Source organism: Aptenodytes patagonicus, chromosome 14 (genome assembly GCF_965638725.1).
Source record: "Aptenodytes patagonicus chromosome 14, bAptPat1.pri.cur, whole genome shotgun sequence".
Classification (NCBI taxonomy): Eukaryota; Metazoa; Chordata; class Aves; order Sphenisciformes; family Spheniscidae; genus Aptenodytes; species Aptenodytes patagonicus.
In genome coordinates this window covers 3,709,924-3,781,863 of record NC_134962.1, presented here as the reverse complement: position 1 = coordinate 3,781,863, position 71,940 = coordinate 3,709,924, and the positions used below count along the sequence as shown (strand labels likewise).

The following is a 71,940-nucleotide window of genomic DNA, read 5'->3' as shown; positions in this document are numbered from 1 at the left end:
ATCACCTCATTGGAAGGGCTAACAGCATCGCTGGGACCTCCATATAAACACCAAAAAGGGTGGACAGCAGTAAAATCGGGATGGGCTTGGACCAAGTTAACCCCCTTTTCCCCTTTTATATATCATCAGTTTTACAGCCTTACCAGCGACCTTACTACAAATGGAAACCTTTGTGTGTAAGAGCAGAAGAAAGTGCAATTAATGTAAAACTAGCTATTTATGCGGCCAGTTCTGGGATGCGCTACTTTACATCCGTTCACCAAAATGTGCCCGTCACCAGAGCACAAGCAGCAATAGCAAGGCAGCCCCTGTGTTGAAACCCATTGGCAGCGTGTCAGCACGGCCCGTACCCTTGAAACCCCCCAAAATGTTGAGCACATCCCATGACTGCTCATCTCTGGATAAAAATAATCCCACTGTCCACCTGGAAGAAGACCAAAGAAATGCCTGATGGGATGACAGCGCATCCCGGATGGTGACAGGGCAAATATTCAGACCGTTTCCTAAGCTCATTGACCATTGCTGGCTACTTCCAGGCCAGCAGATGCTGAAAATGGTCTTAATGGCAAGAGGCTCGGAGTGATCTGGGATCGAAGGCTTAAGAATAGAAAGGGAGGTTATTTATGCTTTATTTCATGTATCAATACTGTGAGAAAAATGCAGAGAGCGGCAACATGAGAGATTTCTGAAAGAAAAAAGACACAAAGGCAAGCTGGGAGATCACTAATGTAATTCTTTTCTTTTTTTTTTCTTTCCCCCAAAGCATTCATTTTCTAATGATTCAGCCGGGTAATTCAAGTCAACTCCCCTTTTGTATTGTGGATTTAGGTAGAAAACCCAAAGGGTGTTTATTTTACAATGTATTACGAAGAAACGGCATTAACAGCCAGAAGTACAAGGATCACGAGAGATGGGGCATTAGCCGCTCTCACAGCAGCATGCTCGAGGGCTCGGCTGGGTCCCAGAGTATCAGCATCCCTCCCGCCGGCACTAGACAAGAATGCAACTTAATAGAAACGGTTTCCAAATCACAGAGCCCTGTAACCTGTCATTTTCTGGATGGCTTTATTATAGCTTTCCATGTCTGAAAAAAACCAGGTTCATCCTTCGCCAGGTTAAAGGGATTGTGGGTTTTCCCAGCTGACGGTAACACCGTGCTGTGCAAATGCTGGCAGCAGAGGGAAATATTATTTCAGCTGATAATAAGGAGCACTAACGAAAGGAGCTACGTCTGCTCGGTTGTAGCAGTGTGTCTAAACACAAGCTCAAACAGGCTGTTGGAAATCCTCGCGTTAGCCCCAGGGTGGCTCAGGCTCAGATTTCGGGGGCTGTGGGGTGCAGAGCATCACCTGTGCCCCATGCAGGGGTTTCCCGGGGAATCTGTTCTCAAACCAGGTCTGGATTTTGCATTTTGAAAACTTAATTCCAACCCTCTCCCAGTGGAAAATGTGCTTAACACTGAGCCATTCAATAAGACTTAAGCACTTGCCTAAAGCTAAGCAAATGCTTAAGCATTCACCTGGTTAAGGATTCTTTCCTGAACCGGGAATGGGACATGGTGTTTTTTAAACTGATTGATATATTTGGAGTAAGTCAGTATTAATGATCATGTAAATTAAAATCTGGAAGACATCCAGCTTTTTAAAAGCTTCATGTGACACTGCAGCTCCTTGCAAATCGACTTTGTGTTCCAAAGGTACCTACATGGAAATGCATTTTCAGTCACAAATATTTCTGGGTACAGCATGCCTTTTAAAGAAGCTCCAGTAATTACTCTGACGAGGTGATCACGAGGGTCATCTGGCATTAAGACCAACTTGGAGTACATATTGTTCAAAATAACCCAAACATGCCCATCATTAATAAATTCTGTTAAAAATATTAATAATAAGACGCATGGATGTTCTTTGCCTTGTTTGCTTACTCTTTCTCCCTGCGGGATGAGCCGGGGTGCGTAGGAAGGTGGGGATCTGCTCTGAGTGTGTTGCAAGAAAATAGAGCCGGGGAAAACAAAACTGACGTAAAGAAAGACATACAATTCTGTGTCGCATGTTAATTCTCAGTGAAAAATAATGCCGTCAGGTTTTCCCCTCACTGATTTCCCTTTGTTACTCATCCAGGGAAGCCTGATGTGCCAGAAATCAGCCCGCTGCATTAGTCAGGGTTTGTTGATCAACCCTACCAAAGGACACAGAACTGCCCTTATGTCTCACAGCGTATGCAGATTAATTCACCTTAATAACATCCTAAGAGCAAAATGGGACTCTGCATCCTTCATTCTGCCGGTGCACAGGGGAAATTAATGCTACTAGTGATTAACCAGTTCAAAAATTCAGTTTACTGGTGACTGGGTACGTTTCAGGCTCCACCTTTCATGCAATCAATGTGCCGTTTGCATGGACGTAGCAGTCCATGATGTTTCTGCTGTGCTTTCTTTTCCTAAAAGGGAAGGAGAAGAAGTGACTAATGTGGGCACAAGGGGTTGGATAGACAGACAGACAGACAGCTGTCATGGGCCACCTCAAATGAGAAGGTGGGATCGGCTCAGGGCAGGAGGGTTCAGGGGATGTGTCAGGAGGGCAGATACACAAGGCTGGCAGGAGGTAGAGCGAGCCACAAGAAAGCCACCACAGCACAGCTGAGGCCTCGTGCTGGGAATGACAACGGTCACCCCAGAGAGACAAAGATGTCAGGGTTTGGAGCAATCCAGTCCTTTCCTGCATCGTTCCTTCCGACTCCACCGAAAGCCTGGACTCCCCGCTAGTGCAAGAGCCACCAGCTATTTCTCCTTCCCTGGGCAGCAGCACATCCACATGCCAGGGCACTGCACGCAAGGGCACGTGAAAGCACCACATACATCCCCCAGAGCTGGTACTTTTTGCATCATCTCTGTCCTTCAGTGATGTCCCCTCGGCTCCAGCTAGAGCAGTTCCGAGGGAGGGATCCTGGGGCCGCTGCGTATACTAATCTTGTAAACGCTACTCATTTTTGCCCAGGCTATCAAAGTAAAATGTCTCTACAGTGCAGTACATTTATTAAAGTCCTAATGGAATTAGAGTCCTCCCACCAAAAAGCCAGATGGTTGGTGTTTTTATGTTATTAGTTAATGCAATTTAGTATTAAAGTTTTGAGTTAAAAACAGTGCATGTTGTTTTCTTTATGACATCTGCTTATATTCTGCCAGGAAGATGAAGTTATGTTTAAATAGGGCCTTTCCTTTATTAATGAAGTCAATTAAAAGAATGACCCAAATGAAGGGGATATTCAGTTTTGGAAACAATCACCTTTTATTACTGCAGGCAGTGCTGGCTCTGGGAGCCGTAATGCTAAGCATGTGCTGGAAAAAGGCTTTCAATGTCCACCGTGTTTAACAGCCTCCAAGAACCAGGGAGGGGAAATGAAAACTGCAGAATATCGCAAGAGACTTCATATTTTTGTTGCTGTAAAATGTCTTCTTTGCAGTGATTGGCAGCTGCCAGCGGCTTGTGTGGGTTTGAGGAGGGATATCCTTGGGCGAAGAGCGCTCTGATGGCCACACGGTTTGCTCGGTCCTCATCTTTCATTTCAAAACCCATCACATACGGTGCAAAGGCAACTCCAAAGACTATTTCTCAGGCGGGCAAAAGGCTTGATTGCACACAATGCCACTTTCCTCATTTTATTCTCTTTCTTCCGTCTTCATTTTATAGATGTGTTTTACGATCTAACAGCAAGGACAGGCCCCTCTCACTAATTTTAGCACAGTATTGGGAATGGAGAGGTATTTCTGATCATACCAGGCTTCCCCGATGCCGGCAAAGAGATGCTCACAGGGGGAAGCGGGACCCCACACAGGAGGACCCGAGGGACAGCCTCCATCCCCAGCCACAGCCTGCGCCGGGGACCAGAGCCCAGGCTTCCCCGGACATCGTGGGCAATGACTCTGCCCCTCAGGTCGGTGTTATCTAATTCCCCATGCTGGAGCCGCAGTCTTATGTAAAACTGCTGCAATTTACTGGTAGTGTCCTTTATACCAACCCGACAACCTTTTCCTTTTCATAGCGAGCTGTCATTACTGACCTTTCACATTTAGGATTAGGCAGAATGGAAGATAAAATCTTCATTCAACTCAGATAAATTTTAATTTTCTTTTTACTACATCCTCTCTCTCTTTTCTTTCTTTTTCTTTTCTTTTCTTTTTTTTTTTTTTTTTTTGAAATACACATATCTCCAAGAGCCATCCAAGCAGCAGCAATGCCATCAAGCAAGTGCTCTCAGCAGTCATCACAGTTGTTCTGGGATGTGAAACTGTGAAATACCTACAGTTTTACATATGAAATATTACCATAGCATTTATGGACAGACACTGCCAAGAGAGCTGGGCCAGATTTTGGCTGGGTTAATCTCTAACCTGACTGAAGTCAGTGAAGAAAAGTTAAATTAAACCAGTGAGGATCTCAGCTGTAACTTGGTTGCTGTTTCCTGCATAGTAACTTTGCTGTTAAGTCAGTAACTATCTATTAATTAGGAAACTAAGAAAAGGTCTCAGACCCGTCTTAGACAGGCAAACTGAATCATCAGAATAAAATGAACTGACTTTTTTTCAGTTGCCTAAACATCATCCTCTTCCTGGGATATCCAGAATGGATTCCACGGCTGCAGTCCTTAGAACGGGAAATAGGATGTCTTAAAAATGGCTATCAGGGAGACACATCTGTAAAGCTGTTAACCTGCAAAGCACAGATTGATACACAATAACTACATATAATAATTTCTATTCTATTCTATTCTATTCTATTCTATTCTATTCTATTCTATTCTATTCCTATTCACCACGCTTGAAAGTGCACCTTACCAGGTATGCATTAAGTGATGCAGCTCACATCTGCCACGCACGGCAGATTTCCTCTCTTGCCTCCTCTCCCCAGGCCTGGAACTGGGTTTGTGGCACGGTGCTTTGCATTGCTGATGCTCTGCTTGTTGGATTTCTAGATGCCTGCACTACCCTGCCTGTACACGAGAGGAGAAGTCCTCTGCGAAAGCGGGCTGCACTGCATGGTGTTGAACACTGGGGTGGTCTTAGAGAGGGTCCCTGTCACAGTACTCTGAAAAGCGCATGAGACAGCTCACAGCATGCGGAAGAGCCTGTCCCTGGCTTGTACAGGTTGCTCAGACCTTGCCAAAGCAAGGGGGGACTGGTGGTTGTAGCAAAGTATTTGGGCTAAGGAAGGCGGGAATGGTTATGGCTACAGAGATCGCCTGGCTACAGAGCGCTCTGCATCTGGGAATCTCAAACAGCCTGATGCAATTAAGATAAGATTCACCAGTGCAGAAAAAAAGCAGAGCTCAACTTATCGTTTGCATGCCAGAAAAACTTCAGCTTGGTTTTTCTTGCCTGTTTTCATATTCTGCATTAGCTTGCCAGCTCTTAGAGAGGACCTTGGGGAAGGCAGCACAGCCGGCGCAGGAGCTGGGGCAATGCTCAGCACGCAAAGGGCAGTGCTCATCTCCATGCACTGCTCATCCTCATGTCTCGCCTGATGCCCGGGGCCAGGAGCAAAGGCTCCCCATCAGTCCCTGGTGGGCATGGCTGGGGGTCAGGCTGGGGAGCCTGGGCTGTTTTGGGCTCCTGCACCCGCCGGTATTGGTATTAGGGGTTGCATCTTGGCAAGAGAGGGTCAGATAAAGCTCCTTGAGTTCTCTGAATTCCCACACCAAGGCATGGGTCCAGGGTTTGCACCTTGGTGCCTCTCCAGTAGGAAACAACAACTCCTCCTGAAGGGCTGCCTTCATCGCAGTGGGATTTAGGGAGCTGCTCGATAAAATGGAGCCTGGCCAGACATTCAGCTGTAGATGAAACTCCCTTCTCCTCTCTGCTCTGCTGCAAGAGAGAAGTGCTCCTCGGAAATTATTCTTTTTTTTTTTTTCCTTCACTTGAAGCACTTCCTGTAAACCAGAAGATATATGGCTGTTTCAAAGAGTTTTAATACTTTTACCAGTAACTCCGCAGCGCGGTTATGAAGAAGTGAGGCATTGCGGGTGAAGAAGTGCATGGCAATTTAGAAGATTTAATAGAAGTCGATTTTACACTTACACACATTAACATTCACAGACTTGATAAGAAAAAAAGCACTATCCAGTATTCTCGCAGCTACATGATGCTGTTTGCCAAAGCCTTTCGTTATAATTAGTCAGATTAAACTCCATCCATAGATAGCTTCAACTCCATCCAGAAAAGCTACCTCACTTTCTATTTTTACAAACCATGCTGACAATAAGTACTCTCACATCTGACAGGATATATTGTCTTTGCCCATTGCCTCTTATAACCTGACAGTGAAAAATGTACACTTCAGCATCCAGGGAGTCGTTTGTTACCTCTCCACTTCCTTCTAATTAATGAAAACATAAGGGAAGAAACAATAACTGGGTCTACTGTTCAGGCAGAAAATGATTATTGCTCAGATGAAATAAAAAAAAAATATTTCTGGCACCTGATTGCCTCAGCAATGACATAATCAGCAGGGATTTTTACTGACTATGCAATAAAGCTACGTATAACTATAAATGCAAAATACTTAAAGATTTCCCCCCCTCCTTCCTTTGCATGTAGTTACACCTCCCATAAAGGCTGTCTTAGAGATGGTAAAAAAGAGGTGCGCTTTATAGGCAAATGGTCTTGTTACAGAAAAGTGAGAGGTTGGACCCAAAAAGCAGTCCAGCCTGGCTTCACTCATGGAGATGTGTTGTTTGGCATCGAGCACTTTGATTGCTGTATTTGGGCCAGGTAGCATATTTTTGTGCTGGTACGTGGGGAAATGATTGATACAGATGAAATCTGGAATTCAGCAGAACACGTCCCAGGCTTTTACTCCAGTGCGAGGCAGCGGAGGGGCTGGGGGACCACGGGGGCTGGGGAAAGCACACTCACTGCCACAAAATGAGTTTCCCCAGGGGCTTTGGGGTTTCTGCTGTGAAAGGTGGGGGTTTCCCCAGCCTTTTTTGAGTTTTGCTGCTTTTCACAAGCACTACACCTGGCCAGGGCATTTCTGCTTGAGATGTTCTTACCCAAGATCCACCTGTGAAACATCTCCGGGGTATCTGAACTCGCTTCAGAAATCTGATTTTCCCATTCATCATCCATTCCTTGGGACTTCTCATAGAAATGTCCTGAATATAATGACTGTCCTGACCTCCATAAATACAGGGCAGTATTTTTTCCGTTGATCAAAATCGCTGAAACAGTGCTATTCCATTTCTCAGAAAGCAAGTTGCAGAGAGCTGTTGGGATGAGAATGGATGTCTTCATTACCCGCCAGAAGTAAACTGAAAACCAGTGCAATCCAGGGAAAAAAAAAGGAGAACAGCAGTGATATGTTGATATTCTAGTTCATGCTGAGTGGTACTTTATTGCCTGGTCTTGAATGAGATTATGAACAGTGCAAGATGCTTTAGTACACCCAGGTACTGAACCCAAGCCTTGAGTAACCAGTGACTGTGGTTCATCTTCACTGTAAACCCAACGTTTGGCTTGCACCTAGTATAAACAACATATCAAAATGGGAAAGTGTCATTATTAGCCGGACACAGTGGCTCGCAAAGATGGACGCATGGCTACCTACGAGTAACTCACCTAAAAGAGGTTGAATGTCTTTCATCCTGTTAGAAAAAGGGTGGATACTCAAGTTAATAATTGTGATGCACAGCCAGAAATAATTAGACTGCAAGACTGGCAATCATAAATTACTTTTCTTTTAATAACATAACGAAGGCAGAGTTGCAGAGGTAATAGAAAAGTGCAGCTCAAGCAGAGAAGTTCAAATGAAAAAATCAAGGCCAAATACATGTCTTTAATTCCTTTCTTGCACAAAGGACAATATAATATTCATGGTTTCCAATGGACTAACTTTAACTGTAGATGTTGTTTTCCACAGCTAACTCGTCTAAGGGAGAGGAAGGAATAAAATCTTAAAGGAGAGCTCTGCTGGCTCTTTAAATCTATGAAATATAGCACTGGAAAGATTCCCTCCACATCTGCAGGGGGATGCTCTGACCGGGCGATGGTGGTTGTAGACAGGAGTGGGTCTGGTCTAACAAGCTGATTTGCAGCTCGAAATTCCAGGAGAAATTCTGGATACCGGCCAGGGATGCTAATGGGAGCACCAAAAGCATAATTCTCCTGTGGGATTTTCTTGGGATACATCAAAGTGATAGTTCTTCCATTGTTGGAGACATGTTGCCTGCCTCCTGCCCAGTTTGCTCCCAGAGCTAGTGCAGAAGAAATTAATAGGCTTAACACAAGCGTCTAAGCTAGCATCGGACAAATTATCCTACAGTGAGACTCTGAATGATTGACTTAGTGCCTGTCTTTAGAAGCTGAAGTTGGGGGAGAAGAATCCTCCTGAGAGCAGCAGCCTGGAGACTGGCTTTGTTTTAGTTCAGTATGCAAGGAGCGGCGGAGTTTGGAGCGGTGAGAGCAAGATCACTGAAATCTGCTGAGTTGATGTTATCCATTGCAGTGATTTTCTTTAATTACAGCAGAAGCTGAACATCCTTTTGTCTGTACAATATCACAGACTTATTAAAATATAATGTAAAACTTGAAATGTAACAAAAGGAGGTGAAATTATTCCTAAATCACTGTGATTCTTTTGGAAAAGAGGAAAGGCTTTGCTTCCATGCCCAGACCTGTCTTGCAGAGATAATATCAGGATTTGCATTACAGTAGCGTCTTAAAGCCCTGAGCTCGAGGTTCAGTTGTCTTGGGTGGCATCAAGCAAAAAGATTATACAACCTTTTACATGACTATCATTAAATACAGTTGAATAAATTTTCCAATAAGAATGTAAACATGTCTGAGCCAAAAATGGGCTCAGTTTGAATTGTACAGATAACATAGGCTGGAGGTTCCAGTGTGACTTTTAAGCAGGAGTCTGCAATTTGTTCTATTTTAATTTGACCCATCCATTTTGATGGGTAGTCTCATTAATACAGCACAGTTTTACATCAGAAATATCCCCTTTGAATGATATGAAGCCTAATGCATTTCTCCCATACTGGAATAAATACAATATGTGGTAAACATATTATGCCTGGTGATCCTTAATGTAACTGATCGATCATCAATTTTCAAAAAGGGAAACCATCATTGGGTAGAAAATAGATCAGCTATTGAGCCAGACAATTATCTTGTCTCCTGAATGAGATGCTGCATGCCAAACCAGAAAGAAACAGCTCTTTGGCAGAACAGTAAATGTAACTAATACCTTCAGGACATGTTGGACAAAATTATTTGTTAATAGTGCTCCAAGGACTGGAAAAAGCCTCCAGGACCAAGGTACATGTCCCATTAGTGGCATGAGAACCACTTCAGGGTGGTACAAGGCCCCTCACGGAGTAAGGAGCTGTCACTGCCAACAGTGGTACCTGTTGACTTCAAGACTTCTGGGAGGACCAACGATGTCCTCCAATCCTCCCTGCCTCCATCAGGGCACGTTCCTGCATGGGGAAAGCAACACCAAGACACATTGCTCACAGCGGCACCGGGAAGAGGGATGGGTGGCAGAGTTGGGCAGGGTTGGGCAGGCGTAGGCTGAGCTTGCCATCAGAAGTTCATCACCACTTGGCCAGCTACAGTGTCTGCACCACCCCATCAGGGCTGGTTCACCTCCTACACTGCCTGGACGGAGCTCTGGTGCAGGGGAACAGTGTCTCACCTGCCTGTCTCTCTTTGACCTTGCAGAGGAAACTAACTCAGTCTTTCCTGCGACACCTGTGACTGCCTCCAGGTGCTGTTCTCACCAATATGAGAATAAGAGGAGAATTAAGCCATGTGGGGTTAAATAAGCTCGTAGCTGGGTGACTTGTTGTCTCTCTCTGCAGGGATTTCAAAAGCATTGCTACGCTTTGCTGCCCCGCGAGATGTGGCTGCTGGGCTTGGCATGCTTCCCGTGCTCCAACCCACCTCGGAGCAGGGCTCCTTGCCAACCTGCTGCTGTCTCCAACTCCTGCTGGAGACCTCAGCCTCGAGCTAAAGGTAACGTGATAGAAGTCCTTCAACAAAATGAGATTATCAGCTGTCGCAATCCGGTTTGCTCTTTTAGAAGATGTATGTCAGTTTACATCAAACCCTTTGTTGGCTAACGGAATGTATCAAAGGGACACTGTCAAGGGTTTTTGGGCCACAGGTCTGACTTACCTTAAAATAGCTGTTATTAAATGGGATAGTTATCTGAAATCCGGATCTCTTTTTTTTTTTTGTTTTTTTAAAGAGGAAAATGACACTCTGCCCTTGTAAATTTGATGCCTGCAATTAAGTCAAATGAAAACAAAAGATCCAGATCAAAAGAGAAAGAAAAGTGCTCTTTATTTTGTTAGGGTCTACAGAAACACAGTCATTTCTCCTTTTGCAGCTTCCAAGCCTGGCTAGCTGAAGCAGCCTGTTGCTGGAGCTGCACTGTCATTGCCGCTGAGGCTGATAGGCACGCAGAGATATTCTGGCATGAAGCTCCCTTCCATTAGCATATTTTTTCTGTGAATGGCTCTGTTTGTCCTGCAGAGTGGAAAATCCCTCTGCTTGAAAAAATGGTCTCGAGGGACCACCTCTACAGGGAAGAAAGAAATTTATTCGCTCAGGCTCACATGATCTTGGTCCCTCTGCTGAGAATGACAACCAGCGTGACTCCATGTGTCAGCAGAGGTCCTGGCTCAGGAACTGGGCTGAGAAATATGGGGTAATTTGATGTTGACATTAAAACCTGTCACCATCTAAAACAGCAGGGGGGAAAAATAACAATATTTGCTAAAAGGCAGAAGATAAAATCACTAGATGAAATTACTGCTTCAGAATGACCTTCTAAAAATACCTGCGGTGATCAGTCTGGATGGCTGGAGAGCTGCAAACTGGAACAGTGGAGTCTCCGCTCTGAAGCCAGGTCCTCCCTGGAGGGAGGTAATTTGCACCTTGCAAAAACACTGTCCCCAAATAAATTACGATCATAATGAACCATAAAGACAACAGGCAAAAGAAGCCCTTTCCTTGTAAACAACGGAGCAGGAGGGAAGGCTCCAGCTCCAGCCAAGAGCCTGGTCGTTATCTCTTATTAGTGCAAAGGTTAACGAAGAAGGTCGTAGCAGGCAGCCTGGGGCTGCAGCTTGGGCAGACCCAGGCAGTTTCTTTTGGTGCATGCTGCCAGCATGTCTCCCAGTCACCTTTCCCTACAAAACAGGCAACGGTTCATTTGCTGCTCTACTTTTCCTGCATCCAACGACACCTACTTGAGTTTTCCAGGGAGCTCTTTGCAGCGGGAGCCCTGTTTGCGTTTCCCGCTGCCTCTCAACAAGGGTGACATTACTGACCATGGCAGGGCTGCATTTCCTACTCCTTGCATAAATCCCTTCTGATTTCACAATCTCTTTGCTATAGGCAGGAGCACCAATACGCAGCTGGGTACAAATCACCCCACGGGCCCGTGTACACTCTTAATTTCCAATGCATTAGCAGCACACTCCAAAGCTCCATTCCAAGCCACAGCCAATAAAAATGAATTAACTGAACAGTCATTAGGATATAATGTGGTAGCGTTAAGGTGAGTCACAATATAATTACCATTATTTCTAATGGAGTTACCATGCCATTACTGCAGAACAACACACCTCACCTCTGCCTTCGAATGGGCACACACCTCATTGCACATGCACTGTGGCGCACGCTCGATTCGAAAGCAAAAATCAAGGAGAGATCCAGTGCTTGCTTGGAAAATTGCAGCCCCAAGTTAGATGTGTGCAAAAACCACAGGTGCTGTTAGTGGCTGGACTTGTTAGAAAATCTGGGTCTGTGTCAATGGCATCAAAATGAGCCTTTTATTGACTACAGTGAGTTTTGGATCAGGACCCTCAGGTTTCTTAACAGGGATTCCTAAAGAACGGTAGATTAGGCATTCATGATCTGTGGGCATTTAAGTAAGTTTTGAACCTGAAAGCCAAATTCATCTGCATTCATGGGAGGAGTAGCAGACAGAAGGTCACTGACTTCTAGCAGGCTGCAGCAAAACATGTGGCTGAGGCAATGGCATGGACTCCTGATGGTCCCATGGAAGGGAATGCTGCAGCATCTGTACCCTGCTTCAACTTCCTAGGAGACCTTTGGCTTTAGCAGTGTCCTCCACAGGTTTTGGGTTTGCTTCTCTCAGGACTCCTGGTTTACAAGGTGGTTGGTGGGCTTTTCACAATGTTCATCCCCCTGCCAGGAGATTCTCCATAAGGAGCCTGCAAAGGCAGGGAATATGGGATGTGACATAAATGTATTCTGCTAATGCTGTAAATTAGTCATCTCAAATATGTATTTAATGTAATAAATTTGGAAGACAGCTATTCTAGGTTAAGTGGCAACTGACAGCACTTATAATGAGGATTAATATACATACAGGTCCTACAGATTTGTTAAACTTCAATAAATATTTATTATAATCCACTGGTTCTTAACTTACACTTGAATAAATTGGCTAATGTTAAATAAATAGAGAAGCATGACCGAAAGGAATGGGCAAAAGCCTGTCGGTGCCACTGTAAGCTCATGACTCATAAGGGGTATGTCCTAACAAAAACCAGCCTACTTAGGTTTGCCTCCAATGCCAGTCGGTTCAAGATTTGCATTAGAGCCTTCATTTCTAGATATGTTCCAGAAGGGAATTTCTTTGTGATTTTAGATGAAATGATCCTTTTCACTCAGAACATGGTTAAGGGTTACTTGTGTCCTTCCTAAAGAGCAGCCTTTGCTCCAATTATTCCAACAATCCCAAGAGGAAATTAGTTATTCTTGACTATATTGCATCCTGATGCAGCCTGAGCATGAAAAACTAACCTAACTTTTGCAGCTTGAGGAAAAAATACCATTTTACTTTCACTTATATTGGCTCCATATTTTTTAGGGAAAAACAACTAAGGCTGTGGCTATAAGTCTGAAATGAAGAACGCACAAAATTGCTCCCATCAAGCTGTTGTGTCCCAGTGGTCTGGGGAAGCTCCAGTTGGAGATATCTGACCAGGGTCTAGGAGTGGTCCAGATGCCATCTGACCATCTCTCAACATGGCATCTCTGACATTGCTCTTCCAGAACTGGCTTGGTCACAATTAGTTCAGGTACATCATGTGTAGCTGGAGGCACAGTAGTGTGCCTGGAAGGAGCAGATTTCCAAAGGTATTCAGGTGTCTTAAGATGTGGGAGGAAGTTCAGTTGAATTTCAGAAGTGCTTTGCCATAAGCAAGCATCTAATTCACTGCTTGTGCTTTTGGAAATGTTACCAAGTACCTATCTGTCTGCGTGGGTTGGTGCCTAATTGCCGTTGAAGGTCTGGCAGGGGCAGGGACTGCATTAAAAGCTCCTCAGACATTTTAGACAAGCGTGGAAGGCTTTGCACAAGGCAGAGATGAAGAAGAACAGCAAATTTTTGAACTGCCTATCACAATGAGTACAGAGCACGCCGGTTTGCTAAATTATTTTTGCTCACTGCTTCGCCTATGGTTTTTTTTGTTGATTTTTTTCCTGACTTATCAAAGCATTCTTGGATCTTTCAGAAGAATTTTTACCCATATCTGATGATAAATTACCTTCTCCTGTAAATGCAGCACAGGGCATACTCTGCTGGCTGGCACTGCTGTTCATTACCATCTTTCATGGATCATCTTGTTGGCTTCCTCTCCCATCATTATGTCTTTGCCGATGATAACCTCCTTGACATTGTCTTACTGATATTCTCTTAGCCTTCCTGGACCCTTTTCCTACTGCTGTCACGCACAGGCTTGCAACGAATATTTCCTCAATCCCATGTGACAGATAATAATGTTTTTCTTAATTGCTAATCACGTCTATTAGTGAGTTACTTGCAGGAGAACAGTTAATTCCAGACCGCTTAGAAATTCTGCAGAAGGGCTGTGGGTACGTGTCGTGCTTCCCAGGGCAACTCCCGAGCCTCGAGCCCTGGTGAGCTGGTGATCTCTGCACCACCAACATCCTATCTAGAAGTGATGCGGTTTCATTCCCAGCCCTGGACAAAAGAGGAGGAGATATTAACCTTATGGATGAGGTTGACCCCATCCAGTAGCACAAGTCCTGTGTAATGCATTTTGGGAGGGGAACATAGACCCCGTAGGTAAGGTGAACTTGCAGAGAGTGGTTGATCTGAGCAAGGGCTTGGCTCAGCAGAGCATCGGGCACAAAGCCGCTGGCACAGGTCCCTCAGAGGATGTCTCGCCTGCTCCTGGGCAGGCAACAGAGCCTCACCGATGCCCCTGGCTGCAGCGGGTTGCTCGTTTTTAACACCCTCGGTACAGTGCTGCAGGATTTCCTTGGCTCAGACATTGTCGGAAACTCAGAAACAGTCTCACGGATTAGATAAAGGTGGTGGGGTGACCCTCAAAGCCAGGCAGTCCCGATGACTTCAGGGAATTGAAGTGAAGCCAGAAGTAAAGACTGAGTGAGAGCCTAAAGCATCTGCGCAGCACAGCCTGTGGGGAGGTAACCGTAGGGAAACGAGAGGAAGGGAGGGGGTAAAATGAAGCGGTGAACATTTGTAAATGGGACTCCTCAGGAACTGAACATGATTGCCTAAAAACTCCCACACTTCCTCCGAACAGCTGCTTTCTCTGTACTAAATAAATCATGCGTCTTGTTACCTTATCCTGTACGCACGGAAAAGATGTGTTTGAGTAAAAAAGTGCGGGGCCCTTCCAGCACTTTGTTTTTCCCACCAGCCTGTGCCTCTCTCATGTCGCCTCCTGATCTTGTTTCTCTCCCATCCTCCCCCAGTTCATCTGCTCCCAAACCAGTCTGGTCCAGCCCTGGCTCTGGCCAGCCATCGGCAGTGACCCCAGGCACTCCTGGCCTGAGATTTGCCGTGGAGGAGCCTGATAAGAAACCTGAGAGCAGGTTCATGCTCAGTGGGGTGGGGTGGAGGTGCTCAAGGGGACTTGGACCGTCTCCACCGGCGTCCCTGCCCCAGCCCTCATCCCTCCAAGGATGCTCTTCTTGCTCCTCAAAACCTCGCTGAGGATGGTACCCCTCAGCAGGCTGCATTTGGGGGTGCAAAGGGCACCGCTGCATTTCGGGTATGAGTTATTTGGGGTAGCGGGTCTTCACAGAGGAATGCTGCAGTGCTCCATTAACGTCAGGAGATATTTCTGTAGCATGCACCAAGCCACGAGTGTCCCTTTTGCTGTTAAGCACCACCAATGTTAATCTGGGAGGGAGCGGGAGGCATGCTTGCTCAAGGAAGATGTGGGAAACCAATTACAAGTTCTTATAGAAATCCAAATGTGTCTTCCTAAATACGCCGCCTCTCAAAATGAGGCTGAGATTTAGCTTTCACAATAAGCCTGAACTGTGAACTTTTTAATTTGCACATGGTTTCAGGAAATCTAACTCGTCCTATCAGAAAAAAAAAGCCACTTTAAAAAAATACTCTTTTGCTTGTTTCTTTATTCCAGGAGCAGAGTAATTTATGTACTCATTTAATTTTGTTCTGCCACAAACAAAACCACAGTATATAATGTGATCTCTGTTGCTGGAACGCTTACTGTTGGAAGGACATCGGAGAAGACATAAATGTCCCTGACACAAAAGAAGATCCCAGGTTTCAGAGAGATCACACAGATTGGAAAATACGGGGTTTTTTGGTTAAATTTATGAGTGGTCCTTTGTTCTTTCCTTTATAGTATGATAGCATAATAATCTTTTAAAACCACAGTAAGAGCCAGGTACCTGAGCGATTGGTGCTTTATAAATACTTAAACAGATAGACCGCTATGAAAATCTTTTGTTCTGCTGCATTTTTTGCCCATTGTTAATATTGCTCCAACAATGCAGGGAAAAAACCTCTAATAATTGAAAAACATCTGTGTTCGGAGGTGAGGTGGTTAGTGTCTTCAGAGAAATATCCTCCAAAACAAAGAGCACTATATTACACACACAAACTGCAGAAGCAATGTGCTGGTTTTGCGTATATGTGCGTATAGAGATACCGAAAATCTCCCAGCCAGCCGGTGAAACAGCCATATTTCACCGTTACGACAGCATCTGACGGCTGTATTTCACAACCTCTGAAAAGTCGAAGAAAGACCCAACCCTTACACCTTGCTGAACAAAAAAGCCCGCAACGTGTGAATGAAGTCAAGCCAACTGGTGGGTAATTGGCTAAGTTATCTCTAATGTCACCGTTTCATCCGCCAACAGCGAGATGCTGATAAGCTCCGGAGGTGGCTGAGCTCACCGGGAGGATGCGGGGAAGCAGCCCGGGCTGCCCCGACACCCCCCAGCCGTGCCCTTGCTCCCCAGGCAAAGCTACCCCTTCTCCTGCCTCAGTTTCCCAATTAAAAAAGGGAGAGCATCACACCGCTGTCTCCTACATTAGGATTTTGAGAGGGAAGGGTGTTTGTAGTGTGCTATCAACGAACACCGCCTCTGTTCGTCATTAGTTTTGAAAACAATTTTATTTTCTTTGTCTTGCCAGAAACACCAAACGAAAGGAAAAAGCTTGGAGGAAAAAAAGCACCTTTTGCATCATATGCATGAACTGCATGTCACACAGACATGTTATATCCATGTTCATTGGCAAAGGCTGGAGCTGGCCTCTGGGAGAAGTTAGTAGACATGTGTTTTTAAGCACCATTACATTGCAAAATGGTGATGCAATCGCTGCTTTCATCTGGTGGGAGAGTCGCAGGCAGCTGCTTCCCTCTGTCTGTCTTCGCTGGTGGGGCTGAGATTTTCTCAAGTAATGTGAAATTTTGCAACGGGTTCAGTAAATGGAGATGTGGGATCCTGCACAAGAAAAGGTGCTTCTTATTAAAAAAAAAACCCCTTAAATTACCAAAAGGAGGAAAATTAGCTTCAGGAAGATGAAATTGAAATAAACACCCTTCTTCTGGGTCAAACTACGTATCGGGTGTTGTAGTCGTGCGATGTAAGAGCCAGATCTCATGCTGACTTAGGGGACTTTGCAGGCAGCTCCGAAGCCCAGAGTTGGTCTTCTCCAGTCATTAATAAGAGACAAAGCTAAGAAAAGATTTGCTTTTATAAAATAAAGAAAACCTCATCTTTTCAGTAGGTGTTTGGGGTATTTGCTTTTTGGTAGGGATGTGCCAATTTGTCAAGACCTTAATTTTTGGAAAGAACGTATCTGTGTTGAGACAACTACCATTGGCAAAAGCTAATTCCACCTACTGATGGAATTTTGGGTCAAAGTAAGAAAAAGAGACAAAAAAGAGAGAAGACACATCCCCAGCAACCTTATCAGCTAGGAACAGGACAGAGCCATATTCAAGCTTCTGTGCCAACAAAAAATTAATTATTCATACAGGTTCTGATGGAGAACAGAGGAAGACCAACCCCTGGGTGACCAAGAGCCTCCTCACCACCAGCAAGGTGGGAAGGTGGCTGGGCCAGCAGGTTGCTGGGAGATGCCCGGCTTTTCCAGGAGCTCCCTCGAGCTGGCGGTGTTTGGGGATGCTGGGAGAGGGGACGGGGTGGATGGTTCAGTCAGTTTGGTTTCATCCCAAGAAAATGCAGCATCTTCTGCAGGGTGTGAAAACCTGAGTGACCTGACTCTTATCACAGGGCGCTGTCCAGTCTTTTGGTTCGAGATCAGATTTTGGCCCAAAGAAAATCAGAAATCAATACAAAAAATGTTCCAATTGGGTCAATAATCTGCATTTTTAGTTTTTTATTATTAGAAATATTTATATTACAGTAGCTTGGTATTTTAGAAGGCTATAAATGCATTTTTATATAATCAGCATTTTTAAAAGTCTATAAACATCCACTATGTTTGCCTAATGTACTATAAAAGCTTCCAAAGGAGCTGTTATTATCCAACTTGTCACCTCACACATGCTCCGAGGAGGAATTTTTTTTTCTTGTCTGCTGTTAATAAAATGAAGCAAACCATTAGCAGCTTTGGAGCTGCAAGGAGAAGTAAAGGGGCTTGTAATCTTGGACTCCAAAGGAAACGTCTGCAGCTTTGCTCCTCGCCTCTTTGAGATTCCCAACACGCAACAACAATTTCAAACAGACAAAATCAGTTTAGGTTACATAAATTCAAAAGCCCAAGCCTGCTTCTTTTAAAGTAACATCTTGCATTTTGTTTGGAGTGTTGCAATCTCTCGCATAACATTTTGAACTGGTTCAGTTTTACAGTCTGCCGTGCATCTTCCTCAGGTTTCTTTGGTTAAAGGAGCTTTAATGCAGAATTATTACATGCACACATACATACATTATTATTACATGCACACATATGTATGTATATATGTATATATTTATGGGTGTATGTAAACATATATATATATATATAAAGTCTAGCAGGCTATGGTGGTTGCACATTCAGGACCCATCTCCCCTGGCACTCTCTGCATGCCAGACTCCCAGCGTTATCGGCACATGGAGCAAGCTCCAGACCAAGTCCTGATAAAAAGATGCCATGCATTTTGGAGAGGAAGGCAGATATTTTAGTCCCTGCGAGCTCAAGGGTGAGTGTGGTGTAAATCAATTAGTGAAGGGAAGAAATCTGTGTGCAAAAAGCAGGTTTGGATTTTAAACAATCTCTTAATTCACATCTCGGAGACTTGCTTTTGGTTCATCTCTGTTTATAGTTTGCTCCTGTTCCCAACATATCTCGGTGTTGGGATGGATTCTCAACCCCGGGGAACCTGTCAGGGATGTGATAACAACTCACTCAATCCAAAGAAGGGCATGATTGCGCCTGCGATAGCAAGCGGCTCTTAACAGCTCCCCTGCCGCCGGTGCAGGGTCCCTCTGGGGCACGGGGAGCCACTCCTCCCGGGGACTTTGTGATTTCGGATGGGGCTGAAAATAGCATGAGAACCTGTCGCTTTTGGCACTTGGCTTCTCAAAAACCGCAGGATACTCCCAAGATTCTAACAGGCAATGAACTCCCCATGTGCTGGCTGGGCTGGTATTTTGGGTAAAGGCCTTCCTGGATGAATTTGGGGTGGCCCTGGGGTGAGCCAGGGTGGAGAAGGGCTTCCATGGCTTCAGTTATTGAAAGCTCACGGGCTGGGAAAGCATTGAAAGTCCCAGCTGATGCCCGAGGGGGAGCAGCTCGGACATCCCTGCGATGTTGGAAAAGAGAAGGAGAAAAAAACAATGGATGCAGCTTACGCCACTGCAGGAAATTCCCGGCTGCTCTGCAGGGAAATGAGCTGAAGGTGCGAAGGGGACATCGGCGGTCACAAGGACCATGTTGGGGCAGAGGAGCGGGGAGGGGGGAGAAGCACTCCTACAGGCTTTCTCCCCACTGCCAGTCCCATGGGGGGTGGCAGGTTTGAACCCTGGGGTCAGATAGAGCTGCCTGAGGGCTGCTCTATGTTGTGGCCACCGCAGAGATGGCTCTGGCACCTCAGGGACCCCAGACTTCATAGTTTTGCTGCTACACACCCCGTCCTGGGCGATCCGAACGGTGACAGTGTGGAACAGCCTGTCCTTGGGACCGGGGGGGCAGAGGGAAATCCAAGTTCCCAGCGTGGGTTCAGGAGAGCCGTTGGCTGAGACAAAGAGCCAAATCAGCCCAGGACAGAGAGCAGACACATCAGCCGTGGCAGCTATTTCTGGCATCGTCCTTGGAGCTGGGAAGCTCAGACATCAGGGCATGAGGAAACACTGCCGGGACCTCCTGGGAGCCCTTCCCACCTCGTGGCACTATGGGGTGGTTCCTGCAGGCATTTCCCATCCTTAGATGACTTGCTATCAGCTCCCAACAAGTACAACAACCTCAGACAAGTGTTGCCTGACAGTCTCACACGGATGTCCTAAGTGGAGGTATCCGTTGGGATCGGTGCTGCCGGGCCCCTGTGCAGCAGTGCACAGACCCTGTGAGCAGGCATCTCCGTCACACGTTGCTCCACGTTCATTGATTGCTGATGGGAGCAGAGGGTGTTGGGCACCTCATTGGGGTTCATGCAAACTTCCCACCCCGGCTCCACGTCCAGCAACCACCACCCAAGCATGCGTTGGCAGATACGAGTCCCTCCAGCCCCGATCCCCCAAAGCCTGCCCACAGCGGTGGTCCGTCAGCAGCATGAGGTGCCGTTGGGGCGTGAGGAGGTGTTGTGGTCCTTCTGGGTGAGCCTCGATGAAGCGGCACGGTGTAGAGACCTGGTGTGGGCAGGGCAGGGGGGGGCACTGGATTCAGGAGGTGCTCCAGGATGGGTGTCTTCTGCAAACAAGCAGGACAGGTTGGCTGAATGCAGCCAATGCCACATCTGTCATCATTTATCCACTCTCCCAAGGTGACCTCCCCAGGGCTCTGCTGTCCTGGACATCTTTACTTTGAAGCTGGGTCTAACTCGAGTTTCTAAAGACATTCACCTGCTTCTCTGGGTGCAAGCCAACGGTAGTGCCTGTGCTGCCCAAATCCCCCCTCCTCAGTGTACTTCTGCGTGAAGCTTTGGAGGCTGGAAAGCTCCCGTGACATCAAGGCCCAGGAGACACCACTGTGCTGGTGACCCACATTAACCCACCGTGGTGGGGGGGTTTCCCTGGCTGGCGATGGGGCTCCCCAGTGCTCCCCATGTAGGGCAGAAGGTCCAACACCTTCCAAGCCTTCAGCACCTTTGGAGACACAGGAAGACGGACGTGGCCGGACAACAAGGTGCCCAGGACCTCGTGGTGAAGGACTTGGCCCCAGCATGAGGTCTTTGAATCCTGGTTCTTCCCTCTGTAAGGTGAAAATCAGGATCCCTTGAGCTTCTCCCCCATCTTCTCGCCTGGATACCTTTCTACCATGGAGGAAGAAATACAGATGAAAGAAAGAAAAGGAGAGGAAAAGAATAAATACAGGAGGGAGCCAAAGGTCTTCCGGCACAGACAAGGTCTCCGCTCCGCGTCTCCCAACGCCAGCGCTTACCAAACATAGCCAGGGCCCCGTGAAACCTCGGGCCAGCGGAGAGTAGTAAGATGAGCTCCCTCTTTATTTGGCCTAGCTAAAAATAGCGGAGGGGAAAAAAAAGGCAGAGTCAGGACCCTGCAGGACCAGTAGTCAATGGGCTGCGAGCAGCGATTGAACTCCAAATACTGCTCAGCATCCTCCAGCTGACAGGCTATTTTTTGCCGTGGTTGACTAAATATGGTCAGGGAGGGAAGAGCACGAGAAGGGGCCACTCGCCCGGGAGTGCGTGTTTCGGATGCTTCGCTAGGTATATAAGCACTGGAAAGGTGGACTCGCTTTCTGACCAGCGCTCCCCCCCTCCCCTCCGCCAGTCCCCCCCCCCCGCCCCGGGGCGTGCGTGTGTGCATCCCTCCTGGCAGCCTGACCCCCAGCCCGGGCTGACCCCCGAGGGCGGGGGGGGGGGGGGGGGGGGACGGACGAGGAGGAGAAGCAGGGAGGTGGGGGACACACACACACACACACACACACACGACGCGGGCACTTCTGCAGGCGCAGCCCTTTCGCATCAAGGTGTGCTGCAATCCGGGCGGGCAAGGTTGCTTCTCCTTAACTCCTGCCTCGCCGGCCGCCGGCAAGCGCTCCCCGGAGCCCCGCTCCCCGGAGCCCCGCTCCCCGGAGCCCCGCTCCGCCCGCTCAGGCTCCGCCGCTCGGCCCCCGCTGTACCGCGCTGCCTCCCGCCTTCCTCCCCCCGCCCCACCGAGCCGCGATGCAGCAGCGGGGATGGAGTTGTAGTGGTGCCGGGTGGAGGGGGTGAGGTAAGGGTGGATGGGGAGGGGAGGGTTTGCCTGATGGGGGTTTTTTTTTTTTGAATTTTTTTTTTTTTTTTTTCCTCCAAGTGAGGACTAATACCGTTCCTGGGCCTGCTCTCTTTTTCCCTTCCTGCATTAGAGATTGGCTATAAGGAGAAGGCTGACGGCTGCAGCATGAAGCGCATTATTACCTTGTGATTCCATGACCCTCCTCTATGCATCCCTAACTCTCGAAAGCTGATTCAGCTTTCAGCTAGTGCTCTGGTGAGTCCTCTGCTGCAACAGAAGCTCCTAACTGGTATGTCTTTTTTTTTTTTTTTCCCCCCCCCCCCTTCCCCTCTTCTGCTCCCTGCCTTGCCTTTAACCGCTACCAGCTCAGCTTGTTTTTAAACACTTTTTCTGGCCAATGCAGGACTGAGTGCCCATCCAACTTACCCGGGGACTTAAATGTGGGCTTTTGCATCCGGCAAATGTATGTGCGTGTGTGTCGCGTGTGCGTGTCTGTGCGGGGATGTGCTGGTTATGTGTTTAATCTGTGGATGGGTTAGGAGACCTTCCCCCCCCCCCCCCCCCCTTTTTTTTTTTTTGTTCTGCTGTGGCATACTCCGCATTTAAAAAAAAAAAAAAACCCCTAACAAACTGCAGAGCAAGCAGTGCACTAGAATAATCTGAACTGAAATGTTAGAACTTTGACATGCAACCGATCTGCAAGGTTAAACCGGCCTTTAAATGCCTAATTCAGACACAGGCTGGCTAATGACACCTGGGGGGATTGGGTCTTTATTTATTTATTTGCAACAAACTAGTGCTATGAGCTAACGCCAGCCAGAGCAAAAGGGTGAAATGTGGTTAAACTTAGCCTAACTTGCAATGATCTCAATGCTGCGGTGATTAACTGTTAAAATGCCGAGAAATGAGCATTAATTACAGGCGCATGGTCTGTGGACGAGCAGGAAGGAAACAGGAGGAGGAGAAGTTAGGTTTTCCCTGCAAGGGTTTGGAATTCAGGTTACACTTCAAACATGAATTGACTGTTATTGCTTCTGCAGCTCAGAGTTGACTATGGTCATTATATTTTATATGATAGTGGTGATACCTAGTCACATAAATATATAGACATCAGTATTGTGAGGTGGATACTGCGCTACATACACACGCACACAAATTTAGGTATGTTTTATAGCATGCATATGTATATTTTACACATCTTTATGCATAGGTATATAAATGCTATATATAAGCAGGTGTAACATATCGTCCAAATACAACGCATTTCCAGGCTGTGTTTAGAGTATGGATATATGTATATGTCTGTGCCGGAGAGAGTGTGCACTCAGCAATCATGTGTAATTGTATAGGCAGAAATCTGTGATTTGTGCTGTCAGTTTAATTGCTGGGTTTCTCTCGGGCGGATGGTTGTGTCTATGTCACCCAAGGACTGAGCCCGGTGCCCAGCCCAGCCCCTCTGCTGTGGGCTGTGCTGGGGCGAGCCCTGCCTCTGCCTCGGCCCCGCTTGCCTCTCCCTTCTCCGGCGCCCAGCCCTAAATACGGGCTGTCTCCAGTCAAGTCCCCAAAGTTTTGTGCAGCACAGCTCCAGCTCGACTTTGCCACCTGGACCTGAGCAGCACCGTGAGCCTGGGGCAGAGGAGGGATATAGTACACGGCACGTTGCTTTCCATCCCTCCCACCATCCTCCTCCTCTCTCCGCCTCCAGGCAATATCTCAGGCTCTTCCCTTCCCTTTTATTTGCCCCTTGGCCTCTGCACTATCCAGCTTTCCATCCATTTTTCTCCCCAGAACAGCCACAATTTTATTGCGCACGTTTTCCTGCTAAGAGCAAGCCCAGGAGCTCAGGGAGCCTAGGTGGGTCGAGGACGTTGGGTGACACTCGCCCATCACCACTTACTCCTGGTGGTAGCTGCAGGATGGGAACCACAAAGTGCCTCTGGCGTCACCATTAAAAGCACCATCACACCGTTTATCTGCTCCTCCACCAAAAGGCACAACCCTGCAAAGCGTGGGCTTCCACACAGAGCCTCAAAGCAAATTTAAATCTCCAGGATGAACTTTGCTGCCGTGGTTGTGCCATTGTCTTCAGTTTTAGTAAGGATTTAAAATGTCGGGTTTTTAGCTCTCACATAGTGCTCTCTTTAGTGGCTGGCAGCCACTGTCCCACTTATCTGCAGAAGTTGGGGACCGTTCAGGACAGCCTATGTCAAATGCATTTGAAGAAAGCAAATTGGGTATGAGTTGCAGATGTTTAATGGCCCAAGAAGTCCAGTAGCTGTCCTACTGTTGTCGGTCTGAAGGAAATTCAATACCATGGAGTGCCTTGGCTGTGCAAAACCCCCCGCCAGCACTTTGATTTTTCTTGGGTTTTTTTTTTGAATCTTAAGCACTCAGACTTTCCCTCGCACTCCTCAGCTCTCCCTTTGCTTTAATTTCACTGCAGTCATGCATTACAATGGTGCCACAGCTCCATCTCTCTTCCCCTTAATCCAAACTAAAGGTTGAAATTTGCCTTGAAATGAGACAAATAATGGACGTTAAAAGGGCCAACAAACCTAGGGGAGCAAGGAGGAGAGCTGCACAGAGCCAGGACTGAGGCATTTGTTGGTGTCGCATGAGGGGTGTAAAGCCATTTTGGGGGCTGGGGGCCTGAGCACAGCGGATTTACACCCTGGCTCCATGCGGCCTTTGCTTTTTGGTGGTGCTAGAAGTCGATGAGGAGCAGGGAAATATTTACTCCCCAGCTGGCAGTGTTATTTTAAAAAGATGTGGAAAAGCATCGATGCAATTAGGTATTCCAAAGTGCTTAGTTTGCCACTTGCTAAGTTTACTTAAACCCTCTTTAAAGGGTTCATTAGAAGACTGTGAGAAATGGTAAAATTCATTAACACGAAGGCAGCCATTCTGCATTTGCCTGTAAATTGGTATCGATCGGCAGCAGCGGGGCGAGGGGCAGCAAGCGCAGGTGAGCGTGCCCTGCCCGCCCTGCTGAGCGAGCAGGCAGCGAGCAGGCAGCGCCCGGCGTGACCTCCGCCGTCGCTCCCTGCCTAAATCCTGCCCATAATAGTCTCCTATTCAGCCCGGGCGGTGTTTGCAGCCCTGCCACTCGGCCCACATTGTTCGGGGAGCTTTAAAGCTCAGCGCGGCTGCGGGGAGGCGAGGGAGAGGGGGAGAGCCAGCGGCTGCACGCGGGGCTGAGCCCCATGGGTGCACAAGCGCGCGGCGGCATGCACGGGCGCGCATCCCGCGGGGGTTGCGGGAATAACTCAAAAAGACTTTGGCCTGAGCTCCCGGCACCTGGCTTTGGCTGCCTTTTGTGTTGCATATCTGCAGGTGTCTCCCCAAAAACCCTTAGCTGGCGTGGAGCTCAACTGGATGACTTATTAGAAGCAATTTTTAATTTTTTTTTTTTTTTTAAAATACCCTGAACTCCCCAAAAGGCGTGTTCTATCTTTTGGGGTTTGCTTATCTGCGAGGTAGTGTCTCACTCACAGTGACCAGCAGAGGAAAAATCATTGGATTCACTAGGTAAGATGCTTTCTTCTTCCTATGCTTTAATCTCTACTTACGGATGAAAGCAATTGCTTGTCTGGAGCTGATGAGTTTTCTTACTCTGGCAAATGGAGCAGTTCTTCCCGGTGTCGGTTTGTCAATCAGTAGCTGGCCATTTGATTTTTGGGTTTCTGAAAACAAACTGGCTTTTTGTTTCCAAATTGCAGGATGGAGGCAATTGGGAAATAATATGTATTTAACTTTCCTCCACATGGCTTTGTCTAAAATTATATCTATATGCATATAAAGCAAATCCCTTCCCCTAAACCACATTTTGGTCTTTTTAATTGCTGAAAGTTTACGATTTTGAATGAAACACCTACTTTTTAGGTGGATTGGGAGGCTGGCTTTTACTCTGTGCCGTTTACGTGACAAAGAGCCCCTGCCAGGGCAGCCACCAGACCGCTGCCGCTTTGTGTCCGGTGAATTATCCAGTTCCTCTTCCCAGGGACCAAAATCCATCACCTGCCAAGGGCAAAGCCCGGGATTACCGGCGAGGAGCAGGAGCTGGGGGGTGTGTGTGTGTCTCTGCACATGGGCTGGGCAGGAGGAAAGTCTGCTGGTTTAAACTGAGCCGTAACTCACTCTCGGGATGTAAATTGTAAATCAGCGTTATTTTTCCTCCTGTGACCATATAAATGCGCATATTGAAACTACCTGCTTGAGAGACATACTTCTTTATATGCCCATATGAACCTGGCAAGCTATGGAATGTAAAGAAGTATGTATTTCAGGTGGGAACCCTTCTCAGAGGAGCAATGTGTGACCCCGGGCAAAGCAGGGAAGAAAGACAGACAGATTATTTTATATTTTTTTTTTTTTTTTTAACTGCCTGACCTGGCAGACCGGCTGGGGAGTCAATTGATGATCTTGTTCCAGCGCGTGTATTGTTCTGTCACTTTGCCTGTGTCAGCAGGTGGAAATGCTCATCAGGACATTAAATATTCAATATGCTGACTGCGGCATGGGCTTTGAAAGGCGATGCCAGAGGAAAGCTGGCTGTCCACTCCTGGGTTTTAACGGGGATGCAGGCCAAGCGCTCCTTTTTCCTGCTTCCCCGTCAACCCTTTTTTCCCGAAAAAAAGGCTAGATAGCAAACAGAGCTGGCTGATCTTTAAATCTAGGAAAAGCAAAAGGAGATGGAGGGGGGGGGGAGAAGAAGAGAGAGAAAAAGGGTACAACACTTGTGACCCGGGCGTGCAGTGTTTTAGCTTTAAAGCAATGCGCAAACTCCGCTTTTCGACTCTTTCCCACGTTAAAACTTTTTGTGCTTAAAACTGGAGAGAAGGAGATCTTCCTTGTCGGTGTGATGAGCCATCGAGTCAGCAGATCACAGCTAAAGCCAGAGGAGCGCTCTGAATACAGCGGTCTTATTTTCCCAAAGGAAAATAAGAAAATTAGCTCCTTTAATTCTGGAAGCCTTCACTGGCTTTTGCTTTTCCTTTTTAGCCTTTTCCAATGTAAAATAGTTGGCTGTTTTTCCAGGATCCTATAATAATGAGGCAAGATGAAAGAAACGCAGTTTAAATACAAGTTTAACCTTCTGCCTAGGTGGGAGTCGCGTCCGAGGCTGTAAAGCTTTCAGCCCCAAACATCCTCATGCTTCTGCCTGTAATGATGGGCAAAGCCGAACTCCTTGGAAAGCCGCTCACCAGCTACCCAAACTTACGTTCCCGTCTCCGCGGGGCAGCTGAGAACCCGGCAATGTTTTGCTTTTGAGTGATTTCCCTGCAATCGCAACGCTCCCCTTCGCTTGGCTAACGGGCTCCTAAAGCATCGTTTGGTAGGTGTGATGCCTCGGCATCCCGCACCGAGGTTAATCAAGTCTCACCCCTTGCAGCATCCTCTCCCGGGCACGGGGAGCGGGTGAGACGCGGAGTTTGGATTTTGCATAGTCTTTATCGGGCTCTATTCATGGCGAGCGCAGTCGTCACTTGTTACACGTACGCCGAAGGGGATTTAACTGTAAGCAGGTGCTCGTGAATAGTGGGTTAGAAAAGGCAGGCTGGGCTATCGGGGAGTTTTCCTTCGTATAGGATTTGGTGGGGCTTATTAAGAGCTTTTTTTTGTTGTTTCGAGGAAATACCGTGGCTGATGGAGGCGTGGGAAGTGCTGAGCCCCTTCCTAGCAGAGGAGGAGCCTTTTCTTTGCCAGGTGGCTTTGGGAAGGGCGGGTTTGCGCTGGAGCGTGGCTGATCTGCACATCATCCCTTTTGCATTTTAGGATGCTCTGGTTATGCCGGGCCCTGGAAAGTTGGGGCTGTCCTGGCTGGCCCTGGAGGGGTCTCTCAGGGCCTTGCTGCAGGGATGCAGCGTCCCCTGGGCTCAGCCCTGCCAGCAGCCACCCTGCATGGGGACAGACCCAAACCCCCAGGTCCTCACAGAGATGGGCCCCGGCCGCCGCTGGGGTCCAGCCCCATTTTGGGGTCAGATTTAAATAAAATGCTGTGGGACGCTGGGAAATGAGCTGAGCCGGAGCAGGAAAGCTCTGGTGCCCAAGTGGGGTTGCAGTTTCACTGCCTTGTAAATCACCGATGTTAGCCTGAGTCTCTGGATGAAAAATGAGGAGAATTCTCACCATTCTGGATATAACACAAAATTCCCTCCTTTCCCTGCTGGCCCTTTGCCCCACCTCTTCTCCCTTTCCTTCTCCTTCCTTCTTTCCGTCTTTTTCTTCCTTTCTTGCCTTTCATTTTCTTTTACTTCCTTTTTCCTTTTTCCTTTTTCTTTTTTCCTTTTTTCCTTTTTTCTTCCTCTCTCTTTCTTCTTCCCTTTCTTTCTTTCCTCAGTGCAGTTTTTACTAAAACTCCTGTGCTGCTGTGCATTGCTCTTGCAAAGGTGCTCGTGGTCTGATTTACAGTAGATAACTGCATTCCTAATGCAATTTTTATCTCCTTCCCCCCCGTCTGAATTAATACATTTGTTAATCACATGGAATTGCTAACTTTAGGAAGTCACTAAGTGCTCAGATTTATTTTTTATGTAAATATTTTCAAAGCTATAATTCTGAGCGCTGTCTCGCAGCATGGGAGCGGAGGTGGTCAAGAGGCACCTGGGCTTGGATGATGCTAAAAATGAAATGGGATGTTTATGTTTGGCCCCCCCCGAGCCACGGCAGCCCCTTGCTCTTGGCATCGATGGAAGCAGATGGTGGCTGCAGGGCTTCAGCAACCAGTTTGCGCCGTTCTTTTGCTTCATGGCAGCTCCTCTTCCCTTTTTTACCTATTTGGATTAAAACTGTGACAGTTACATTGCACTAAGTCCACTCTATTTGGTAGCTAAAATTAAGCCAGTTCTCTTTTGCTCTTTATAAACTGGTGAGCATCTCCCAGCCTTGAGTGTCATCGCGGGAGTGTTGCGAGGAGCATCGGTGCTGGACCCACTGCGTGCAGCAGCGCCGGGATGCTCAGGTGCGCCCATCCATCCTGCAAACCAAGGACTGTGCAGTGCCAGGCGCGGAAACAGGAGCTTTGAGAATTGTAAAAGCCATAAATCCAGTGGACCAAATTAGTTAAATTTTTCTATTCTATGCCTCACAAAATCCAGCCGTTCTCGAGATGAATTCTCCGCATGTAAGTGGAACTACCGGCAGGTATAAGATGGATATTTTGCACGTGCACATGAGAGCACAGGGACGAATTTGTGCCATGCGGGCTTCCCCGGTGGGTTGTTTTTTTTTAGTTTTGTGTGTTTGTTATGTTGATGATCTATTATTACTGTTGTTACTATTACTTAATATTGGAAGACAGGTGGTCCCATAAATTCCAGCACCCTCTTTTGAAAAAAAGATAAAGGGGGGGGGCATGTTTGCAATTCAAGTTTAATAGTGCATTCATCAAGAGCAATAAAGCATTTTATTGCACAAGTATTTCAAGGGATGTGCTGGCCCTGGTAAAAGCATTAGTAAAGGGGTGCATCAGCAATCTCATTTAAAACTGTCGACCCAACGTGAAAAATGTTGCGTTGAAGAATAAACTGCTATTAAGCATGATTAGATTGACCTGCAGGACAGATATTTTAGCTGCAGCAGCACAAGTCGATCAAAGTGAGCATCGCTTAGATTGCAAATTTTTTTTTTTTAATGCCCTAAATTAAAAATTAAAGAGCCTCAGAATATTCAGGACCAGAGAGTGACTTTGGGGGTGAGATTTGTGCATTCAATTCGAAGCAGTTTGGAAAGGTGGGGAATGGGGGAAAATGTATTAATTGCTGCCCCTTTAGCATACATTGAAAGTATGTTACTCAGATCAACCAATCAAAAAAGAAATTGTGCTGACTCAGCATTCGGGCTAGTCTGCACGTCCGATTGCAGAAGAGATCAGCACTGCACTGCAGTATCTTTCCCTGCCTTTGACACCAGCCTAGCTGGGCAGGGCTTCCCTTGTGTTTCCCAGGACTGGTTTAGGCCAAGAACAAGAGAAGGCCCTGAAGAGAGGAGAAGAGAGTCAAGGTTGCATGAGCCTCGAGCTGCTAACAATCCTTTTTAGTCAGTAAGCAAGAGCTTCCACACGAGGTTTGCCCTGCCAGATGCAAGTGGCATGAATTGCTTGGGAATATATCTATTTTTAAAGACTTTCACCACATCTTGCACTTAGCAGTGACTGTGGGCGAGGGGGTGGTGTGTTCCTCACAAGAGAAATATCCTCGCTCCTCAGCTCGGATCCCTCCCCTGAAAGCCCAGGGCTGATTTAAGTACCGCGCTTGCAATTCTCTCCCAGAGAAGATGCTAGGTTTAACGTTTGACGCTTGATGCTGAAGTTGCTCTTGACCTCGGCCAAGTGGGCAGCGATGCTGCGAGATGCTTTCCCACTGGGATGCAGGGGGGTCATGGCGAGAGCAGCCCAGCACTCCAAGGAGGGGACCCAAGGGCACGGGCTCCGCTGCCGGCTCGCTGGGCTTGCAGATGAGTCGTGTAGCTCCCCTGCCTCAGTTTCCCCAAGAGACAGAGTAGATGCTCACTGTGGAGTTGTTGAAGCCATTGTTTGCGCCACGGGGCTCAGGCTGGAGAAGGCCAAGGAGGGTTGATGCATCTACCCAAGGATGAGCTCATTCTGGGTTTGTAAGGACTTCCCTGTTTTGGTGTTGGCTTGCACAGTGATGCCCGGCACGTGTTTTGGGGAGACAGCACAGCCTGGCTGGACTGTGCCCCCTCTGCCGTCACGCTGAAATGCAAAGACCTGTCTGGACTCCCCAACATCTCTGAGCGGGTGCGGGGTGCGAGGTGCCAACGTCGGACCTCAACCGGGACCCCAGGGGGCCGTGGCTGCCTTGGGGATATCTGAGCGGGAGTGCGAAGGGGCCCCATCGCCTCGCCGAGGAGCTGGGCGATGTGGTCTATGAGATGCTGCAGCACCGCGGGGTCGCTCACCGCCTCGCGGATGCTGGTGGCCAGTCTGGGCACAATACTGCACAGCGCCGCGTTGCTGGGTGGCTCTGCCGGCGCCGGAGAGGTTGTGCAATGCCAGCGCAGCCTCCAGGCTTGCCTGGCCATGAGTGCATCGGTGGGTACCTGCGTGAGCAGGCAGAGCAGTGTCCCTGTGGGCTGCCTCCTGACCAACTGCTGCACCCCGTGATGCTCTGGAGGCGTATTTGCTTGCACTGTTTAACCAGCATCAGCGTGCATCTCTGGTTTAGTTCGTAGTTTTGCAAAGCGGTCTGTATGGAGGAGCAGAGGCCGATGGTGGATATCCTTGTGTACAAGTGGAAGGCTTTCAGACACAGATATGTCTTGAAAAAGGCAGAATTTAATAGCCACAGTTTTAGCAGCTGGAGCAGTTGCTGATGGTGCTCAGAAGGCAAGCTACGCACCGGGGCTCGGGGGAAGCAGGACAACTGACATCTCAAACAGATGCAGGGTTTTCCCCTTTTTTTTTTTCTTTTTTTTCTTCTTTTTCTTTGTTTTTCATGAAGCACAGGGCCGTGCCTGTAAACGCCTCGCCATGCCCAGATATGGCCTGCGCTGGGACCTGTGCCGCTATCTAAAAAAGCCCTGGGCAGACTGATGAGCCCGAGGGGACGGGGAAACAGCTGCTATAAATAGTGCTCATTCTCAGCTGCCCTTCTGGTGGGACCGGATTAGGTGGCATCTGGGCAGCCAAGAGGCGCAGGACTCGTGACCACCGACCGCAGAAATCACCCAGCAGCTGTAAGGACGGGAGCCATCCCTGCAAAGCCCTTACATAGGCAAGTCAACCCTGGCATTTGGGGAGTTGGATAAAGCTACAGGAGCAGGAATCCAGTGACCTAAGAGCAATCAAGAATAAAGTTCATTGCTACGGCCGGGGCAGTGCTTCCAATCTGGGAAGTGACCCAATGTCGGAGGCAGGACTTGGCCTTCGGCTGCTGAAGCTGCTCGGTGCGAGCAAAGGAATGCGTCAGGAGGGAGCTGGTGATGCGGGAAGCAAAGTGTCGCAAGCAGCTGCCGGGATGAAGAGATTGGTGTCATCTTCTGGGACGCTGTGGGTTAATTTGCTGGCAGTGAGATTATTGGAAGCTCTGAATTAATATTTGTGTTTACTTCGGGTAAACAAATTAACAAAAAAACCCAAGCCTTAATAATTTAAGGCACCGACTTGATTGAGGCTAGTAGAAAATAATGAATCTCATGCAGTGATTTCACTCCTAACCTTGCAGAAGGTGGACAGCGGGTGTAGCTTATGTCCACATGGTTGCAACATAACTGGTCCCTATGCGCAAGGGGTACGTGTAGCTATAGGCTGCAGGAGCGCGATCCAGCTCCCGTAACAGCAGTGGAAAAGGACTGTGTTTTGCCTGAATTAAGCTCAGTCTTGAGTATTTGAAGGGAAAAGATGGAGCAGGGAACAGGGTTTGGCCGAGCGGCGGAGGTGGCTGTGCAGGCAATACCCGGAGATGATCTCCTGAAATATGTGCAACGGGGGACTGGGGATAAAAAGCAGGGAGTGACGCTGCAGCTTGGCCCTGAGCGGGTCTGCTGTGGGATGGGGACCGGGATGCGCGGGCAGGCAGGGCGAAGGGGGTATTTATATCTGGGCTTTGTCCTTTCCCCTCCTCACCGGTGTCAGGGCTGTGATGCACGGGGGAGCTGCACCACTTTGCTTTCTTTAAATTAAGCCAGCTTTGTCCTAAAGCCTTGTCTTTGAGACAATAAGACGCACACGTACCTACTAAAATCTATTGTGCCATTTTTGCAAAGACCAGCAAAAGTCGCCCGTGTGCCGTCCCCTCCCTGTCCTCCACGCTCATTTGGCCTATTTGAAGCTGAATTTATTCCTGGGAAGGTCCCCATCAATTTGCCTTGCTCTTTTGTTGACAAGTTTATTAAAAACCTGGGCAACTACATATTAAACTTTTATCAGTGTCGAGGAAGAATACGTCCTTTGAGCGGCCACAAAAGTTATGGATTGGGTCTTAACGTTTCTTGTTCCACCGTCTGGCTGAGTCAGCGTAACAAATAAAAGCTGCCACTTCTTTTTTTTTCCCCCTTTTTGAGAGACAGTTCCCTTAACAGTGTAAGTAACAGTGTCCAATAATGCAAAAAGGTTTTGAGTCTGGGTAAACGTGAGCTTTTTTTTGTGGCCGTAAGTGTTTAATAATTTGAATTGTTAACTTAAAATGGGGATAAAATACGAACCTTGGAGGAAGTTATTGCTTCTTAGCTCTGAGCCAATAGTTTTGGTAAAATAACTGATACTTTATAGTGTTTATATGAAAAAATGCCCCCCAAATTAATAATAATTGTTGTACCACAAGTGCTGTGCTTCCATCCACTGCAAAGGCATGAAGGGGTTGGAGCGCTGGCCTTCAGCGGTGCTTGGCTGGGGATGTACCTTTTGTGCCGCTGCGATATGGGATCTTTGCTCTTTTTCTTTAGTCATAAGATGAAACAAAGAGGAGGCCAATATGTTGCACCAAAGATGTTAAAAATAAAGCGTTAGAATCACATAACCTAGTTCCCATTTGCCGTGCAGCTGAGTTTTTAGGAGTTGAAAGAAGCCTGAAAAATAATCGGTGAGAAGGAGTTTGAACTGATATAACAACAGACAGGCAGGGAAAAAAGTGAGTATCTGTGGGACTGAGCTGCAATTCTTAAACTCTGCCGGATAAAAACATAAATAACTGTTCCCAAACAGCATCTTTCTCTGCCTGTCACCGTGTCCAAGGATTTTTTAGTTCTTAAACAGGTTTGCTGGCATAATTTGTCAAGTCCAACAGGGAGGTTTCCGTGTGACAGAGGATCATTTTTCACCACGCACAGTGGTGCACCAAAGCAGTCCTGCAGGCTCTGAGCAACTCCATAATTAGATAACAGTTAACATACGTGTATTAGATGGATCATCATTCATGCTATAGGATACAGCAGAGCCCACCACTGCCGATACTATGCCGTGCCGAAAGCAGGCAGGGAGCGTTCTGGACAAATACGTCTTCCTCCAGGAGTTTATCTGCATCACCATTTGCTCCAATTATAACTAATTGGACACATATTGCATTTTCATAGCATCTAATTTTCTATTGATTTTAACGGGACTGCTGGTGTTTTGTACTATTAAGTGGTATCTCGTATCAGTTGCTGTTTAAAAATGCTGAGTACACTCCCCTGTATGGAATTATGCAGTCAGCAGATGTTTTAAAACCTATTTAATTGTTTGGTCCATAAAATGCACAAACTGTATTAGGGAACGGCTTTGTTCTCTTTTGAGTGTGTGAGTTGGAAAAAAAAAATCCAACCCCACAACTATTTCCACCGTCGGTTTCAGGAGATGCAGCTCCCAGAGACCTGCTCAGAGCCTTGCGTTTCAGGCAAACAGCTTTGGAGGGTCCGTCTCTGTCCCACGTGGAGCCGGAGCATTTGCAGCTCCCTCCAGGTATCGATGCTCTGCATTGCCAGAACAGATCAGGTCCGTGCTTGAAATAGGACTTTTATTTTTACAAGACGCCTAGGACCAAAATTTGGATTAAGACAGAGATTCGCCTGTTGAGAGCCAAGATTTTGATAAAGTCACTTTTGACTTTCTGTATAACTAAGGAATAAGGTGATAACCGTAGGGTTTGGGGCTTTATTCTCTGTCATAGATATTGCACCTCGGCAATACATCCAAATAAAACCGGACTATCAAATTAGCCATTGCATTTCAGCAAATACTCAGTGAAGCAGGATGAAAGCAATAGTCTTCTGTTCAGCATCATTTAAAGAAGAAAAGATTTAAAAGAGAGATTTAGGGAAGGAACGGAGAGGCGGCCTGGCAAAAAGTGTTTCCAGCAGTGCGCAGTGGATCATTGGATCATGGATATTGGATAATGGTATTAATGGCAGAGAAGGCAGATAAAAGGTGATGGAAATTATGTTATGGGGCAGCTGAGTTACCCTGGGGTGCTGATGAGTTTGCCATCAACTTGCTGCCTTCGTTGGTCATTAGCAAGAACCACTGTGTCTGTGGGAGACAGGTGAGTTCATGGGGATGTATAAATTAAATAGACACTTTATTAAGTTCAGGTAATAGTTTTGGTTTGAAAGACTGAGTGGCTACTGCAATGTCAGCAACTACTTTAGTGCACAAAGGAACTGAGTGCTTTTTAATTAAGTCAAAATCCAAGCGGAAGACTCCTGAGCCTTGCCTGGAGTCTACTTTTTGGGTTGAATATCTAAAATTTTAGGGGTTGAATATCTAAAATGTTAGAAATGTTAATAAAACACAGTCCACTTTTTCCCTGTAATAATATAAGTTCAATTAATATTTGTTGTCTGTAAGGAAAAGGATAAAAGCGGCGAGGTTGTATTTTCTGGTTTACAAACGGCACATTGTGCAGAATACAGCAACTGTGGCATTGATTTAAGCATCCTCGCAAAGACGCTGTGCAATAAAGTTGAATCATCTGCAGTACAAGTATGGCAGTTTGGTGGAAAAAATAGCAAAGTGAGAGAGTAGACATTTTCCTGTATTATCAAAAGCCACTTCATTTGGGGGAAATTTCCTCTGATTTAGTAATATTTGGATGGAAATCAAATAACACATTAGCTTGAGGAAAGGGGGAAAAAACCTTCCAAAGCTAATTACGAAAGGAATGTGCACTTCATTAAGATAAAGCTGTAGGAAATCAATGTTCTGCATTGTTGTTTTTTCCTTTTGATTGGATTTTAGGATGATAAATTGTTAATGCATTTGATCTAAAAATGATTTGTTTATTCAGATGAAGAGCAACAGTACTTTGTCTCATTTGGCCTTTTAGCTTATAATGATAATGGCTTCGAGGGATGCCCATTTCTCAAAAGTGTATCGGACTGGAATAGGCAGGAGATTTCTGGACTCAGAAGGATGGGCCCCATGCAAGGGTTTGTTGTAGGCTAATTCTATTGCATGTTGAATCTTCTGCTTCATTAGGAATATTGACAAATGCTGATAAATTCTTCGGCTTTTCTGTACTGTCTATAACACATCTTTATTAGAATATTGAGGCTAAAGTGGAGAGGTCTTCAATAGATCAGATCCTCTTACGTTGCCTACTACTGATCCTACTTGCCATGGCAGTGGTTTGGTAATGTGGGGACTTTGACCGTTCTCACGCCTGTAATCGTTAACAGCGGAGCTGACAACCGGGCCAAAAGCAAAACAGAGGCGCTACGCAACGGTCGGCAGAGAGAGAAAAGCAATGCACAGGTTTATTTTGCTATTTTGGCTTTGATTTGCCTCTAACAAATGTTGCTTGCTCAGTGTGCCAATGGCTGTCCGATGCCATCCGGCAGCATGCATGGACTTCGCCCAGCTCGGGGATGTGCTGGTGCGATGTGCAGGCAGGGCTTGGAGCAGGGTCCTGCAAAGGGTGGCACCGGCACCCGATCCTGGCCCTGGGGGACAGAGCAGCCAGAAAGGACCTTTCCAATGTGAGACCCGATTTCACGGGGAAATGACTAGACCTGGATTCACTTTGGACAGCAAACCCAAATTTGGTGGTGGCGGGTGGTTGAGGTTTTCAGCCCAGGACACGGTGCTGTTGCAGACTGCACTTGCAACATCAGCGTAGGCAGGAAGGGACAGTGACACCAACCCCCTGCCTGGCTGTTAGGGCTAGGCAAAGCTCTCCTGCCAGATCTTGCCTGCTGAACCTGGCAGCGCTGAGCCGGCAGAAGTGAACCCCGTACCCTCACGTTTCACAGAGGTGGGGGCCCACAGGCATTCAGGAGATGAGCACTGCCTCGCAGGAGAGATCAGGAGCTTCAACAGAACTCAGACCTTTGAACACGTCTGAGCGGAGCTTCTGTAATTCATCTTGCTCGGATGGCTTGTACAGCCTCGGAGCCCGGCCTGGCGGTACCTGGGCTGGCGGAGAGCTGTGTTCTCCCTGCCGGGAGGCTACAAGCCCCCGTGTGTTGCAGCCCTCTCCAGCCGATAACGTGGGCTGCTCTTTCTCGGCTGCTGGGAAAGCCTCACCACCAGAGAGACATCATTAGTTTTGATTAATGACATCCAGAAGAGAAAAACTAATTTTCTAAAAAGGAAAACCTCACCCATAACTCACTGCAGAGAATTTAAACAAAACATTATAGAGCATCCACGCCAACTCACATTGATTTCAAATGTGTTCCCAGGCACTCCCCGAAGCAAAGCTGGGGGCAGTGGGGACAGCACTTGTCCCTGGCAGAAGATGCTCAGAGTAACCCCCCCACTGCTCTCCCACAGCGCCGCTTTCAAATGACTCTCCCCAAATCAATGGGACCGGGACAGAGCAAGCGTACCTGGGGACCAGAGAGTGTTTTAAGTGTGCGGTGGTGATGCTCAGACAGCTTGGTGCATGCTAACCCAAAACCCGCCTGCCCGTCAGGGTTTAGCTTGCAGGCTCAGTGCAGCATCGGTCACCAATGGCACTTCCACCTCCCCCCAGTCATTGGTAAATAATTACTTTCTTTTGCCTCCTGTAACTCACCAAAGGATGAATTTAATACTTCCAGGTCTTCACTGTCTAAGTTTCCATTTAGTTCCTTGGCTTGATTGTCTCTTGAAAAGGTACCTAGAGATAACTCGATTAAATTAATTGTAGAGCTCTTTTTAAAAAGCTATTCTCTCTCCGTCTCTCTCTCTCTCCGTCTCTCTCTCCATTTATTTATAGGCAGCTTAGAGTAACGGGTTTGGGCAGTTAAGTGATCTGCAGTACTTACTGTTACAATGCAAAGCCTGTATTTCTTGGGGAGCTATAACGCTGGCCCACTTGCAATATTTCTGTGTGCAGTGGTTATAAGCGCAGGTGCTTTTTCCTAGTATTATCTTGCAGCATGGTGGGCTGCGAGGAAGAGGGGGGAAAAGTCACCTTTGCCTTATGACGCATATAAATTCTTTAAATAGGTTATGCACATGGCAATGTGCAATATCTGTGCGTGGCTCTAGGTTAAGAAGGAAAGGCCTGACTTTATTGGCTCCCACTGCAGAAATGATCGGAGCTGCTGTGATTTTTAAATTTGATTTACCGAGTTATTTTTAGCGGTGGGGTGGTCATGCTGCAGGGCTCTCCAGGAGAAATCAACTCCCCAGCGCTGCAACACGAACCACCGCGCGAGTGCCTTGGGCAGCGGTGGTGTGGCAGGGCTGCCTGGCAGGGGCTCGCTTTGGCCATTCGGGGGCAAATTGCCTGATGATGACATTGCAAGAAAGAAAAACAATTTTTTCCATTTCCCCCCCCTCTTTCTTTTCCTTTCCACCCCTTTTGGTTTCTGGTGATGGCAAATACAACCATTGCTTGTCTCAAGCAGATCTTAAAACCGCTGAAACCACTGATTTTAATGCCAGATGAGAAAACACGGGGAGCTGCAGGGTAGGGAGGCAGAGTCTGCTAACCTCTAAAAAAGATTTCAGGTATTTCAGCCTTTACCTTCCCATTTGGCAAGGAGAACCCCAAGGGGAGAAGAGCTCTGTAGCCCTGAGTTACTTGGCTGCAGGCTGGGCTGGCTGTAGCAACGGACATCTCTCTGCTTTACCTGCTGCTGCGTGTTAGGTGGCACTTCAGGCACCAAAACACAGCGCACAGAGGAGGACAGCAGACCATAAAACACTGAAAGGAAGAAGGCAGGAGGTGACAATTAAAGTACCTGGATTAAAACAATAGCCTTTACTTATGTCACACTGTGACGATAGCAACATGGCTCTCAAAACCAACGGAGCCAAATATCGGGTTTAAAAATGCTCCAGGCTGGTGGTTACCACTGCAGACTATTCCACTGCTATTAAACATGCCTCTTTAATTCAGACCCGCTCTTCAGCCGTAGCTGCTAAGAAGCTTAAATAAATCCCGCCTGCCTGAAAGTGAAGCCATTTGAACCAGTGCAACGTCAGGCAGCAAGTTCAGAAGAAGTCCAGGCAGCTGGGAAAGAAAAGACCCCGAGGAATTCCCCTCTTTGCTGGCCACAGCCCATGAGGCCAAATGCTTTGCTAAAGCTGGTAAAATGGAACCAAATCAACTGTTCAATGGATTTGGTCCCCTTCAACCAGCTGTAGCTGTGCATTGATCTCTCAGATGCACCTTGGAGGATAAAACACTTGAATGGGACCAAGGCAACTCAGGTAGCAGAAGACAAATGGCCACGTGAACGCTGCCGATAGGGAACTTATGATGACTGGCATCTGCAGATCCATCACTTGGGCTCTAAACTGGTGGGCTGAGCCTGAGTCATTATGTGGTTGCCAGTCAATTCTGCCTAACGGAGACCACTCAAGATTGATAATCTCTACCGTCCTCCTATATTGATCTCAGCTGTAATTCAGGACTCTGTATTTCAACTGCAAATGCTGTGCATTTTCATATGTATTTGCTCATGCCCACCCGGAAGCCCCGTGCCTCAGTGTTTCATCTGCTGCAACGAAGAATAAACGTTTTGATCTGAAGTTCCCTCCTTGTGTTTTGTATCACGCGCCGAGCTGCTCGTTCAATAGGCTCTAGTGAAGAAATGGGTTGTTACGGGGCTACCAGAGCTGGGAATGAGTTGGGAATACCAGCTGCTTCCTAATTGCCCCAAATTGCAAATATCCACAGCCTGTACTAGCCAACAATGTTTTTTTTGTTTGGGAGATAAAAGCTATGCTCCTAAGAAAGGGTCCCCAGTTTGACTTTGTTGACCTAAAAGACTTGCAAAGTGTCTACCCCAGTCTGGTCCTTATAAGCACCAATGTTATGCTAATGGACTTAAAGAAAATCGCTCACTTTCCCATGTAATAATGATTGGTGGGAAAGTAAGCTGGGCGTCATCTTTTCCTAACCATCGTAAATCTGTAGGGCTACCACAAGCTATGAATATTGCTGGTATAATAAGCCATTTGGATGCAGAAGTCTGATGTGAGATTATTCATGTCCTTACTTCTTAATGACGCCTGGCCCAAGTTAACCCCTGGCATGAGGCAGTGCAGAGATTTGTCTCTTTTCACACACCAGAAATTTGGTTCACTTGATTCCACGTCTCTGGTCCTTTAGGTACCATTTAAATATTCTTACTAGGGCCAAGACTATTCATGTGCTTTAAGATAAGGAGCTATTTGCTGGATCTGAGGCTTAACATGCATCTAATATTTATGTCACTGGGTATTTCAAAGGCAAAGACATCAGGAGCAATGTTACTGCAGGAGCACCATTCCTCAGCTAAAAGGAAAATGGTGCTTACCCACTTCTGCTAGCTCATTTTTCTGCACTTTAACAGTGCCTAAACATCCATGCTGAAATCCTGCTGAAGTCTACATGGGTGGGTTTTTTTCCACATACTTCAATTAGATCAGGCACGTACCTGGTATTTCTGCCCGAGAACAAGTTCAGATTGAAGATCACGCGCGGAGCTGAGAGCTCAGATCTCCGTCTCTCTTTCAGGATGCAGCGATCAATTCTTATACTGAAAAGACTGCTAAGATGTCAAAATTTCACTAAATGTGATTAGTGCCTCTATAGCTGCCACACAGTGAGACCATCTTCCGCGGTGAAACCTGCTTTTGCTATAGCCCGGATCTGTACAACAGTGATGACAGATACATTTCCAGGGAGCTGCCAGGAAGATGTAGGTACTAAGTTGTTCTGCTTCTTTCTTCCCTTTCTGCAGTTCATCAGTATTGAAGTGTAAATACGCCAGCAAGGAGAAGCGGTTGTATCAGAACTGATCAGAAACATTTCCTGCTTTTTTTTTTTTAAATGCAAAAGTGGGAAGCAATGGATGAACTCTTGGAGAAGGTTGTTTTCCTTCATGCCACCAACTGATTTCTTGGAAACATGTAAAGAAATTACTGGGGTTTTTATTTATTTATTTTTCACAAATGCAACATCTTTCCAAACACCCAACAATGCATCCAAAAGGGCTTTGACCTGGCCTAATAGAAGAGACCCAAGCCTTTGCAATATGCATTTGCTGATATTTGTGCCTGCAAACAGAGGAAAACGAGCAGCTCCAACAAACCCCCGCATTAGCATGGAGCCAGTTTGCAGCCGTGGGTAGTAAGGATGCTCGTGGCTTTCCAGCTGCAGCCACACGGCACAGCTCTGCCCTTGGCAAAATAGCCAAGTGGCCACCAGCTTTGTAGCTGCAAGTCACATCTTGACACATTGTCTTTCCCAGCCAATTATTTGCTTTGCAATTAACAGTGCCGGTTTCCGAGCACTGCCCAATCCCACCTCCTAATTTCCATCTCAGAAGCATCAAGCGAAGGCATCTGCTGAGACAGGAACGACTGCGTGAGTAGCAGCCGCTGAGCAAACATCACCTTAATGCTGTCGCTGTCAGTCACCAGATTCATAAACAAGGAAGGATGGGGACAAAAGCACAAGGGAAGGGGAATCCTCAGCGCAAGTCCCTAATTGCTGGCGGTCTGGGCTGCGAATGATATCGGGACTCTAGAGGAAAAGGTTGAGTAGAAACAGATGCTTCCAGCAGGCTGTGGCCTGGGTTTCCAAATACCATGCTCCTCCCTCCTGCTCCTGCAATCTGGGTTATTCTTTCTCATTCCCCAGGGCTGCATCCAATGTAAACAACACCATTATTAAAATTCTTCCTTTGTAATGATAATTAAGTTACGAAAAAATGTCAAATGGGGAAGCTAGAGGCATCGCGATTTGAACAAAACCATGGAATGTAAATGAAAATGTTTTCTCCTTCAAGAAGTGTAGTCCCTATTTAGGTACCACCAAACCCACCTGAGCCTTGAATAGAAGGAAAGCTTCCAGTTCTCTTGAAGCTAGAGAAGATATGAATACTCTGGGGCTACAAAAGTTGGGCTGTGTATTTAGATGCTTAAACACGGACCCCACCTTCAGGCACCCATGCCTGAAGATTTCTGCCAGTATTTTTATTGCCTAATTATATCTTTATGGAATGAGAAATTCAATTCACTTAGCAAGGAATTTCTATAACAATACCGCCTATTATGGTCTAATCGAGGAAATATGAGGCCCAAGCAGAAGGCAGCTGAGAGACTTCAGGGGAACTCTCTAGGGACTGCTCATATATAGGGACAAACCTAAGGCATGGGCCAAAAAATTACAAATAACCCTCCCAACAGTTTGTGTTTTAGCCCTGCTCGCTCCCCAGTCCCTCCTGATGCGACAGAGGTGTTTCAGAGCAAATGGAGCTGGCTCACGGCTGCCCATTTCAGCCAGGAGCTGCCCAGGTCGTGAACCTGCCCATGGTCTGAAAATTGGATCTGCTTCAGTCGGTTTCCCATAAAGCACAGCTCTGAGTGGAAGTTTTACCACTGACTTTGAAAACCCCAGGATCAGGTCCTGGCTAAGTAATTATAAGCCTTTAGCCAACCACCCTTAACTACATCAAATCTAATTGTCCTCCATATCCACTAAGAGGCTGCTCTGATGGCCCACCAGACACTGCTGCTTTCCTGGAAACCCTATTAGCTTCTCAAACAAGGCAATTCTGAGGACTCAGTCCTGCAAACCTTTTGTGCAAATATTAAATAACAGGGAATAATTAGCAGGAATAATCCTTTTTTGCTTGACCCTCTTCTGTAATAAAGACCTTTGTCGGCAAATGCAAACGTTATTTTGAGGAGCAATTCATAATCTAGATCTGCTAAACACATCTGCCTAAATACACTAATACTCTAATATCCACCGTATTTATACAGGACTTAAGACAGATAAAAACAGACACATTATCTGTCCCAAAGACCTGAGACTGTTCATCAGTCAAGTGTAGGAAGAGAAGGTGGCAGAAGGGGTGGTAAAGAAGGGACCCACTTTTATCCTTGATGCATCTGCAAGTGCATCTCTGGGTGGAGCAATCAGATCAGCTGCATTCTGTCCATGGAGTTTTATTATGTCCTTTTCCTTCACCTGTTTTTTTTCTGAGAGGAGAGAAAAGAAGGGACAAGCAAACCAAGAGGCAGATAATTGTTCTGTTCTGACAGTTTGTCAAGTGAAGGAAGCACAATTTTAGTCAAGAGATCTACGTTACCGCTTGAGCAGAAGTCTCTTCTTTTCCTCCCAGATGGCATTGACATATAGCCCGAAGGGGCTATCAGGATACGAAGCTAAAGACGGTTAAAGACATTAAAAACTGTACAATGTGAGCACCGTCTACACCAGGGCCATCATCTAGGAGGAAGATTCATCCTGATGTATTGGGCAGAAGACAGACCTCCTACTGGTGTTATGTATAGCTGTTGAGCCAAAGGTATTTTTGAGATAGACGAAAAATATATATAAGCCTGCTACTAACCATGCCTTTTCTAGTGGGTCTTTATTGACTCTTGAAAAACTATGAACAATAAATGTAATGATCTGCCTTCCCCCTTCTTTCTGGGTGAATGATAGCTCCTGCAAGGTGTTTATCACTGAGCGTAGTGACTGGCTTGAGTCGTTCGTGTCTGACTCCACTTCCCAGCAAGCTACTGAATGCACCCTCTTCGTCGCAGGTCCTGCCAGGGTTTCTGTTAATATTAAATGTTGCACTCAGAATAAGATTGTAAATCTTACCATAGGATGGAGGGAATATGCATTTCTGCATTCCTTGAGTTTGGTGTTGCGTAAGTCGCTGTAATTTACTTGCGCAGAGAATGGGCTTAATACTCTTGTAGTTTTTTAATAAGCTGCACAGCCCTTTTGTACAGTGGGTGCAGCTGGAGGGATAGAGAACTGCAATGAGGGGACTTCATCTGCAGGAAAATATCCTCTACTTCCCCCAAAAGTTATGAAAATGTCAATACTATTGACACAATCCCTAATTAAAAATGACTGCCATAATCATGCATATGATAGCCATAGGACATTAGTTTGGATTAAACCTAAACAGCGAGATGTGCTGCACGTGTTTTCCAAAGGAATAAAGGGCTGGATGATGGCATCTTCTGTACACCCAAGCAAGAACTGAAGAAGGATGCCTCGGCTCCTACGCACGGGCTGCTCCTCTGCTGCCCAGCCCCGGTGAGCTGTGCAACGGTGACTGCCTGTGCAGCCTGTGCTATTTGCAACCACAACATAAAACGTGTCCACGTATACTTCTTTGGCTGAGGTTTAAGCAAACGTCCTTTACTTTGTGTTTAACGTGGACAGACAGCACGCGCGTGGCCGGTCGTAGCAGCTTGGCGGGTTCATGCATTACCTCAGTTACTGCGGCAGTGCTGAGCTGTAGTAACACCCCAGCCTGGGCTGTGGATAAGTCCTCCTTTTTCTCCCAAGAAATAAAATCCTTCATTTTGGGGTATTCAGCAAACAGAATTACAACAGAAAATAGCTTGTCAATGCCCCATGCAAATTATTTTATGATGCAATTGGTCTGCCTGGATTGGACAGACTCCCTATTTTTATGTTCATCTGCTCTTACCTTGTGCTTGTGATATCAATGTATGCCCAGGCATCTCAGCGGGCTATAGGTAGTTGGTGTTTATTGTACAACACCAAAAATAAACACAGCGATGTTCCACGCAGTCCCAGGGCTGCAAGGTAGGGTTGCACCACAGAGCTGGGGCTGAGCACAGAAGCACCATCTGAGCTGCTGTGCCTACAGGTGGGCTACAACGAGCTGAATAACTGAGTGATGGAGGCAGAGCATGGCCAGTCTTGCTCTTAAAGGTGCGAGAGACTGAACACCAAGGACTTCTTTTCCACCTCCATGTGGGACAGGTATTTCGCATCACTTAGCACCTCCCTCCGATAACATTTGCCTCCAGCTCTTTCTGCCCTCCCCCTCCTATAAATCATTTTGTGCCGTGCATGACAGATAGCTTCTGCTTTCTCCTTTTACCGCTACCGGGGGCAGGGGGCGGGGGGAAGAGTGAGTGAGAGAGAGAGGGAGAGATTTGAAACTATTTCCCAAATACGCAAGTGTTCAGCCGTGAGCTGATATCCTGCCAGGGCTAAGAGGTGGTGCCGTGCTGCACTAGCTCAGGAACGAATAACGATAATTATCCTGTAGTCCCTCCTCGGCGTTGTGGAAGGTATTAATTTCTACCCCCCTTTTGTAAGGCAGCTCATTCTCCTGCTCCTGGGCTCCTCTTCTGCCGGCCTCTGCCACCCCCTTGCTAAGGGGGATACTTGGGTGCTGGACAATTTACTGTAGGACAATTAGCTCATACTGGCTGCTCCTGCCCATGACCGTGGATGGAAACAGGTCTGTGTTTCCCTAAACACCCGCTCTAAAGATGACAGCCCTCCTTCCAATCTCTTTTGCTCCCCAGATTGGCTGCCAAAGCTCCTGATTTTGTGCCATCGTAGTTTTACTCAAAAAGCAGGAAAAAGAGCCATGTCCCCTCACGGGGTGGCTTATGTGGCCGGTCGTGCCCTGCACTGAGCTGCTCTGCCCGTTTGCTGTAGCGAGGTGTGCTCATCGCTTTGGCTCCGAGTGCCGGTGGCTGGGCAATGTCTAATGAAGTAACTTTCCATTACAGGGACTCCCGCAGAATTTAAGGGCAATTTCCAACCCTGAGCTCTCTTCTCCCTTCCTGCGCTAAAGCTCCTCTTTTGTGAAATCTCAGCATGCTCTGTGCTTTAGTAATGAAACACAGTAATGAAATGTAAGTAGACTTTTGTCTAATACCATGGCAGCATTATTCCCAGATGGACAGTAATCATAGCTAGTTTGCCCCATTTATCTTTGCAAGAGAGTTTGAGGTTTTTACACAAAGAAAAGAGGAGGGGAACATGTTGGTTGTTAAGTATTTAGGGAGAAAAGTGAATCACCTCGAAAGTAAAGGCATAATCCATCTTTCCGTGGTGAGGAGCATGGACCAATGAGCCAAAAAAGCCTGGGAAGGACAAAACCTGGGACAACCCTTTGCGCTGAGACATCTGTCAGTCCTAGAAAGAAACAGGAAAAGAAAAAAAATAAACAACTGCAACATTCATGCCATAGGACAGTGTTCAACAGCCGGCACTTCCCAAGTCCAATGATCCTGACCCCAAAACTACCATTGTAGAGACTTAAGAGTTGTATCCTTCTTCCTTTTAAAGCAGAAGATGGAGTGTGAAGCAGTCAATAAAAAAAAAGGATTTAGGGGAACCAGGGAACAGCCAGAAAGTAGCTATTAGCTAACAGCTGGGCAGAGACTTAAACCGACTCCGGACCCTGTATCTCTTAAGTTTGGGAGAAAAGTTGAATCTGGATCCAGAGCTTCTGCATCGTGGCTCAGGTCCACCACCGGCAACTGCAGAGGATTTACCTGGTGAATATGCCCAGCCTGACTTTGCAGATTTGCTGTGGGCAAATGCCCCCCTTAACGTCCGCGGGAGCCTCGCCTGCATCAGGGCTGCAGAGAAGCCGGTGCTCGCTGAAGCCTCCCCATTGATCTGCCGGCAGAGTTATTGCAGGATCCGGCCAACGTTCACTGCTGGGCTTGTAACGGGTTGTCAGACTATGCGGCGCAGTGAGGAAGGAGCTGGCAGGTGTCTTGGTCCTTGTTTTAGACACTGTTGGTCACCAGAGCTCTTCTGCTTGCAGTTGTGGGTGCTTTTTGCACTTCTGAATAGGCAGGGTGAGGCTGGAAATGCCCAGCGGTTTGCTGCTTGCGCTGATGTTGATGGATGCGATTCCATTACTTTACTAAGGCAACTTCATCTCCTGCGAGTGAAGCTGGAGTTAAGCGTGGTGTAACACCCTTACTTCACTTTGGGGATGAATATTTCATTCTCAGCTGTGGTGGAAGTGTTAAAGCTTCCCAATAATACCTTTTCTTCATTTTAAAACTTTGATTATTATATCCAGCATGCAGGTTGACACTGGAAATTTTTATGTGGGGTGTTAGTAGGTTTTCAAGCACGGACAAATTGATTCATGAGTGGATTAATATCTGATGCACCTTTAAAATGGAAAACTGACATAATTTTCCACCAGAGACCTGCTAATAAAGCACATTTACTTGGTTAATCCATTTTTTTCTGTACTAAGTGCACTACATAAGGTATAAAAATATCAAATCAATAGCCAAAGAGTATATAAAAACGAGACTGAGTGATCAGAAACCATGTGTGAGCCACCCTCTCCTTGGCTTCTTGGAGGACTCCGATTTCTGTTTCTGCTGCCGACAGGTCCATTCCCAAAGTTGCCCCAGGACGGCGAGGCTGCAAATCCCTGGGTGTCCTTGCAACTCCCAGAGGGGAGTGGGTGCAACGAGCCACCTGCTTCCAGGGGTCTCGTGGCATCGGCTCTCCTGCAGCCCTCCCTATTTTTAGACATAGCTAGTTTGAAGTTGTTGGGGTTTTCTTCTTTGTTAGTTTTTTTATTATTGCAGAAGGAACTGGGTAGCAGGACTGTGTGTGAAAGACGAAGGCATCTTCCAGTACGTTTGTGCAAGGAGCCTGTCCCAGCCTGCCAGGGAATCTGCACAAACTCCCCTTTTTTATTTTTCAGCTGGAGTACAGCAGCGTTGTTTCAAAGAAAACGCCTGCACAGCCTTCTCTCTGCAAACACTGCAACCATCATTTGATCAGTGCAACTCTCTCGTGTGAGCTAATTTAACAAGCAGTTACTTTGCAGGCTGTGGAGAATTGCCTCTTACCTAATAATTCTGCTAATTTGCTTAACTTTCCCAGATTGCAAACGGCCCTACTCTGAACAAACAGCTTTCTAAATGAACCCCTAGACAATTTCTTGACAAGAGGGGAAAGGAAAGGTGGATGGCTCGGGAGGTTGAAGCTCATGGTCTTTTATTTTTGACCTTTGGGCCAGAATCCAGATTTGCTTGTTGGGAAAACTGCATTCAGGATGTATTTTCTTCAGGGATTTACGCTACCCTTTTGCTTGTAATTATTCTCACTTGACGTCTTCCATAAATTAAAGATGCTTCTATTAGTGAGTTCCAGTCCTCTCAATTATCTTGCTAAAGTCTCCTTATTTGTGGCCGTGAGCTACATCATCAGGATTGCCATCCTCGCAAAGCTCCTGGTCGGTGGCTACAGGCAGAGAAATAAGGAATGTACATGCGTAATACAAATATCTGAGCAATCCCAGAAAGAAATGAAAACTGCAGTAAAGGTAAATGTCAGACTATTTAAAGACAATGTTAACTATTGATTTTTTAGAGGAGACTACCTCTTCAAAGGATGGCAAGCATGCCTTCAGGTACAGACGAGGCAACCTAGATGGATGGGGGAGAGAGGGAGGCGAGTGAACTGGGTAGACAGAGATTTTCCCAGAGAGCAAAATGAACCCTTTACGAAGCCTTTGGGATTAAAGAGGTGGCTTAGTTCTTTCACAGAGTCCACCCTTCAACCCATTTAAGCACTATGCCTTTTCCAAGAAATGAAGGGCAAAGAAGCACTGATGAGCAATAAAGAGATAAGCAGCAAAGTACTCCTTTCACCGGTGTTTTCCAATGAAAAATGAACCCTCAAGCACACCCGGTGATTTGCTGTCTAAGTGGCAAAGCTCACCCAAGTTCCTGATTTTGCTTCCAGCAGAGATGCTCGTTGCTCATTCTCACACCCTGGAGCAACTCGGACTCATTACACGGCGCTCCCTCCTCCCACCCACAACTGCCTGCACGCGGGGTGGGACCACCACCGCCGCAGCGGGGACCTGCGCTCGCTGCTGGTGCGGAGATCCAGGCAGCCAGCAAAAAGGGGAGAGCAAAACTATCATTCTCCCTGTACCTACAACTAGGAACTTGTGGGAAATTATAACCAACTTGGCAATTTTTTTATTATCCTTCAGTACAACAGGATAGGCTATGATTTCATATGGTTTAAGAGAAAAATCAAGCCTAGAATAAAAGTCTTGTTTTTTAAGAAATACGTGTGTGTGTGTATACTAGAAAAATATGCATATATATGTACATATACATACTTGCCTTATGGTCCATGCTGTGATATCCCTGCCAAAGGATATTTGGAGCAGATATTCCTGGCCTCGGATGCATGCATCCGCAGGGAATTGTTCCTTTCAAGCTGTAGTGCAGAGACAATGCTATACATGGTGCTTTGGGAAATCGGCATGATAAGAATTTAGTTAGGGGATTTAAAGGTCTTCCAGACCTGCATTTTCAAAAAGGGAAACTTCTTATCTCGATGGGTGTTTTGGAACAGGAAGAATGAAGGATCTAATCCGGTGAAGTGTAATGTCAGCTTGGGCAAACTAATTTTGCATTTGGATACAATGCCTTTTTTAGAGGCTAATTTGGGTCTTAAAAGAAAAATGATTATACACATCTATACAACAAAGGCAATGGGTGGCGCTGGGGGGGTCACTACTGACCTTGGCAGGTTTTGAAGAGGGTACACGAGAGGAACAGACCCTCCCAGCACCCTGCGTTTCTCCTCTACAAGTCTTTTGGGTGCTTCAGTTTGAAGAACCCTGTAGGGCTTATAACCCTTGCTCGCCTTCTTTGGCAGCCAGCTCAAGTTGCAGAAAACCCCGATTCCTGGTAGATCCTAAACACAGTGCAATATGGTATTACCGCCTGGGGTAACTTTTGGTTTAGATGTATTATTTCAATAAGGAGGTCTTCAGACAGTGTTAAATGACAGATGATATCATTTTTGAATGCGATGTTCATCTGAATTTTATTTTCTGATGTTTTGACTCATTGACTTGATGTCTCTCTATTATGCACACACCTCTGGAGATGTTGCTGGCAATGATTATGCATAGCATTGAGTTAGTGAATAAAACCACTCCAGGAACTGCTTTACAGATCACAGTATCGTTTTCTCTATAATTGTCCCACAAACGGTGGAAGTTATATGGAGAGAGCAGTGTGCTCTGACAGACTGCATATTTTTGCAGAGTGCATCAGATCTCACTTTGGCTTCTGAGACTTATTTCTGATGGTTCTTGGGGATTTAACTTTAAGACCAATGTATTTTAGTATCCATATACGCTCCACTGTTCATGTCATCCGGCAGCAACCGAGGATGAGCTGTCTCCTTAATATGGATGAGACACCAATTTATCTAAGTTATCACCTCCCGATCTCTCATTCGTCTCTGCTGTTAACTGCTGTGTTTCTGACATCCGTACCTAAACTATCAGCAACTTCTTCTCCTTCAATTGAAACCATAAGTAATTTTTGGCTGGAAGTTCTTGTTATGTATATAATGGCTTCTTCATCTCCCAGCTGGAATTCAACCATCAGGTGACTGAATCAGGCTCTGGACACTGCATTTTAAACCCACAACATTGCATAGAACCGCGCAGCACAGTAAATCAAAAGTCAGGATGTCTTTCCACCATCTGAAAATATACGACCAAATTAACATGTCCCAGGCTTACTTTGAACAACACTGCAGCCCCGGTTGTGTACAGCCCAGGCGTTTGACTGCAAAGTCAGCAATACTTTCCCCCTTCCTGATGCATTCCCAAACCGGCGAAACTTAGCCCTGCTGCTGGTATTCTCTTTATAGGGTCCCAGTGGTATTATGTATCAAATAAAGGTCTCATTACTTAGTTTCTGGTTCCTTTGTGCCATTGCTCTCATTAATCATCCTGTTCTTGAGGCCGGTGCTACAAGCCGTTAGGACTGTCTTGCTCCCTATCCCTCAGGTAGAGATTCCCTCCCCTGCAGCTCCCCTGCCCCTTTGTGCTGCACGTGCCGTGGAAGCACCAACCCGCTGCTCGTCGGGCCAGTGCTGGATGGCTGCGAGCCATGGGGATGGCTCCCCAGATGGATGGGGACCTCTTGGCTGTGAGCTCTGGACTTGAATCTTAATGCAAAGAGATTGTCTCCCCTTTCTGCCCAGCCTTGTCTTGGGGCACCTGAGGGTGCTCCTGCGGCTAAATACCCCAGTGCTGTCAGCTTTGTGCCTTGTAGCATCTCTAGATGCAGCTCCAGTCCCAGGCAAAAAGGAAAACTCTTTGGTTGTGCCCCAAATCTGTTAATGTCAACCCCAATTTCCCTCCAAAAAATTGTGAACAATTGAGGACACGGAATCTGCATCATCTCCTTCTCCCCCGTTCGAGTTCCCATTTGGTTTTATTTCCAGGGAGCTCCGAGGTCCGGCACAGAGACCACTCGAAAGATTCCCACTCTGCATTTCCCCCTGGCAGAAGCGCTGCAGCCCACGCTTCCCACCCTGCTCCCACCAGCCGCTGCCCTGCCCACACCATGCAGCAGCATTTCTGTTTGCAGTGCGGGAGCCAGGGAGTTTGCTACTTTCTCCGAGTAATATATTTTTCAGGAGCAGAAATGACTTGCTTAAAGCACTGGAATCTAATTCTCTTTGTGCTGAGGATGAAATGCAAAAAGGCAGAAGAGCAGGGGAGAGCAGATCCCCCCTCAGCCCTATGAATTCACCAAGTCCGATGGTTTATTCATTTTAATTAGCCTTGGAATTCATATGTATGTGTGTGTATATATATATACACACATACATATGAATTCATATAATGACACATAATTAATTTAGAGTTTGGCATTTCAAAACAGGTAATTAAAATGGTTCATTGTTGATTAATCACTTGCAAAATAAATTATTAGCAATATCACTGTTAGCATTATGTTTATTACTACAATTTAGAGAAATTAAGGCAGTTCACTTACATTAAATTAAACATGAAAGCACAGATGTAATGTACCCTAGACAATATCTATTTACTCGGAGAACAAATGTGATGTGTGCATTACAGTACATTTGCTAGGTCATACATCTTGGATGGCCTCTTCATGTCACCACCAGAAACCTAATACCGACACACAGACGATTCCCATCTCTTTCCGTAAATATAAAAATAGGATCTGCTGGACTTTAGCACTTGCTCTGCACTGCAGTGTGCTCCAGGCAGCTCTGGCTGATCTGCGGATGCTGAAGGCAGCTCGGACCCACATGGGATGGAGGGTGGCTCTGCAGCACCGTAGCCGGACCCGGGAAGTGGGGAGCTAGCAGGGGCATGAAGGGCCACACCAAATGCAAGCCCCCAGAAAACAGAAGTAAGAAAGAAAATAACATTTTTCACTCCTCAGCAGGACCCCAGGCCACCGTTATGAGCCAAATCATAGCCAAACTGCACAGAAATTGAATATATCTCAGCCTGACTCTATGAGGTGCTAAAGGCTTAAACAGATCATTTAAGTATAAGTTGAATTTAATTTTTAAGCAGCTCTCTGCTGGGGTGGGGAGAGATTTTATCCTGTGGGGAAATAGATGTCCCTTGCTTTTGACAACTCTTTTGTTTGGAGGATGTTCAGCCTGGAGTCTAAGGGAGCAATAGGGAGAAGTCAGTAGAGATGGAGAGGACACAGAGCACCTCACGACACGTTTTCTGGATCTGTCTCTCTGTGGTTTTATAGCTATGGGAAATATATAAAAAATATATATAAAAATATATAAAAATAATCTATAATTAGGTGCATAAAATATCTCTCTGATCTCTTTGCATCTGGCCCAAAAGAGCACAAAATTGATAACTCAATTATCGCTGCTGGAAATACAAATAAATTAAAAGCACCTGGTAGGAGGAACTCTAATGGGGCGACACCCATGCAGTATAGCTGATGCTGCTCTTTAATTGTGGGCTCAGAGGCAATCAAAGCCCTGAGGCTCGGGTTGGAGCAGGAGTGGGACCAGACTGAGCCCTTTGCTCTCAGACACGTGGGAATAGTCGCAAAGTGGGGGCTTGATGGAGCCAAATGTCCCCTTGAGCTGATGGCACAGGTTGGCAGAAGCACTGGGGACAGTGATATCGCCTTCTCAACCCAGGAGCAAAGTCGGGGTGAAAGCTTTGGAAGTGGTGACATCCTCCGGGAAGAGACGGACATCTTGAATGACCGGTGAGCTTAGCTTGGTTATGGGGTGAGGAAAAGCAGGGCTGGGTTTTAACGGCTTTCAGCATAAGAAAATCATTAGTGTCTAATGCTGTCCCCAGCAAACTCCAGGGAGTTTTTGTTCTCAGTTTACAAGCAGAGCAACGTAGGATATTGAGGGTCTTCTTCATTTTTTGCCAAGTCATCTAGCATTTACAAAAGCCCCTCTCTCCACTGAGGCTTGTTTTTAATGACTCCTGTGCTGAATTAACAGTCTACACCGGTGTGACAATGACAACAGTCACTAATGACCACTCTGTTTGTCTAAGCCACATGCTGAGCACTGATTTCAGTTCCTGCCACAGACCCTCTTTGCAAAAAGGCTTCTGGGTCTCTTTAAGCAATTTAAAATGTGTAGGATGAGCTGGCCTGTCCATCCCTGCTCCTTTGATATTCTGCTGCCTGGAAGTGTCCTTGAGTCAACAGGGAGCACCTGTAGGGAAGTGTGACCTGGAATGATGTGAAGAGCAGGAGGAGAAAAGCCTTTGAAATTTCATATCCCGTTCTGATGACCCACTCAATAACCAGTGAAATTATATTTAAATAATCTGCCCTTTGATGCAATCTCAACCAGATCAGAAGGGCAAGTGCAGTTTCATGGAAAGGTCTGTTTTTATTAGGCAACACACTTCGTGGCCCCATGGAGAGCGTGTGACAGTGTAGACACATGGGATACATGCAGATATTATTTTAAAAAGGAAAGCAAAAGCACTCTGCAGATGATCCCCAAACTCTTTGTGCCAAAAACATTCCACCATATCACACTGAACAGGACTTTTTCACCCATGAAATTGTTTCTTGGATAAGAGAGGGCATAGATCTAGCTTTGTGTAGTGCCATTGCACGGTTCAAACGATGCAAAACCCAGCCAGGGTCACATGCACCCCGTGACGGCCGTGCAGGGAAAGACCCATCGCCTGGGGAAGATGCCAGCTCTTCTCATCCCAAGCACCATTTCTCCCACTCGCTCTGCCCACAGGTATGCATTGCTTTTCTGCTGGAGCAAAACAGGGCAGCACAATAATATTCACTTTATGAACATGACAGGTTTTTATTTAGGCAGCGGTAGTGCCCGCAAAGAAGCCCGGTGCACGTCATCCTTCCTCTGCCCATTGCATGGGGCAAATATTAGAGCAATTCTATCTGAAAGCTTTTAGCTCCTGTAACTGATTATTTATATTTGTGCTGTAATAGCCAGATGCTGCAATAATAGTAAGGATTTAATTGTTTTAATGAAAGTAGCTTTTTCTGCATTCAAATCAATTTGTTAAGTTTGGATGATGGAATATAAGACTGGATTTGGCCATGCTTTTCATGTGCCCTGAACAAAAAGGCACAAGCCATTTCAGAAAAACTAGCTTGGCATACTGAAACTTTTAATAAGCAATATCTGCATAACTAAAGGCAATAGGAACAGCCCAACCTGAAGAAAAAGGGTTTTACAGGAATTAGTGTCTCGCTGTCACATTTGTAAAAGGGACACATGCATTTTTCAGATCTTTGCACATTAATGGCTGTATTTGATTCAAAATACAGTCAGTGAACCCTCAGTAAATGGAATTAAATGGTATGTGTCTGATTTGAGGGTGACAATCCACCAATTGTTTCTTGTTTGAATTACTACCTGCGTGGCTGGGCACAGCAGTAATTGAAACTATAATGTTTCACTCCTCTTTAGCTATAATTTATCTGAAAAGTTCATTCACCGCTATTCTATTCTCCTTCCTGAAATCTCTCCCGTTGCCATTATCATGCTGTCAGGGACCACATCCTTTCTGCATGCCCAGATTTTGACCTGGCTTGGGCTTGGCAATTCAAGCACGTGAGCAACCTGCGTTTCGCTGGACCAGCCCCATCTCCCCCCTCTTGCTCTGGCCACGGGCAACCGATCGGGGGCTCAGCTGCTCTGCAGGGCATGGGGCTCCTTTTATTCAGCCTCAGGTCTCTGCTTTGCCTTTGGCTCAGAGCTCAGGTGAGCACATCCTTACAAGGTCCTTCAAATTTCCCTTCAAAACCAAGAATTTGCAGTGACTTTGAGACCATCTTGTTTTGTGCGACCACGATTATTGACTGCGGGACCTGGACCTACTTGTACAGCTATAGCTGTAAATGAAGAAGTATCAGAGGTTACTCTTCCATCTGTGCCTTGTTTTGTTGCTTTAGTTGGTTCTTACACACTATGCAGAGGTGTCTGTGGCTGCCACAGCAGTGCTGGGCATATGCTAGGGGTAACAAATAGATTGCCTCTCTCTTGACACTACCCATTTATAAGAAATTTCTAGTCTGTTTTCACCCAATATTGACAAACAGAAGAAAATGGAATGTATTTTATTCACCCATAAAGTCTGACATTTCCAAAGATGGAATCAAATTATCCTTCTCATCTATCTGCAGATGGCTGGATCGCTGGCTAGGTATGACTTTATGCCCACAGAGTAATGACACCTAGTAATGACACCTAATTTCTGAGATTTCAGAGCGAGCTGGTCTGAGACAAACAGGGTTATTTTCCTTACAAATAATACAAACCACAAAAGCCAGACTGTGTCCCAAGATGATAGCACTTCTTTCTCCCATGGGACCAGGCTGGAAATCCCTGGGAAGCCCTTGAACGCCTCTGCCAGCAATGGGGCATGTTCTTGGCAGAGACATTTCTACAAAAGCATTTGCATCTTCTGTTCGCAGTTGGTGCCATTGCCTGTGGTCTGGTTGTGATTCAGGAGTGATGAACCTTGGATTTTGTCCTTGCTTTTGGGGTGACTTAGATGAAAATCCCATGTGGCTTGCGTGCAAGCTGTCTGGGAACGTGGTGGTGCTACAAAGAATTGCAGGGAGAGGCAAAGAGGGGATCATAGGAAAGAGGATAATGAGATTTAAAAGATAACTAAGGCTGCTGGTTCCCAAATACCACAGTGCTCATAGCTGGGCTGGTGAGCCCAGGGAAAAGCCAAGTGCTGGAGAAAAGCTGGCAGCTGAGGTGGGGCTGCAAATCTGCAAGTGCTGCTGCAGGGAGGGTCCTCAGCACCTCCAAGCCCTGGGGCTGGTCCCTCTCTCCAGGCACAAGATATGTGGAGATGCCCATGCTCTGGGAGGCATTCATGGCATCGATCTACCAATCTTCACCTCCACCAGGACATCCTGGCACCTTGACAAAGCATCAGCATTTGAAACTAGGCTGAGCTAAGGAGATGGGCGGAGAATAGCAATGAGCAAGGACAGACTGGCATCTAAATGTGGAAGGAGTGTGGCAGCCCATGAAGAGAGAGCTGGGGAAGGGGTGGGGATGGAGTGAGACAAAGCACCTGGAGGACAAGTGCTGAGAGGGGAACACCTCACCCAAGGGCAGAGGAGGGCGGTTCCTCCCTGGGGAATTCCCTGCCTTTACATACCAGCACCAGGAGGACCCTTTGGTCCCTGTGGTGATGGCAGATCAGGGGAAGGAAGCCTCTCCTCCATCCTCTTCTGGACCCAAAGGCTCTTGAGTTTCCCCTTCCAAAGCTGATGATGCCACATCCAGCAGTGCAGGAAAGCTCTCAGTGGGCTCGAATATAGTAACTGTGCTGGGCAGAGAGAGAAATACCGATCCAGGTCATGGCACTATTTTCTCTAACCAAATCCCCAGCAGCAAAGCAATCCCAGCTGCCTCAGATGGGAATTTCACCCAAAATGAGACCTCAAGAGTTAGTCTACAATGTTCTCCCACCCCTTCCATACCTTCACACACAAACCACTTCATACACACAGACTGTCTTTGTTAGGGGTTGTACTTCTTCATGCCTGGAGTCACAGAGCCATACCAATTTAAACCACCCCTTGTCTTTTCAAGTTTACTTACTAAATTTTTTTTTTTTTTGTTCGTCTTAGAGTGCAGGCTGAATAATTAGAGCAAGTGGCTGCATTTCTCAAAATAAAACTGGGATTTGTAAGTGCCAAAGGACATTGGCGGTGCTGGAAGGGAAAGGTAATTGACATTCCCTTTGGGAAATCTCTTAAAAAATTTGGGCCTGGGCTGCTTTGATTTATTGTCAGTGGTGCAATACAGGCAGGGAATATGATAATCCTCGCAAGCAAACAAACAGCACAACCAAAAGAAACCAAAGCAGAAGTTGAGCTCTGCTGCGTGTCTGACAGCAGAGAGGGACTGGCTGTGACCGGGCTGATCTTCCAGCTTTTTCATTCCAACCATGATGTTAGGGCATTACAATGCAAAAAAAAGACAATAAAGTTCTTCTAAATGGGGCTGGAAGGTCTCATCAGCAAGCACAGGACCCTGCAGACGAAGCCCATGAGGGGCTGAGCGCTCAGCCGTCCCTGGGCTGCTGGGGAGAATGTGGTCTTCTGGGCTATGGCTGTTCCAGGGCTTCCCGAAACGCCGCAGTGAAGTTCTGCTGCCCGCAGCGGTGCACAGCGACACGGAGCTGATTAACTGCAGGCTCCCCCGGGCTTGCCAGGATTTCCAGAGAAGGGAAGGAGAGAATTTGTGTGGCATCCCACACCCCACCGTGGCGAGAGGAGAGCCTGTCTGCTCCCCAGCCTACATGCCATAGATAACTAAATACCTGTTTATGTGAAAGAGAGATATATATGCACCCACACCGCTGCAAATGTGGTGTGTATGTGCTAGGTTCATGGCACAGCCTTGATTAACCTTTGCCTGAGTCACCCCTCCTCTTGCAACAAAATGTGCATTAAATGATACTCTTACAAGATGAGTTTGCGCCAGCCTCTCAGCGGCTTCTGCTTAAAGGGCAGCTCTGATGTCCTTGCTGTTGGGATATTTCCAAAAGGGAATAAATTGTTGTCCCTTATCCCAGTCTCCCTGTTACAAACCGCTTAGTATTTCTGAGACGGGCACTTGCTGTCGGCACTTGCACCAGGGCTTTGCAGTACCCGGCAATCCAGCCTTCGTGTGTTAGGACGTTTTGCTCCCAGTTGCGTTAAAGCAAAGGCTCAGGTATTGCTCATCCACCTGGATTTACACAAGCACTTGCAGTGCCCTGAGCACCAAACTGTTGCAAAATGAATAATATTTTAAAAAAAACAATTTCAAATCCAAATTAAAGCAGAGCACTTCAGCATAACACAACCCCAACAAGCCCGCTGTATCGGATGCTTCCACTCTTGCAGCACCGGGGGCCAGGGAAGGGGTTTTCTGGGTGCTGGGGTGCAGTGACCTTAGGGCAGGTTGGGCAGGGAGTTGGTGCTGGGGGCTGTGCGACCTTGTAGCAGCTCCAACTCCCCCTTCCCCCCCGCAAAGGGTTTGGGGGAGTTTTCCAGTGATTCCCCTTCAGCTGCTCATTTACTAGGGGCAGAGAACAGTCTCGCACCTCACCTGTTTTTGAAGGTGCTGCTCCCCTCCCCAGGCTGCCCAAGCCTTTGATATTGCCATGTCTTTACAACTCACGACCTGACGGACCACACGCCTCATTTCTACCCAGCATCTCTCTTTTCCCATTCGGTGATTTTGTAAAAGGGTGTCTCCAAATCTCCCCTTGTTGTACCTCTGTTTCCGAATTGCAATTGGGTGTCTTGTGGTTTAACTGCTGCCAAGAGCACAGCACCTCTGGTGCATCTAAATAGCTGACTTTTTCAGGATCTGATTCAGGTCTTGCCTCCAGTGATATCAGCTTGGCTGCTGCGATGGGAACACAGTGTTAAATGTGTTGAAGTGAAGGAGAAAAACACTTGGGAACATCAGGTGCAGCACGGGGAAGGGGCTGGCGGGCTGCACTGTGGCTGCCCTCCACCTGTGCTTCCCCGGACATCGAGGTCCCTGGGCCTCCTGCTGCTCCCTGTCTAAATTTGGTGCATGCCTCGAGCGCGAAGCAATGTCCGCTCTCCTGGGCTGCCGAGTTTCTGCCTGGAGATGATGAACACGGCTCATCCCTGGTGGTGTTACGGACACCCCGCTTTGCCTCCAGCTCAAATGCCAAGGTGCTGCCATGATATCGTGCCCATGTCCCTAGATATTTTTCCATGCTCCAGAGGCGCACATGTACCCGTGATATCCCCATGCACCGTCCCCTTGGCCTGAGGACATGAAGCACTAAGAACTGTGGGTGCAGCTAAATGAGTCCCCATGCAGGGATGAGAAGGGGAGGGAGGACAGAGGGGCTGTCCATAGTCATCGCTGACAAGGAGCAGGTCATACCCTGTTGCTTTCCCCTGACCTGAGCGGGGTTTCCCTGCAGAAGACCCAGAGGAGAGGGGGAGCCCAGCACTTCAGGTGCAGTTGGTCCCCACGGCCCCGCACACGTGCACACACCCAGGGCGAGGGTGCATCTCCGTTCTCCATCCGCCACTGTAGCTCCAGGCGTGCTTTGGGAATGCAGTGAAATGATTAGATTTAGAAACAGCCTGGGAAGCACTTAATTCATGATTATCTGCAAGCCAGTTCTCCCATGGAAAAGTGTCTGCAGGGAGCCAGACACGGGGCAGGGCGACTCCAGCAACACTTAGCTCCAGTCACAAAGATTGCCTTGAGACCCTCAGCAAGCTGCAGGCACCTTCTGCTTGTGCCTGCGAGCAGAAAGGGTCTGATCCAGCAGCGTGGACCCTGTCGAAATCAATGGGAGGTTCACACTGCGGAGCTGGGCAGGGAAGGAGCAAAGCCTCCGGCGGGACAGCGATGGGGGAGAGCTGCGGTGTTCCCAGCCAGTTTGCAGCCAGGACACGCACTGGCACCGCAGCCCACGGAGCCACCGTGGCAGTCACAGGAGGCCACGCGGGTCCCGCGGTGGCTGCGCTGGCGGGGGGTCTGGCCACCACATGCTCGCACATAATTCCTGACCTCAAGTCGAAAGTATAATTCTTTCTGCGACGTCTGACATTTAGCTGTACAGCGATCCTTGCCAGGAAATTGCCATCATTTCAGTTCTGCTCCCAGCTACCGTTCTGATTTATATTTTTGTTTTTATCCAATTTTTCTGACTTGTTTTGGTAGGGTGGACAAAATGTTCTCACTCAAGACAGATGACAGTTTGCCGATAAGAGGAGCAACTTATCACAAACAGCTCCGATTCTTTCTCAAATGCTTAGTCTGTTGGAACAGCTTTAAAGTCTAATGTGATATTGTAGGTTAGCCCCAAATCTGCTTTCCCTCCTGTATTTCATACTTTATGGCTCCGAGCATCAGTCCTTTTAAAACAAAACACTTCCATCTTTTTCAGATCATCCATGCTTTTCTTCCTTTTTTCCCCCCCCCCTTTCCTCTTAATTTAACTGTTTTAAAACTCCTTTTGGTATGGCAATAAAATAAATACTGTAGGTGAATGACCTCTTGGAAGCTTGGTGTCCTTGAGTCTAACTTTAGAAATCATTTGTCACAGGCACAGAAATGTGCACTGCAATGAGAATTAGCTGCCAGATTTTTTTTTCAGGCAATTATATTGTAATTTGAGTGGCATTCTTGATAGTAGTTCAGGTTCTCTAGCCTTCCCCCCCTACCCCAGCAAACCATGCACTAAAAAAGAAAAATTCTGTCCTATTCTGTTTTAAAAATCATTTTTTTATTATTTATCGTATGGAAAATAAATGAGAGGAGGAGAGACACAAGGAAGCTGAACAGCTTTGAGCTCTGGAGATAAGCCCAGTAGGCTAAGAGGATATTACACAGTTGGGTTTAGTTCAGCAAAAACAGGACATTCTACCAGAAATTCTACTAATTTGCAATTAGTAATTTGGGCCAGAAAAATTCAGTTTATTGCAAAACTTGCAGCTTTACTGAGTGAAATGCCCTTTTCTGCTCGCAATTTGTATGCTGCTAGCAAAGCATAACATGCTCCGATCAGGTGCTTTCACTGCTTGAAATTGTAGATTTTGTAGAAAAATCACTTTTGGTCTGCAAATGTGTTATTTCAGTGTGACTATTTATCGCTAACACTCAGGCTGCATCAGTGCCTTGCACGGGACATGGGATGCACCGGTGTCTGCGAAGGGATAAGCCCCTGGGCACATGTGCCAAGGAGCTCAGGCATGTTCAAACTGGTGTCCGAAGCTCGGAGTTCAAACCTCCTCCTCTGCCGGGTAGTGTGACGCAACCAGAGCTCACTTCAGATGCCCATACTGATATTCGTGCTGCAGATGCATTTTTATGATATTCATTCCTGTAGCACAGGTACTCGGGTGTGCGGGGACAGGGCTACAGCAGGGCTCTGTCAAAGTTCAACCGGGATTGAGTCTTTATGAATAATCTTTTGGATTGCTCCCTCTGCCCTCCATTAAATAGATATAGTTCTCAAGTTTTATACATCAGTACCATACCTAGTCGATGAAACCACCCTGCGAGTCTGCATGTAGCAAGTAACCAAACACTGGAGATCTCTGCTGGGTGCACATCAGCTGCAGGACGGCCCAGAGGGACTGGGGCCATCGTCCTCCTTGGGTGCAGGATCCATCCTTGCATCCCAGAAAGCTCCTGAAGTCCTTTTGGGAGCTCCTGCTCCCTTCCAGAGCGATTGCAGGTGGGTTTGCACCGCTCCAGGGTACACGGGGTGGGAAGAGCACATTGCTGATCGCTGGGTTTGGATCATGGGTGAAAACTGTACGGGGAACTCACTTGAATTAATACAATTTTTGGGAGAAGCCTCTGGATTTGTAGCATTAACTGAGAGCAGGAGAAAGAGTCAGTGCCTTGAAATGAGGGTTGCTGAAGCTGCTACATGTCAGTTGCTTGGGGGTCAGGTCTCTTGGAGGATTTCGGCAGTCCATTTCAAAATCTTGAAAGACCTTTTGGGGGCTCAAAATACAGCTGCCAGCCTCCATTGCTAATCACATCACTACAAACACCTCTCATGTGTATTTGGAAGGAAGGCGTTTGGTGAAAAGCAAAGCTGCCTGACCCTACTTACTTGCACAGCATCAGGGGAGGGTTCATTTATCAGACGTGCTGGAGCATCGCTCCTAGATGCCACCACAAAGCAGCTGCACCTGAGCAGCACTGACCTCTCCCAAAGGGGATTTCGCAGCTGCGCCCTGGCCAATGTGGAGCTGGGCTGAGCATCCCGGCAGGCACAGCACAGATCCTGCCATCGCAGGAGACAGCACGAGCCACAGTCTGCAGCCGCCCTGCACAGCACCAGCAAGCCTCTCCCAAGGTCAAATCCCCCCAAGCAGCACAAAGGACCCTCCAGGGACCCCTAAGACTAACGAAGCCTGAAATTCAGGTCTAAACACATATACAGCCAACAAGGTGCCTCTTTCACACCCGGCTGTTACCTGGAAATAGGGCACGCGCTGTCTTGTAAGGGCACTACCTTCATTTTCCCCATGCTTGAACCCCCCCTGGCACTGGCAGCTCCCCTTGTGGCTTTCTGGGCCCCATGTGCACAGAGGCAATTGAAGGAGACACGTTCACTTCTCCGTGCGATGGAGTTATCCTCCTTCCAGTAAATAAATGTCCATGTGTGTACCTCGCGCTTGTATCTGAAGAGGAGATACTGTCTGCCCAGCTCTTTCAATTTTTCATCCTCCTGGAGGGAAAATGTGATAGGAAAAGCCTAAAAATTAAAAAAAGACTGAGGGAACAGCCATGCCTAACACCTTTTTCAGCACAGTCCACCCAATTATTTTCCTTCCCCTGCCTTTTTTAATTTTAAAGCTTCCTCTGAATGTAGGTCCCAGGTCAGCAAGGCATTAAGGCACTCCTGAAGTACCTCAACTTTAAACCATATCCCATGGAAAGGACACTAATCATCTCTCGCATCTTCAACTAAAGATACAGCACTTTATCTGGGATCCAGAGTGCATCTATAAATATCAGCCCATCTCGCAGCCAGGCAAGTGCTAGGTCCATTACAGAAATGGGTAACCTAAATCACAGAGCTGGCTGGGGCCCGCCCATGGTTAATCTTTATAATGGGAGGGAGCTGGACCAAAATGTGTGTATAGCTGAGATGGCAGGAGGTCCGGTGGGTATATACAGTGAAAATACCAGGGAAAGCTGTTCCCATAAAGATTCCCAGAATAATCCCGTCTCCCCCAGACTCTCTTGCAGCCCCATGAGCTACCACGGGACAGAGGTGATGCGGGACACAGGCGAGCGGTGACGGCCACTCCAGAGGTGTGCAGGTAGAGGACACATCTTGAGGGGGCCCTTCAGAAAATAAAATGAGCAAAGACCTATTTCTCAGCTCTTCTGCTGCTGGAGGAGACTGGATGGGAGACCACAGTGAGGAGAAAAGTTGGGGACCAGCTCGCTATTGCACTGTGTCTAGATCACAGACAGAGAGCTCCTGAAATGCATCTGTAGATCTAAATTAAAAACCTAACAGGATTTCCAACCCCTTGATTTTTGCTAGCATTTTGTTTGCTTTTTATTATCCTAAATGCATAGTTTTTTAAGGCACTGGTCCCTCGGAGAGGGCAAACCTGTACGACACCAAACAAAGCCTTTTGTGAAGCAGAGCGGGCCGTGGGTTGGGCTGGAAGAGGAGATCTCCCTCCTTCCCCAAGCACAGCCTGGGGTCCCTCTGCAAGCCCCAGGGCAGATGCTCACCTGCAAAGGCTGTTCCCAGGGACACGCTGCCATCGGCAGCGATGCTGCCAGGGAAGATGCCAGGCCATAAGATGCGGTACGCTGCTCTATGTGTTGTTAGTCATTTGTTGTGGTTAGTAAGCAAAACCTCCCAAGCTCATTTCTGTTCTATTACAGGAAGGAGAAAAAGGGAATAAAATAACTCACTTCAAGGTAATTTGCTACAGATTTTGTATATGATCAAGAGGTCTGTAAAAAGTGGGAATAGTTACAAAAATCTAACATGGCCCTTTAGAGAAAAATATCACAAAGTTATCAAACGTCGACAAAGTGAGAATAAATTGCAGTGGTTTCAATGCATTTTGCATGCCTATAGATCACAAACTGCCCAGCTCCTGCCTGCCCAGCCCGGGAGCTGCCTTTCTGTTTAGTTTGGTGGGGTTTTGGTCAAATCTCAGAGGGATGTCACTGCACGGGCTGGCGGCTCCTTGGCAAGGATTCGGTCCTGGGGGTTGGCACATATAGGGTGTGATTCTCCTCTTCTGTGACCAGCCACCACAAGGACCTGGCACAGGTCCTGCTGCTCTTTTCTGTTCCCCACATCTCTGGGGAAGCGCGAGGAGATCCAGGGTGGGAAAGGTTCCCTTCCCCCCGGGACACAGAGCACGAGAGTCCCTTCAAACGTGGAGATAAATTTCAAAACCATCACCGAAAGACAGCCGCGTCCTATAAAGTGCTGGCTGCTCTTAGGAGTGAAATGGAGATTTCTCCCGCTAATTATAAAAATGGCAGGCAAAACCCTGCACGATATGATTTCTTACATTAAACAAATTTTATGACGGAGAAGACTTTTAGTGGCACTATTTGCAGACCTGGCCTTTCGCCAGCTCACTGTCATTAAATCTGCCGATCTTAAGTATCAGCTGCACTTATTCAAAGGGGCTATAAATAAAACCCTGAAGCCTATTAAAGGAGCCGGCTTCCTCGGGCTGTTTGTCAAGCCTGCGGACAGACTGACATCGCAAGCGTTCGGGCGACCCTGGCTGGTGCTGAGCACGGGCAGCGCAGCATATCTCAGGATGGGTCTTTCACATGCTCACAGATTTATCTTTCATGCTGCAAGACACACGCGACTTTTTCATTAGAAGAAAACCTCGTTTTGCGCTGGCAACAAATAGCGCTTCTTCTGTTAGGGCTGGACAAGTCCTTGACCACACTCCTGAAGCCTGAAACTGTTTAACCTTTGGCTAGCTGCAAGGGTTAAAAATTAACAGGAGCACGGGGATAGGATAAGAAATGGAGCTGGGATATTTTATAAGACAAGGTGTTTTAACGTAAAATATGGAGAAGTCACCACTCCCAGTATGTTTATATGCTATCAGCCACACTTGCACTCGGGACTGCCACCGTTCTGGCTCTCCTCTGGGATTTGCCTGGTAAAAAAACTGCCAAGCCCACAGGCTGCGGGTGCCCCCCGCCACCCTGAGATGCCCATGGGTCACAGGCAGGATGCTCCAGGATGCAGCAGCCGTGCTCTGTGTCGCTGATGCAGCCCCTATGAAAAATGGCTAGCAGTACTAATGTGTGGTTAATGACCCATGGTTCAGAAATGACTAAGATGCAGGCATTAAATTAAATTTACAATCAACTTCCTTTTTTTTTTTTTTCTTTTTTTTTTCCCTCCCTGAAACCTTGAAACCAAAGTTCCTAATCACAAAAGTCCATGAAAGTACCTCTTCGCTTCCAGGCAGGGCAGGTGACTGCAGGCAGCCGCAGTATTGAAGTTGGGTGCTGTCACCATGCCAGGCGTGACACGGGGCTGCTTCAGTGGCAGGGTAAATTGATGACACCATCGCAGGAGAGCTTACTGGTTGATGCCAGGTTTATTTTTGTAAGTGCAAACTAATGAAATTTAGAGGTTTTAATTAAAAAAAAAAAAAGTAGAAGCTACAATTTAAAATGAAATTCATAACCGAACCGAGTGCCAATCGCATTAAGGAAACGAGCAGCTCAGGCATTTTCCCAGAACAGCCCCCACATTTTTTGGCAAGAGGCGGGGAGCTTCAGTTTGTCCCAGTGAAGCTCCTGGCTCTGCACAAGCAATGGAGGGCTGTGAGCAAGCAGGGGCTGTGCAGCATCCCTGCAGACACCGCACCGTCCGTCTGTCCTGGGCTCAAACAGGGAGGAACCACCGCGAGGGGCTTGCGATGATGCTTGCCCTGCAGCAGGCACCGACCTCTTACTAGAGACCGTTTATCCCTTTCCCATTCCCCCACCGCTCAGCCGAGGGGGGACCTCACTCATCGTGTTCTGAATTTTAAAAGGTGGCAAAGAAATTGTTTAAAAGGCAGCGAAAGGGAAGGAAAAGTAACCACAAATCCACAGCAGAGGTGTCCCAGAAAATGAAGGTGAGTATCCAGGAGGAGAGCTGAGGAAAAGACAACCTTGAACATCTCCCAACAGTAAGGGTGCATAATTTAGAGCAACCTGGAGGCATTTTGTAGCTTGCTTATTTTTCAGACTTTCTGCTCTCTTCTCTCGTACTTCTTTACTTCTCTACTCACAGATTTGCCCCTAAATACTCTGCTGGGTTAAAGAAGATGGAGGGGGTTATTTTCAAGAGCGGGGACAGGCGCATCCCCAGTCACTGAGCCCAGCAAGGGCCGAATCTGGAGAATTGCTGTGGTTTGGTTTTGCTCTGAAACAGTGATTCTATAACAGTAATACATTAACATGCACCAGCTGTAAATAAAATCACCCAGACGGGAGACTTTTCAAAACCATCAGAAGTCTCTGTTCCAGCCCTTGGCTGCAAAATTTTTAGGACCTGCAAGAAAAGGGTTGGTTGTTTTTTTCTTGCTTTCCAACAGAGCCAGTTAAAATGAGCACAAGCGTGATACGCGGTCAGCACAGCTTGGCCTGGGCTGGATTCAAGCCAACACAACCTTGAAGCACATGCCAAAGGCAGGAGATGAGCAGATGAGAGGAAACCTTCAGATCTCAAGCCACATGTGCAGGTGCCCTAAGCACAGTTCTTCCTCTCTCTTGGCTTAGCCCCCCATCGCTGAGGTTTGCAAAAATCGCTGGAAATCTCCTGGGGACCAAAAGGCAAGTGAGATTATTCCCCAAATGTGATGTTTTTATGGCAGCCCCGTAAAAGCGCTTGTGTGTGCTTGGGGAACAGCCACAGCAGGTGGAGCTGAATATGGGAAGTGGCTGCCAGAAGAAATCAGGAGGTTGGAGACCATCTGAAGCAGACGTACGACAGATTGTTTTTTGAGTCATTCTGCATCCACTGCCATGATGAGCCTGAAATGCATCTGTGCTGCAACTGGCGGTGGTTGGGCTGAGGTTTTCCCTTCTGCTGTGTTTCTCCTACTAGTTCTTTGGGCTGGTGGCCTTTCTGGAAGAAGAGACACTTGGACTGGATGGGCAGGAACAGGCACTGGAGAGCATGAAGCAGCACAGAAATCCTTCAGCATCCATCCCCATCCCTGGCCGAAGGAAGAAAATGAAGATGCTGAGACGAGAGCTAATGAACACACCAAGGGACGTGAGGAGAAGAACATTAATTGCCTGTACAGCAGTGCGGCGAGTCTGAGCGATAAAAAAAGGTGGGAACGACTAATTTATGAGTGCAAATTCTGTCTGGACAGCATGACTTAAACTTGGGGAGAAAATCTATGTGCCTGGAATATTAAAATCAATAGTTGTAACCTATTTAGAAAGAACTGAGTGGGCAAAGAAGGTGCAGGAGGGACAATCAATATCAGACATGACATTGCTGCGTTCCAAGCACCACTAGAAACTTAAGAGAAAGTGACCTCCAATACAAATAAAAGCCGAAAGAAGATGCTTCTTCAGACCACCAAATCTCACTGACTCCTTAGTCACATATCTATATAATATTTAAGAAAATTTCCCTATGCTGTCCTGGGGAACCTCAACTTGAATTATGTGAGCTGGAGCGCTCACGCTGCTGGGTTTTGGAATTTCTAAATGTCATAGAAGAGCATTTCCTAACCAAAACCAGGAGGATCCTCTGCAGGATCATCTTGACAGCTGGCGAACCGATTAGAGATCCAAAAACTAGCTACAGCCGGCACAGAGGTGACCCTGTTTCAATTGTACATGCTGGGCACAGACAGAAGAAAGCCTGAGCCAACAGTAGGTCCCTTTGCTTTTCGGCGTTGTAAGCCAGGTCACCTGGAGGATTTTAAACAGAAGATGTGAATGATATTTGGCAACTCTTTGTTTAAAAGCACTCTGGCTTCTAGGGAATCTAGTAAAGTCTCAGCGTGGAGAAAGAAGAGGTTATTCTGGTTAAAAACAGAAGCTCAAAGGGGAGTGAGAGTAGGTCTACATTCACTCAAAGGAAGGAAGGGAAAGTGGGTAATGAGGAACGTAAACCAGCCCCAAGCAGAAGGCTGTCAGGTCAAACCTATGGCTAGCAGAGCTGAGGGCAATAGGGAAGTGCTCTTTAGATATGAGAGACTAAAAGTAGTTGTCTAGACAGAATAGCAGACATTAAAAAAAGAATGCATAAAAGGCAGACGCTAAATATTTAATCTCTCTATTTTGGGGGAAAAAAGCTAAGTGGAGTAGCAATGTAATATGATGATGTGAAATATCTTCAGTTCCAACTCAGGATGTTAAACAGCTGCTACTACAGCTACAGGATTTTTTTGATCAGCAGTCCTCAATCTTCAGTGCCTGAGAGTTTTAAAATCTGTCCCAGGAGCACCCCGGGCCGGCAGCGTCTGCGAGGCGAGGAGTTTTCCAGAAGACCGAAGCAGCGCTGACTTTGTGCCAATGCATAAGTGTCGATGAGGGGGATGACTTGCATAATTATAAATCTGATTGTCTGATGTTGATTTTGTGAAAAATAATGGAAGAGCTGATAAGGGACTTGATTAATAACAATTTAAGGAGAATAATTAATTACAATCAACATGAGTTAATGGAAAATAGATCTTATTAAATGAAATTGATATAATTTTTCAAGAATGTGATTATAGATTTGATTGATTTAGTACATTTCATCAACACTGTTACGTTTGACTTCTGCGAGGCATTTGACTTAATGTTGTCTCATTTATTAGGAAGCTAAAACAATGTAAAATCAACACGGCATGGGCTAAACGGATGCAAACCCCACTGATATGTTCAAACATGTCAGAGAATCATCCCAAGTGGCTGTGTTTCCATTCATCATTTTTAGCAAATGGTAGAAAATCAAAACTCATTACAATCAAAGTTTGCTGATGAGACTGGGAGTAGGACCACGGTCGGTACGTGGATTGGTCTCTTCCTCAGACCTGCATCTTTCGTGAACCAGATATAAGCAAACACCAGCCAGTTTAACGTGGGCACACATGAAGCCACACTTCGAGGAACCAGGATTTCACCGGGGGGAGGAGGGATCCTATTACACAACGCTGGAAACTTGAAAAAATAGCGGAGTGAAATATCTCCGGTGTAACATCTACTGGGACACTGCAGCTATTTCTGGTGTCTGCGACTCAAGAAGGATGGTGATGAATGGGAGAGGGCACATGAGAATGACTGAAGCGTTGCAAAACATGCCTTATAGTGACAGATTCAAGGACCCCAATACGCTTAGCTTAACAAAGAGAAGGTTAAGGGATGCCTTAATGACAATCCAGATGTATTCAGACAGGGTACAGAAACGCAGAAAGGAAGAGCTCTTCAATCTAATAGACAGAGCTATAAAAAGAGCCAGTGACTGGAAGCTGACACTGTTAAATTCAGACTGGGAAGGGTGTGCTTTTTAAATTGGGAGAAGTGACATCAGAACAACTTCCCAACAGATGGTTTCATCATCACTGGCCATTTCAAAATCATGCTGGGTTTTTTTTTGTTTTAAGCCATATCCTGGATCCACCAACGATCACTGTGAATCGACATACAGACACCCACACCGCATGGATGGGGTGGTCCTTCTTCGGTTTTATACTGTTTCTAATAATGAGTATTTAAGTCATCATCCCCGAGCACTGAGTGGGACAATTCCCTTTTCTCGGAGTTATTGGTCTGGCCTTGGCAGAGACTCACGCAGACACCTCAGTGTTATTAGTACTTCATCTTTGCTAGTGGAAAGGCTGGAAAAGTACTATAAAACCAAATAAAATAAACACAGCCTACATCCCTCTGCTATAAATACCCCAAAATGGAGTGCCAAAGAGACCAGCTCAAAGCAAGTACATGAAGGACCTGCATTCCAGTGGTCCAGTTAAATCCTGCTGATCCCCATCTGCTGCTTTAGTTTGATAGACTTTTCAGGGAAGTGACACATCCATATTCCTTAAAAGTTGCTAAAACTGTGAGTAAAAATGTGTAGTTTGATAACACACTCATCTACGCCCAGGAAATCACAGAATGAGAGTGCGCCACGATCATGCACAGCGGGGCTTTCTGCAGGAGCAATGCCACGTCTCTGCTTTCTGGTTTGGGAGCTGCTGAAATTTCTCCTTTCATGGAAATTCTTCAGCAGGAGCCCTGGCCGCAGACCCCTCACTCGGGCAGCTCCAGGAGCCACCCACTGACTTCTCCTGGGACTGGTCTGCAAGCCCCAGCTGACATCTTACTGTGCATCCAGATGCACTGGGGACCAAAGAGTTATATTTCCCAAGTAACAAGCGATAGGACGAGAGGAAATGGCCTCAAGTTGCGGCAGGGGAGGTTTAGATTGGATGTGAGGAAAAATGTCTTTACTGAAAGAGTGGTGAAACATTGGAACAGGCTGCCCAGGGAAGTGGTGGAGTCCCCATCCCTGGAGGTATTTAAAAGATGAGTAGATGAGGTGCTTAGGGACATGGTTTAGTGGGTGGTGGTGTTGGGTCGATGGTTGGACTCGATGATCTTAGAGGTCTTTTCCAACCTCAATGATTCTATGATTCTATGATTCTATATATATAAAAGTTAATTTTTTTTTTTCTTTGGGTACTGGGACATTATTTCTGTGTTTTCAAGCTCCGAAAACTGTCAGGAAAAAATTTTCCTTCCAAAGAAATACTGTGATGGGTGGAGGTGGTTAGATAAGAACTGATATCCAAAAGCGGGACAACTAAAGTTGTTTAATAATTGATTTATATATAAAGGACTTTATCTTCTGCTAAGGTCTTTACCTTTTAAAGCAGGTCTTTACCTTATATAAAGGATATAAAAAAGATGCAATTTGTTATGGTAACTTGTAATGAGATCAGCAAAGAAAGTCTTTTAAGCCCCTCCATGGCTTATTCGTGATTTCACTGTGGTTCTTGAATAGCAAAATCCATCCAGCTGTAAGTTTAGGGCCTCATCCCTGAAGCTGGGGGGCTGGAACCTTGTCTCACCCCTGCTGCCCACACCACGGAGCTAGCTGCCCATGCTGAGCACCGCCAAGGACTCTGGGTCCTGAGCTGTGCTGGATTTAGCTCTGGCATGACTCAAGCCATCACTGCTGTCCCCACCGCCTGCCACCTCTTTGCTGCTGTGACCAGCACCCGAGAGCCACAGCAGATAATCCAGATTATGAATTAGTGGGGAGGAGGCAGCACTGTGGGATGCTGCCGACCGCAGTAGCTAACCCCAAACACACTTCCATATCTCCTGCTCAGGGCAGAGGGCATCAGGCAGCAACTTCTTCAGCAGCTCCAATTCAGTCTGCAAGAGCCCTCTGCTCCAAATGCCATTTAATCCAGCTCTGTGTTAGCCAGCCAACAAGATTTCCATTGATTTCAGGTTTTGGCCCAGGAACTGTGCAGATGCTTTTGAACTGAACAACTTAAGCACAACGCTTATGTTTTGTCAGAAAAAGCCTGAACCAGCAGAAACTCTTTTAAAGCCAGGGCAACATCATTACCATAGAGATAAACACTACTTTAATGTGGTTCACCGTAACAACAGACCGTTTATTAAAACACTTCACCATTTAATTTATTCAGCATTTTATATTGAAGAGTATTTTCATTAGGATTCCACTGCAAAACCGAAGAAGGCATTAAATCATTTAATATACTGACAGCTCACTTAATTTATTTAAGCACAGGAGTCTAATTCATAAAGCAGACCTTACACAGAGCCCTGTCTTTACAGTCCTGGCATACAAGGTCTTACTCATTTCAGGGTAGGGTGTTATATGAATTTAGTCTGAGATCCCGCTACGTGCTCTCCTTTGGTCAGCACCCTGCTGCATTGCTGCACCTGCCAGAGCTACCTTTAGAAATCCCTCCTGGTGCACACCAACCCAGCTCCGTGCCTTTTGCTTCTACTGACGCTTGTGAGCATCTAGCCCTCTGCATTTGCCGTCTGGCTTCGTTTGGTCCTTGATGGATCACAGAGCAACCAGCATGGCTGGAGCAGCAGAGATCGGCAGGGAAACAGCCACAAATGCAGCAAGCCCTGAGGTCCTCAATGAAGTCTTCAATATAACTCTTGTTAATTGGCGTTCCTGGCTCTGGAGCACTTGGTAAAGTCTGGGAGATCCACTGCAATGTACTCCTGTCTCAGTTTGTATTGAATTAATTAGCGACGCTCGATTCTTCAGCTCTGGGGTGATGTATGGTGAGGCTCCACCAGCCCTGCCCTGGGAGGTGCTGAGCAGCATCAGGACTGTCCACAGCTGTCACATCAAAGTTGTCACATCCTGCCTGAAGCAAATCCTCCACTTGGTATTCTGGGTGCTCAGCTCCTCGGACAATCAAGCCCTTGTGGCTTATTACTGATGTTCCCAGATCTGCCATAATAAATGGTGGAGAAGAAAATTGTCACCTATGACAAAGCCCTGGGTGATATTGGGGTCCCCGGTCGCTCCTGGTTTGGCTGCTTTCCAAGACTGGTGTTGAAGCGGAACCTCGGAAACAATAGCACATTGTCAATAGGATGCACAGGACGTCATTAATAAACATTAGGGAGCTTGATATGATCTGGCGAAAGCAGTACAATGAAATGAGGTACCAAAAGCAGGATGGAGAGGAGGGGAAGAGACCTGAACAGGGTGTTTAATGACTCACCGGACTGTGAAATGCAGCGGAGAGCAAG

General features: G+C 46.8%; 1 long non-coding RNA gene across 4 annotated transcripts; it reads left to right on the top strand.

Moving 5' to 3' along the window:
• The first annotated feature begins 21,365 nt into the window (after positions 1 to 21,365).
• LOC143166944 (uncharacterized) lies at positions 21,366 to 68,166 on the top strand. Of its 4 annotated transcripts, XR_012996468.1 has the most exons (4): positions 21,366 to 21,446; positions 21,825 to 21,983; positions 35,455 to 35,557; positions 45,081 to 50,069. It is a non-coding gene; the product is annotated as an uncharacterized LOC143166944 (long non-coding RNA). The 4 variants fall into 4 exon arrangements; XR_012996465.1 differs by lacking the exons at positions 35,455 to 35,557; positions 45,081 to 50,069 and adding an exon at positions 66,281 to 68,165; XR_012996466.1 differs by lacking the exon at positions 35,455 to 35,557.
• The last annotated feature ends 3,774 nt before the right edge of the window (positions 68,167 to 71,940 follow it).